The 72,089-nt window shown below is 47.5% G+C and overlaps 6 non-coding genes across 6 annotated transcripts; all 6 read right to left on the minus strand.

Moving 5' to 3' along the window:
• Positions 1-21,140: 21,140 nt before the first annotated feature.
• Positions 21,141-21,212, minus strand: TRNAK-UUU (transfer RNA lysine (anticodon UUU)). Its single transcript has one exon. It is a non-coding gene; the product is annotated as a tRNA-Lys (tRNA).
• A 1,161-nt stretch (positions 21,213-22,373) lies between these two features.
• On the minus strand, positions 22,374-22,445 carry TRNAK-UUU (transfer RNA lysine (anticodon UUU)). The gene has a single exon. It is a non-coding gene; the product is annotated as a tRNA-Lys (tRNA).
• Positions 22,446-23,741: 1,296 nt separating this feature from the next.
• On the minus strand, positions 23,742-23,813 carry TRNAK-UUU (transfer RNA lysine (anticodon UUU)). Its single transcript has one exon. It is a non-coding gene; the product is annotated as a tRNA-Lys (tRNA).
• Positions 23,814-25,247: 1,434 nt separating this feature from the next.
• TRNAK-UUU (transfer RNA lysine (anticodon UUU)) lies at positions 25,248-25,319 on the minus strand. Its single transcript has one exon. It is a non-coding gene; the product is annotated as a tRNA-Lys (tRNA).
• Positions 25,320-27,436: 2,117 nt separating this feature from the next.
• Positions 27,437-27,508, minus strand: TRNAK-UUU (transfer RNA lysine (anticodon UUU)). The gene has a single exon. It is a non-coding gene; the product is annotated as a tRNA-Lys (tRNA).
• A 12,330-nt stretch (positions 27,509-39,838) lies between these two features.
• Positions 39,839-39,910, minus strand: TRNAK-UUU (transfer RNA lysine (anticodon UUU)). Its single transcript has one exon. It is a non-coding gene; the product is annotated as a tRNA-Lys (tRNA).
• Positions 39,911-72,089: the final 32,179 nt, after the last annotated feature.

A 72,089-nucleotide genomic window follows, 5' to 3' on the forward strand; every position in this document is an offset into this window, starting at 1 on the left:
CGTGGTTTGATCCATTGGCCTCTGGGTTATAGACCTAGCACGCTTCCATTGCGCCACTCTGCTGCATTCTAGTTACGTGGAAAAATGTGCAGAAAGGAAGTACGCACCAATGCAAAAAAAAAAATAAACTTAGCAGAGCGTGGTTTCGATCCACAGACCTCTGGGTTAAGGGTCCATCACGCTTTCGGTGGGCCTCTCTGCTGCACTCTACTTACGTGAAAAAATATGCAGTAAGAAAGTGCGCACTAATGCAAAAGAAAACAAAATGTACAGCGTGGTTTCGATCCACGGACCTCTGGGTTAAGGGCCAAGCACGCTTCCACTGCGTCACCCTGCCGCACTCAGGTTACGTGAGAAAATGTGCAGTAAAAATTTGCGCACTGATGCAAAATGATATAGAATTACCAGAGCGTGGTTTAGATTCACGGACCTCTGGGTTATGGGCTAAGCACGCTTCCACTGCACCACGCTGCTGCATTCAAGTTACGTGGGAAAATGTGCACTAAGAAAGTGCACACCTATGCGAAATAAATTAAATTTAGCAGAGCGTGGTTTCGCTCCACGGAACTCTGGGATATGGGTCCAGCACGCTTCCACTGCACCACTTCTCTGCACTATTATTATGTGAGAAAGGTGCAGTAAGAAACTGTGCGCTAATGCAAAAGAATATAAAATTAGCAGAGCGTGCTTTCGATCAACGGAACTCTGGATTATGGGCCCATCATGCTTCCACTGTGCCACTCTGCCGCACTGTAGTTACGTGGAAAAATATGCAGTAAGGAACTGCGCGCTAATGCATAAGGATATAAAATTATCAGAGTGTGGTTTTGATCCACGGACATCTGGGTTATGGGCCAAGCACACACCCACTGCGCCACTCTGCTGCACTCCAGATACTTGTGAAAAATACCAGTAAGAAAGTGCGCACTAATGCGAAAGAAAATAAATATAGCACAGCGTTTTTTTGATCCACAGACCTCTGGATTATGGGCCCAGCACGCTTCCACTGCGCAACCCTGCTGCAATATGGTTACGCGAGAAAATGTGCAGTAAGTAACTGTCCAGTAATGCAAAAGAATTTAAAACTAGCAGAGCGTGGTTTCGATCCACGGAACTCTGGATTATGGGCCCAGCATGCTTCCACTGTGCCACTCTGCCACACTCTAGTTACGTGGAAAAATATGGAGTAACCAACCGCGCACTAATGCATAAGACTATAAAATTATCAGAGTGTGGTTTTGATCTACGGACCTCTGGGTTATAGGCCCAGCACGCTTCCACTGCGCCACTCTGCAAAAAGACCAGTAAGAAAGTGCGCACTAATGCAAAAGAAAATAAATCTAGCACAGCGTTTTTTTGATACACAGACCTCTAGAATATGGGCCCAGCAAGCTCCCACTGCGCCACCCTGCTGCAATCCGGTTACGCGAGAAAATGTGCAGTAAGAAACTGTCCAGTAATCCAAAAGAATATCAAACTAGCAGAGCGTGGTTTCGATCTATGGACCTCTGGGTTATGGGCTCAGCACGCTTCCACTGTGCCACTCTGCCGCACTTTAGTGACGTGGAAAATTATGCAGTAAGAAAGTGCGCAATAATGCAAAAGAAAACAAAATTAGTATAGCGTGGTTTCGCTCCACAGACCTCTGGGCGATGGGCCCAGCACGCTTCCACTACGTCACCCTGCTGCACTCCCGTTACGTGAGAAAATGTGCAGTAAAAAACGGCGCACAAATGCAAAAGTATATAAAATTAGCAGAGCGTTGTTTCGATTCACGGACCTCTGGGATATAGTCCCAGCCAGCTTCCACTGCGCCACTCTGCAGCATTCTAGTTACGTGGGAAAATGTGCAGTAAAAAACGGCGCACAAATGCAAAAGTATATAAAATTAGCAGAGCGTGGTTTCGATCCACGGACATCTGGGATATGGTCCCAGTACGCTTACATTGCGCCACCCTGCTGCAATCTAGTTACGTGAGAAAATGTGCAGTAAAAAACTGCGCACTAACGCAAAAGAACATAAATTTAGTGGAGCGTGGATTGATCCATAGGCCTATGGGTTATAGATCTAGCACGCTTCCATTGTGCCACTCTGCTGCGTTCTAGTTACGTGAGAAAACGTGCAGTAAGGAACTGCGCAGTAATGCTAAAAAAATAATTTTAGCAGAGCGTGGTTTTGATCCACGGACCTCTGAGTTATGGGCCCAGCACACTTCCACTGCACCACTCTACTGCACTCAAGATACTTGGGAAAATGTGCAGTAAGAATGTGCGCACTAATGCAAAAGAAAATAAAATTAGCATAGCGTGGTTTCGATACAAAAGTAGCAGAGCTTGGTTTAGATCCACGGACCTCTGGGTTATTGGCCCAGCCCACTTCCACTGCACCACTCTACTGCACTCTAGTTACGTGAAACATTATGCAGTAAGAAACTGCACACTAATGCAAAAGAACATAAAATTAGTAGAGCGTGGTTTCCATCCACAGACCTGTGAATCCACAGTCCACAGGTCTGTGGATTCCATCCACAGACCTGTGGACTGCGCCACCCTGCTGCACTCTGGTAACGTGAGAAAACGTGTAATACGAAACTGTGCACTATAGCAAAAGAATATAAAGTTAGCAGAACGTGGTTTAGATTGACAGACCTCTGGGTTATGGGCCAAGCACGCTTTTACTGCACCACGCTGCTGCATTCTAGCTACGTGGGAAAATCTACACTAAGAAAGTGCACACTAATCCAAAATGAAATAAATTTTGCAGAGCGTGGTTTCGCTCCACGGAACTCTGGGTTAGGGGCCCAGCACGCTTACACTGTACCACTCTTCTGCACTCTTATTACGTGAGAAAACGTGCAGTAAGAAACTGCGCACTAATGCAAAAGAATATAAAATTAGCAGAGCGTGGTTTCGATCCACTGAACTCTGAAGTATGGGCCCAGTATACTTCCACTGTGCCACTCTGCCACACTCTAGTTACGTGGAAAAATATGCAGTAAGGAACTGTGCACTAATGCATAAGAATATAAAATTCTCAGAGCGTGGTTTTGATCAACGGACCTCTGGGTTCTGGGCCCAGCACACACCCACTGCTCCACTCTGCTGCACTCCAGATACTTGTGAAAATGAGCAGTAAGAAACTGCGCACTATTGCAAAAGAATACAAAATTTCCAAAGCATGGTTTTTATACACGGACCTATGTGTTATGGGCCCAGCACGCTTCCACTGCGCCACTGTGCTGCACTCTAGAGACGTGGAAAAGTGTGCAGTGAGAAAGTGCACAATAATGCAAAGAAAATAAAATTAGCAGAGTGTGGTTTCGATCTAAGTACCTCTGGGTTACGGGCCCAGCACGCTTCCACTGCGCCAGCCTGCTGCACTATAGTTACGTGAAAAAATGTGCAGTAAGTAACTGCGCACTAATGCAAAGGATATAAAATTAGCAAAGCGTGATTTTGATCTATAGACCGCTGGGTCATGGGCCTAGCACGCTTCAACTGCGCCACCTTACTGCACTCTGGTTACGTGAGTAAATGTGCAGTAAGAAACTGCGCCCTAATGCTAAAGAACATAAAATTAGCAGAGCGAGGTTTAGATCAACGGACCTCTAGGTTATGGGCCCAGCACGCTTTCACAGCGCCCCTCAGCTGCACTCTAATTACGTGGGAAAACGTGCAGTAAGAAAGTGCGCACTACTGCAGAAGGAAATATAGTTCTTGGAGCGTGCTTTCGATCCACGGACCTCTGGGTTATGGGACAAGCACGCTTCCACTGCGCCACTCTGCTGCATTTTTGTTACGTGGGAAAATGTGCAGTAAGAAAGTGCACACCAATGCAAAAGAATATAAAATTAGCAGAGCGTGGTTTCGATCCACCGACCTCTTGGCTATGGGCCTAGCACGCACCGACTGCGCCACTCTGCCGCACTATGGTTAAGTGAAACAATTGGCAGCAAGAAAGTGCGCACTAATGCAAAAGAATAATAAAGTAGCAGAGCGTGGTTTCGCTCCACGGAACTCGGTTATGGGCCCAGCGCGCGTCCACTGCGCCACTCTTCTCCACTCTAGTTACGTGAGAAAATGTGCCGTAAGGAAGTGTACACTAATGTACAAGAATATAAAATTATCAGAGCGCGATTCGGTCCACCGACATCTGGGTTATGGGCCCAGCACGCTTTCACTGCGCCACTCTGCTGCACTCTAGTTACGTGAGAAATTGTGCAGTAACAACCTGCGCAATAATCCAAAGGATATAAAACTAGCAGAGCGTGCTTTCGATCCATGAACCACTGGGTTATGGGCCCAGCACCATTACACTGCGCCACTCTGCTGCATTCTAGGTACGAGGGAAATATGCAGTAAGAAAGTGCACACTAATACAAAATAAAATATAATTAGCAGAGCGTGGTTTCAATTCACGGACCTCTGGGTTAAGGGCCCATCACGCTTTCGGTGGGCCACACTGCTGCACTCTAGTTGCATGAGAAAATGTGCAGTAAGGAAGTGTGCACTGATGCAGAAGATTATAAAATAAGCAGAGCATGGTTACGACCCAAAGAACTCTGGAATATGGGCTCAGCACGCTTCCACTGTTCCATTCTACTGCGTTCTAGTTACGTGAGAAAATGTGCAGTGAGAAACTGCGCCCTAATGCAAAAAAATAAATTTAGCAGAGCGTAGTTTCACTCCACAGACCTCTGGGTTATGGGCCCAGCACGCTTCCACTGCACCACTCTTGTGCACTCTTAATACGTGAGGAAATGTGCCGTAAGAATCTGCGCACTAATGCAAAGGAATATAAAATTAGCAGAGCAAGGTTTCGGTCCACGGACCTCTGGGTCTTAGGCCCAGCACGCTCCCACTGCGCCACTCTGCATCACTCTAGTTACGTGAGAAAATGTGCAGTAAGAAAGTATGCACTAATGCAAAAGAAAATAAAATGAGCAGAGCATGGTTTTGATCCACGGACCTCTGGGTTATGGGCCTAGTACGCTTCCACTGCGCCACCCTGCTCAATTTTAGTTACGTGGGAAATTGTGCAGTAAGAAAGTGCGCACCAATGCAAAAGGATATAAATTTAGCAAAGCGTGGTTTCGATCCACGGAACTCTGGGTTATGGGCCCAGCACGCTTCCACTGCGCCACTCTGCTGCACTCCACTTACGTGAGAAAATGTGCAGTAAGAAACTGCGCACTAATGCAGAAGAATAATAAATTAGCAGAGCGTGGTTTCGATCCACGGACCTCTGGGTTATGGGCCCAGCACGCTTCCACTACGCCACTCTGCTGCACTGTCGTTATGTGGAAAAATGTGCAGTAAACTATGTGGACTAATGCAAAAGAATATAAAATTAGCAGAGTGTGGTTTTGATCCACGGGTCTCTGGGTTATGGCCCAGCACGCTTCCACTGCACCACTCTGCTGCACTCTAGTTACGTGGGAAAATGTGCAGTAAGACAGTACGCACTTATTCAAAAGAATAAAAAATTAGAAGAGCGTGGTTTCGATCCACGGACCTCTGGGTTATGGGCCCAGCACGCTTGCACTGCGCCACTCTGCTGCATTATAGTCAGGTGGGAAATTTGCAGTAAGAAAGTGCGCACTAATGCAAAAAGAATATAAAATTAGCAGAGCGTGGTTTCGATCCACGGACCTCTGGTTGCTGGGCCAAGCACGCTTACACTGCGCCCCTCTGCTGCACTCTAGTTACGTGGGAAAATGTGCAGTAAGAAAGTTCGCACCAATGCAAAAGAATATAAAATTTACAGAGCGTGGTTTCGATCCATGGACCTCTTGGTTATGGGCCCAGCACGTTTCCACTGCGCAACTCTGCTGCACTCTAGTTACGTGAGAAATTGTGCAGTAAGAAACTGCGCTCTAATGCAAAAGTATATAAACTCAGCAGAGCGTGGTTTCGATCCAAGGAACTCTGGAATATGGGCACAGCACGCTTCCACTGCGCCACTATGCTGCACTCTAGTTACGTTAGAAATTGTGCAGTAAGGAACTGCGCACTAATGCAAAAGAACATAAAATCAGTAGAGAATGGTTTTGATGCACGGGCCTCTGGGTTATAGGCCCAGCACGCTTCCACTGCGCCACTCTTGTGCACTCTAGATACGTGAGAAAGTGTGCAGTAAGAGATTGCGCACTAATGCAAAAGAATATAAAAGTAGCAGAGCGTGGTTTCAATCCACGGACCTCTGGGTTATGGGCCCAGCACGCTTCCACTGCGCCACTAAGCTGCAAGTAAGTTACGTGAGAATACGTGCAGTAAGAAAGTTCGCGCTATTGCAAATGAAAATAAAGTTAGCAGGGCGTGGTTTCGATGCACGGACTTCTGGCATATGGTCCCAGCACGCTTCCACTGCGCCACTCTGCTTCATTCTAGTTACGTGGGAAAATGTGCAGTAAGATAATGCGCACCTATGCAAAAGAATATAAAATTAACAGAGCGTGGTTTCAATCCACGGACCTCTTGGTTATGGGCCCAGCACGCTTCTACTGCGCCACTCTGCTGCACTATAGTTGCGTGAGAAAACGTGCAGTAAGAAACTGTGCACTAATGCAAAAGTATATAAAACTAGCAGAGCGTGGTTTAGATTCCTGGAGCTCTGAGTTATGGGCCGAGCACGCTTCCACTGCACCACTCTGCTGCACTGTAGTTGCGTGAGAAAACGTGCAGTAAGGAACTGTGCACTTATGCAAAAGAATATAAAACTAGCAGAGCGTGGTTTAGATTCATGGAGCTCTGGGTTATGGGCCGAGCACGCTTTCACTGCACCCCTCTGCTGCACTCTTGTGACGTAAGAAAACGTGCAGTAAGAAAGTGCGCATTATTGCAAAAGAAAATAAAGTTAGCAGGGCTTGGTTTCGATCAACGGACCTCTGGGTTATGTGCCCAGCACGCTTCCACTGCACCACGCTGCTGCATTCTAGTTACGTGAAAAATGTGCAGTGTGTGTGGATCTGGCGCCGACATGGCTGCTGGTCACTTACGCCTCGTACTTCTTCAGGTTCTGCAGATGGTGTCGACTTTCCACGTATCCGGAGCGGAGCGGCTTTTCGACCACGCAGACGGTGCCGCCTGGGATGTATGCCCTGCCCTGCACTTTTTCACTGAAGCGCACCTTCCTTTGGATATGACGGCGCTACCGTCGCTGTTCAACTGTCGCTAAGCTGACTGGCAACCTGGCACATCGGAACTCAACGTCACACTACATAAGCTACCGCCCCTGCATACCACCTTGGGATCTGGCGCCGACATGGCTGCTGGTCACTTACGCCTCGTACTTCTTCAGGTTGGTTTTTTCTATCGCCCTGTTAACGGTAAACCATTTCGAAAATTGGCGCCGGATCCCAACTCCGCCTTGAACTTTTGTACGCGCAGCATTACTTTTGTGCGAACCAAGTGTTTGTTATGTGTACGTTGTCTGCGAAAACTACTGCAACTTGCAGGTGATGTAGAACAAAACCCAGGCCCTCTGACTTCTGAGCAAGAACAACAAATGTTCACCGCTGTTATGGCGATTCCCACGGTACAGCAAAAGCAGACGGAAATTCTTCGGGAACTTCGTTCGGTAGCGTCACGGCAAGAAGCATTCGAGCAAAGGTTTTCGCAGATGGAGGACAAATTGAACGTCTTTGAGGACAAATTGCTATCGGTGCTTCCATTAAAAGACAAGGTGATGCAGTTAACTGCGGAGACTGATAATCTTGCTTCCACGTTTTCGAAGCTGCAAGAATTGGAAGATGATATGGAAAATAGATCTCGAAGAAACAACCTTATCTTTTTTGGCTTTCAAGATGCAGCTGGTGAAAACTGGCAAGATTCGGAGACTAAGGTGATCGCCTTTTGCGAGGAAAAGTTAAAAGTCGCTATTTCGGCTGATGCGGTTGAGAGGGCCCACAGGCTAGGTCGCTACATGGCAACAAAAAACAGGCCTATATTAATTCGGTTTCTGTCGTTTAAGGAAAAGCAGCGTGTTTTATCAACTACTTCGAGGTTGAAAGGTACAAGCTTTGCTATTAGCGAGGACTATAGCAACAAAGTTCGACAAGAGAGGCGGAAATTAATTCAATTTGCGAAGAATAAGGGAGGGGACTTCAGACTATCGTATAAAAAACTAAAGATTGGCAAGGAAACTTTTGTTTATAATGCTGAAACAGACAGCGTGACTAAAACCAAGACATAGCAACTAAAAAAGGCCCTCGTAACTTTTAGACAACCATCCAGCCCGGATGACATCGTGTGTATTGTGGTAAATTGTCGTAGCGTAAAAAATAAAATTATAGAACTCGCCGCCCTCATTGAAACGACAAAGCCACATGTAGTACTTGGTTCTGAATGTTGGTTAGACGACACAATAAATGGCAATGAAATCTTTCCAACCTGCTACACAGTCTACAGGAAGGGCAGAAACGCGCATGGGGGAGGTGTTTTCATTTTGATTCACAATACTATATCTAGCTTCCTCGTTGACGTTGAAGCTGGCTCAACCGAAATTGTTTGCTGCAAAGTACTCTTGAACAACGGCTCGTCTGTGGCATTCGTTTCCTTCTACAGGTCACCCAGCACGAGAAACCCTCAGCCCCTTTTCAATTTAAGCAATGTGCTGCTGACACTACAAACTACTTATATTGTTTTGGCAGGTGACTTTAATTTACCAGATGTGATATGGCAGCAGCTTACACCAGTGTTAGTCAATTCATCCCTCCTGTACACGACCTTCCGCGAAATGATAAATGCCCATTCGTTACTACAGTTTGTGCAAAAACCAACGCGAATTATGGCTAGTAGTGCAAATGTACTTGATTTATTTTTTTGCAATGTGCTTGATCTCGTGTCTTCAATTACCTTGATTCCTGGTATTAGTGATCATGATGTTGTCGTCGCTATGATGTCCTGTGCCACCAAGAATTGTCGTTCTGCGCAGCCTCGCAAGGTCTTTTTTTATGAAAGAGGTGATTACGCAACAATATCATGTGAACTAGACATTTTTTTTCCAGAGTTTAGGGCTCAATGTTCGTGTCTAGACATAAATGCATTGTGGGATCTTTTTAAGACTAAAATACTGTCCTTGACACAAACCTTCATTCCCTCGCATGTCATTACTTCCCAGCGTCGAAACGATAAACCATGGATTACTAAAGAGATTCGTACGATGTTAAACAGGAAAAATAGAGCCTTTCGTAAGCACTACCACTCGCCGAATCCTACATTGTTCGCAAAGATGAAGGTAATGAGCAAAACGATAGCGAGATTGATGCGCAATGCACATAAAAAGTTTTTCACTCTAGGACACAAAGTGAAAACTAATCCAAAAGAAATGTGGAAATATGTCAAGAGCAAAAAGAACTCTGGTGACGCTATCCCTGACGTCATAGATGGAAAAGCCTACGGCGCAGATATTTTGGCAAAAGCAGAGGCCTTCAATGCTTATTTTCACTCCGTGTTTTCATGCTCAAAAGCCGCACTTTTGAAATCACATGACGTCAGAGAGCTTACTCAGATGAGGGAAATTGAGCTGTCTGAAGACGGTATCGCATTATTACTACGGAATATAAACATCCACTCGGCTACCGGTCCTGACTTTATTTCAAATTTTGTCCTAAAAAACTGTGCATTGTCTGTCACCCCTTTCTTAATACTGTTATTTAAGATATCTCTTCAAGTTGGTGCTCTACCTTCGGACTGTAAAACTGCAAATGTTATTCCAATTCACAAAAGTGGTTCAAAAACAAGAACGTGCAACTACAGGACAATTTCACTCACAAGCGTTGCTTGTAAAACATTAGAACATGTTGTTTATACAAATTTAATGGCACACCTTCAAGAAAATAGCTTCATTATTCCAACGCAACATGGCTTCAGGGCTGGCTTTTCTTGCGACACTCAGCTTGTAGTATTTTGCCATGACATCGCAGCATTTATTAACTCAGGTTTGCAAGTTGACTGCATCTTTTTAGACTTTCGGAAAGCTTTCGATACCATATCTCACACCCTGTTACTACTAAAGTTGTCTTACCTCAACTTGCCGAACACCCTCCTGAAGTGGTTGGAAGCGTACCTGTTAGATAGAAACCAACGCGTGATACTTCATGGTGTACGCTCTTCTGATGTCTCTGTATTATCTGGAGTGCCACAGGGGTCCGTCTTAGGGCCCCTGCTTTTTCTTATATTTATTAATGACCTTACTGAACACTTGTCTTGCTGTGTGAGGTTATATGCAGATGATTGCTGTATTTACCGTGAAGTTTCAAGTGAATCAGATAGTCAACTGCTACAGAATGATCTGAACAAAATCATGTCTTGGTGTTCGACTTGGAACATGACACTCAACCTGTCCAAATGCAACCTCTTAAGGTTCACAAACAAAAGACACCCGCTGATGGCAAGCTATGTCATGAATACAACACAGCTGTCCATTGTAACAGAATATAAGTACTTAGGAGTCATTTTTTCCAGCAATTTGACTTGGAATGCCCACACAAATTACATCGTAACAAAGGCCAGCAACACATTAAACTTCTTAAGACGTAACTTTAAACAAGCACCGGCCAGCCTGAAACAAATGTTGTATATGTCGAATGTACGCCCACTTTTGGAATACGCGTGCAGCACGTGGGACCCTTTTACTAAGGTGAACATCGACGCTCTAGAACGCGTGCAGCTGAGAGCGGCCCGTTTCGTCACGGGTGATTACAACTTTTCTAAAAGATCTTTCGAAATCAGGAGTACTTTAGGATGGCCTCTTCTTGAAGACAGGCACAAATTCCTACGTTTATCTCTGTTTCACAAAATATTCCATGGTTTAACGGGTATTCACAAAGAAAACTACATATCGGAGCCTACGTATATATCTGCTCGTACTGATCACCCCCTTAAAGTGCGCGAGTTCTCTACTAGAATTAACCTTTTTAAATATTCATTTTTCCGCGATCAATTAAGCAATGTAACAAACTACCTCATGAAATTGTAGCCGCGTCCAGGGAAACTTTCGCCACTGCGCTGGAACATCATATCTTATCGTAGCCTGAGCACACATTAAGGTTGCTTACACTTTCGTCTCATCTCTCTAGCGATCTACGCTTCAGATCTTTTTTTTCGCCTGCTTTTTATCTGTGTGTGTATATATATGTATGTATATATGTGTGTGTGTGTGCGTATGCATTTTATATATATGTATATATATTTTTCTTGCTGCTGTACCTTCTCACACGTCAATGTTTATTACGTGTCACCATTGGATGCTATATTATGTATCTGTATTTCTTTTATGTTCAACTCAGTGTTAATGGACTGTCGCCTTTCTGCATTTTGAAAACGTTATCTCCCCCCTACACTAATGCCCCTCGCGGGCGCTGTAGGTACTGTAAATAAATAAATAAATAAATAAATAAAAAGTGCGCACTAATGCAAAAGAAAATAAATTACCACAGCGTGGTTTTGATCCACAGACCTCTGGAATAAAGGCCCAGCACGCTTCCACTGCGCCACCCTGCTGCACTCTAGTAACGTGAGAAAATGTGCAGTAAGAAAGTGCGCACTAATGCAAAAGAGAAAAAAATTAGCACAGCGTGGTTTTGATCCACGGACCTTTGGATTATGGGCCCAGCACGCTTCTACTGCGCCACCCTGCTGCACTCTGGTTACGTGACAAAATATGCAGTAACAAACTGCGCACTAATGCAAAAGAACATAACATTAGTAGAGCTAGGCTTTGATCCATGGGCTATGGGTTATAGGCCTAGCACGCTTCCACTGCGCCACTCTGCTGCATTCAAGTTACGTGAAAAAATGGGCAGTAAGAAATTGCGCACCAATGCAAAGGAATATAAAATTAACAGAGCGTGGTTTCGATCCACGGACCTTTTGGTTATGGGCCCAGCACGCTTCCACTGCGCCACTCTGCTGCACTAAAGTTACGTGAGGAAATATGCAGGAAGAAACTGCGCAGTAATGCAAAAGAACATAAAATTATTAGAGCGTGGTTTAGATTCATGGACCTCTGGGTTAAGGGCCAAGCACGCTTCCACTGCACCACTCTGCTGCATTCTAGTTACGTGGGAAAATGTGCAGTAAGAAAGTGCACACTAACGCAAAAAAACATAAAATTAGTAGAGCGTGGTTTTGATCCACGGGCCTCTAGGTTATAGGCCCAGCACGCTTCCACTGCGCCACTCTGCTGTATTGCAGTTACGTGAAAAAATTTGCAGAAAAAAGTGCGCATTAGTGCAAAAGAAAATAAATTTAGCAGAGCGTAGTTTCAATCCACCGACCTCTGAGATTTGGGCCCAGCACGCTTCCACATCGCCACTCTGCTGCATTCTAGTTACGTGGGAAAAAGTGCAGTAAGAATTTGTGCACTAATGCAAAAGTATGTAAAGGTGGCAGAGCGTGGTTTCGCTCCAAGGAACTCTGGGTTATGAGCCCAGCACGTTTTCACTGCGCCAATCTGCTAAGCTCTAGTTACCTGAGAAAATGTGCAGTAAGAAACTGCGCTATAATGCAAAAGTGTGTAAACTCAGCAGAGCGTGGTTTTGATCCAAGGAACTCTGGAATATGCGCACAGCACGCTTCCACTGCGCCACTCTGCTGCACTCTAGTTACGTTAGAAAATGTGCAGTAAGGAACTGCGCACTAATGCAAAAGAACATAAAATTTGTAGAGCATGGTTTTGATTCACGGGCTATGGGTTATAGGCCCAGCACGCTTCCACTGCGCCACTCTGCTGCATTCAAGTTACGTGAAAAAATGGGCAGTAAGAAATTGCGCACCAATGCAAAGGAATATAAAATTAACAGAGCGTGGTTTCGATCCACGGAATTTTCGGTTATGGGCCCAGCACGCTTCCACTGCGCCACTCTGCTGCATTCAAGTTACGTGGAAAATTGTGCTGAAAGAAAGTGCGCACTAATGCAAAAGAAAATATATTTAGCAGAACGTGGTTTCGCTCCCCGGATTTCTGGGTTATGGGCCCAGCACGCTTCCACTGCGCCCCTCTGCTACACTCTAGTTACGTGAGAAAATGTGCTGTAATAAACTGTGCACTAATGCAAAAGAATATAAAATTAGCGGAGCGTGGTTTAGATTCACGGACCTCTGGGTTATGGGCCGAGCACGCGTCCACTGCACCACTCTGCTGCATTCTAGTTACGTGGGAAAATGGGCAGTAAGAAAGTGCACACTAACGCAAAAGAACATAAAATTAGTAGAGCGTGGTTTTGATCCGCGGGCCTCTGAGTTATAGGCCCAGCATGCTTCCACTGCGCCACTATGCTGCATTACAGTTACGTGAAAAAATTTGCAGAAAAAAAGTGCGCACTAGTGCAAAAGAAAATAAATTTAGCAGAGCGTAGTTTCAATCCACCGACCTCTGAGTGTTGGGCCCAGCACGCTTCCACATCGCCACTCTGCTGCATTCTAGTTATGTGGGAAAAATTGCAGTAAGAAATTGTGCCCTAATGCAAAAGTATATAAAGGTAGCAGAGCGTGGTTTTGCTCCAAGGAACTCTGGGTTATGAGCCCAGCACGCTTCCACTGCGCCACTCTGCTACACTCTAGTTACGTGAGAAAATGTGCAGTAAGAAACTGCGCTATAATGCAAAAGTATGTAAACTCAGCAGAGCATGGTTTTGATCCAAGGAACTCTGGAATATGCGCATAGCACGCTTCCACTGCGCCACTCTGCTGCACTCTAGTTACGTTGGAAAATGTGCAGTAAGGAACTGCGCAGTAATAAAAAAGAATATAAAATTAACAGAGCGTGGTTTCGATCCACGGACCTCTTGGTTACGGGCCCAGCGCGCTTCCACTGCGCCACTCTGCTGCACTATACTTACGTGAGAAAATGTGCAGTAAGAAACTGCGCACTAATGCAAAAGAAAATAAAATTAGCAGAGCGTAGTTTCGATCCACGGACCTCCGGGTTACGGGCCCATCACGCTTCCACTGCACCACTCTGCTGCACTCTGGTAAAGTGAGAAAATGTGCAGTAAGAAAGTTCGCACTAATGCAAAAGAAAATAAATTAGGACAGCGTGGTTTCGATCCACGGACCTCTGGATTAAAGGCCCAGCACGCTTCTACTGCACCACCCTGTTGCACCCTGGTTACGTGAAAAAATGTGCAGTAAGAAACTGTGCACTAATGCAAAAGAATATAAAATTAGCAGAGCGTGGTTTAGATTCACGGACCTCTGAGTTATGGGCCAAGCACGCTTCCACTGCACCACTCTGCTGCATTCTAGGTACGTGGGAAAATGTGCAGTAAGAAAGTGCACACTAACGCAAAATAAAATTAATTTCGCAGAGATTGCTTTCGCTCCACGGAACTCTGGGTTATGGGCCCAGCACGCTTCCACTGCGCCACTCTGCTGCACCCTAGTTACGTGACAAAATATGCAGTAAGGAACTGCGCACTAATGCTTAAGAACATAAAATTAGTAGAGCTAGGCTTTGATCCATGGGCTTTGGGTTATAGGCCCAGCCCGCTTCCACTGCGCCACTCTGCTGCATTCAAGTTACGTGGAAAATTGTGCGGAAAGAAAGTGCGCACTAATGCAAAAGAAAATAAATTTAGCAGAACGTGGTTTTGATCCATGGACCTGTGGGTTATGGGCCCAGCACGCTTCCACAGCGCCACTCTTCTGCACTACAGTGACGTGAGAAAACGTGCAGTAAGAAAGTGCGCACTACTGCAAAAAAAAAAAATAAAGTTAGCAGGGCGTGGTTTCGATCCACGGACCTCTGGGATATGGTCCCAGCACGCTTCAACTGCGCCACTCTGCCGCATTCTAGTTACGAAGGAATATGTGAACTAAGAAAGTACAAACAAATGCAAAATAAAATAAAATTAGCACAGCGTGGTTTCGATCCACGGAACTCGGTTAAGGGCCCAGCATGCTTCTACTGTGCCACTCTGCCGCACTCTAGTTACGTAGAAAAATATGCAGTAAGGAACTGCGCACTAATGCATAAGGATATAAACTTATCGGAGCGTGGTTTCGATCCACGGACCTTTGGGTTATGGGCCTAGCACACACAGACTGCGCCACTCTGCTGCACTCCAGATACTTGTAAAAATGAGCAGTAAGTAAGTGCGCGCTTTTGCAAAAGAATATAAAGTTAGCAGGGTGTGGTTTCAATGCACGGACCTCTGGGATATGGCGCAGGCACGCTTTCACTGCGCCACTCTGCTGCATTCAAGTTACGTGGGAAAATGTGCAGTAAGAAAATGCGCATCAATGCAAAAGAATATAAAATTAACAGAGCGTGGTTTCGATCCAGGGACCTATGGGTTATGTGCTCAGCACGCTTCCACTGCACCACGCTGCAGCCTTCTAGTTACGTGGAAATGTGCAGTAAGAAAGTGCGCACTAATGCAAAAGAAAATAATTTAGCACAGCGTGGTTTCCATCCACGGACCTCTGGTATAAAGGCCCAGCGCGCTTCCACTGTGCCACCCTTCTGCACTCTAGTAACGCGAGAAAATGTGCAGTAAGAAAGTGCGCACTAATGCAAAAGAGAATAAAATTAGCACAGCGTGGTTTCGATCCACGGACCTCTGGATTATGGGCCCAGCACGCTTCTACTGCGCCACCCTGCTGCACTCTGGTTACGTGATAAAATGTGCAGTAAGAAACTGTGCACTAATGCAAAAGAATATAAATTTAGCAGAGCCTGGTCTAGATTCACGAACCTCTGGGTTATGGGCCAAGCACGCTTCCGCTGCACCACTCTGCTGCATTTTAGTAACGTGGTAAAATGTGCAGTAAGAAAGTGCACCCTAACGCAAAATAAAATAAAATTAGCAGAGCGTGGTTTCGCTCCACGGAACTCTGGGTTATGGGCCCAGCACGCTTCCACTGTGCCACCATGCTGCACTCTAGTTACGCGACAAAATATGCAGTAAGGAACTGCGCACTAATGCAAAAGAACATAAAATTAGTAGAGCTAGGCTTTGATCCATGGGCTATGGGTTATAGGCCCAGCACGCTTCCACTGCGCCACTCGGCTGCATTCAAGCTACGTGGAAAAATGTGCAGAAAGAAAGTGCGCACTAATGCAAAAGAATATAAAATTAACAGAGCGTGGTTTCGATCCATGGACCTCTTGGTTATGGGCCCAGCACGCTTCCACTGCGCCACTCTGCTGCACTCTAGTTACGTGAGAAAATGTGCAGTAAGAAACTGCACTCGAATGCAAAAGTATATAAACTCAGCAGAGCGTGGTTTCGATCTAAGGAACTCTGGAATGTGGGCACAGCACGCTTCCACTGCGCCACTCTGCTGCACTCTAGTTACGTTAGAAAATGTGCAGTAAGGAACTGCGCATTTACGCAAAAGAACATAAAATTAGTAGAGCATGGTTTTGATCCACGGGCCTCTGGGTTATAGGCCCAGCACGCTTCCACTGCGCCACTCTTGTGCACTCTAGATACGTGAGAAAGTGTGCAGTAAGAAATTGCGCACTAATGCAAAAGAATATAATAAGAGCAGAGCGTGGTTTCGATCCACGGACCTCTGGGTTATGGGCCCAGGACGCTTCCACTGCGCCACTCTGCTGCATTCCAGTTACGTGAGAAATTGTACAGTAAGAAAGTGTGCTCTAATGCAAAAGATTATAAAATTAGCAGAGCGTGGTTTTGATCCACGGACCTCTGGAGAAAAGGCCCAGCACGCATCCACTGCGCCACCCTGCTGCACTCTGGTAACGTGAGAAAATGTGCAGTAAGAAAGTGCGCACTATTGCAAAAGAAAATGAAGTTTGCAGGGCGTGGTTTCGATCCACGGACCTCTGGGATATGGTCCCATCACGGTTGCACTGCGCCACTCTGCTGCATTCTAGTTACGTGAGAAATTGTACAGTAAGAAAGTGTGCTCTAATGCAAAAGATTATAAAATTAGCAGAGCGTGGTTTCGATCCACGGACCTCTGGAGAAAAGGCCCAGCACGCATCCACTGCGCCACCCTGCTGCACTCTGGTAACGTGAGAAAATGTGCAGTAAGAAAGTGCGCACTAATGCAAAAGGAAATAAAATTTGCACAGCGTGGTTTCGATCCACGGACCTCTGGATTATGGGCCCAGCACGCTTCTACTGCGCCACCCTACTGCACTCTGGTTACGCGAAAAACTGTGTCGTAAGAAACTGTGCACTAATGCAAAAGAATATAAAATTAGCAGAGCGTGGTTTCGCTCCACGGAACTCTGGGTTATGGGCCCAGCACGCTTCCACTGCGCCACTCTGCTGCACTCTAGTTACGCGACAAAATATGCAGTAAGTAACCGCGCACTAATGCAAAAGAACATACAATTAGTAGAGCTAGGCTTTGATCCATGGGCTATGGGTTATAGGCCCAGCACGCTTCCACTGCGCCACACTGCTGCATTCAAGTTACTTGGAAAAATGTGCAGAAAGTGCGCACTAATGCAAAAGAAAATAAATTTAGCAGAACGTGGTTTCGATCCACGGCCCTGTGGGTTATGCGCCCAGCACGCTTCCACTGCGCCACTCTGCTGCACTCTTGCGACGTGAGAAAACGTGCAGTAAGAAAGTGCGGACTATTGCAAAAGAAAATAAAGTTAGCAGGGAGTGGTTTTGATCCACGGACCTCTGGGGTAGGGTCCCAGCACGCTTTCACTGCGCCACTCTGCCGCACTCTAGTTACGTGGAAAAATATGCAGTAAGGAACTGCGCATTAATGCATAAGAATATAAAATTATCAGAGCGTGGTTTTGATCCACAGACCTTTGGGTTATGGGCCCAGCACACACCCACTGCGCAACTCTGCTGCACTCCAGATACTTGTGAAAATGAGCAGTAAGTAAGTGCGCGCTATTGCAAATGAAAATAAAGTTAGCAGGGTGTGGTTTTGATCCACGGAATTTTTGGTTGTGGGCCCAGCACGCTTCCACTGCGCCACTCGGCTGCACTATAGTTACGTAAGAAAATATGCAGTAAGAAACTGCGCACTAATGCAAAAGAACATAAAATTGGTAGAGCGTGGTTTCGCTCCACGGAACTCTGGGTTATGGGCCCAGCACGCTTCCACTGCGCCACTCTGCTACACTCTATTTACGTGAGAAATTGTGCAGTAAAAAACTGCGCTATAATGCAAAAGTATATAAATTTAGCAGAGCGTAGTTTCAATCCACCGACCTCTGAGTGTTGGGCCCAGCCCGCTTCAACATCGCCACTCTGCTGCATTCTAGTTACGTGGGAAAAAGTGCAGTAAGAAATTCTGCACAAATGCAAAAGTATGTAAAGGTAACAGAGCGTGGTTTCGCCCCAAGGAACTCTGGGTTATGAGCCAAGCACGCTTCCACTGCGCCACTATGCTAAGCTCTAGTTACGTGAGAAAATGTGCAGTAAGAAACTGCGCTATATTGCAAAAGTATGTAAACTCAGTAGAGCGTGGTTTTGATCCGAGGAACTCTGGAATATGCGCACAGCACGCTTCCACTCGCCACTCTGGTGCACTCTAGTTACGTTAGAAAATGTGCAGTAAGGAACTGCGCACTAATGCAAAAGAACATAACATTTGTAGAGCATGGTTTTGATCCACGGGCCTCTGGGTTATAGGCCCAGCACACACCCACTGCGCCACTCTGCTGCACTCCAGATACTTGTGAAAATGAGCAGTAAGTGAGTGCGCGCTATTGCAAAAGAAAATAAAGTTAGCAGGGTGTGGTTTCAATGCACGGACCTCTGGGATATGGACCCAGCACGCTTCCACTGCGACACTCTGCTGCATTCCAGTTACGTGGGAAATTGTGCAGTAAGAAAATGCGCACCAATGCAAAAGAATGTAAAATTGGTAGAGCGTGGTTTCGCTCCACGTAACTCTGGGTTATGGGCCCAGCACGCTTCCACTGCGCCACTCTGCTACACTCTAGTTACGTGAGAAAAGGTGCAGTAAAAAACTGCGCTATAATGCAAAAGTATATAAACTCAGCAGAGCGTGGTTTCCATCCGAGGAACTCTGGAATATGGGCCCAGCACGCTTCCACTGCGCCACTCTGCTGCACTCGAGTTACGTTAGAAAATGTGCAGTAAGGAACTGCGCACTAATGCAAAAGAACATAAAATTAGTGGAGCGTGGATTTGATCCACGGGCCTCTGGGTGGTAAGCCCAGCACGCATCCACTTCGCTACTCTGCTGCATTGCAGTTACGTGGAAAAATTTGCAGAAAAACAGTGCGCACTAGTGCAAAAGAAAATAAATTTAGCAGAGCGTAGTTTCGCTCCACGAAACTCTGGGTTATGGGCCCAGCACGCTTCCACTGCACTACTCTTGAGCAATCTGGATACGTGAGAAAGTGTGCAGTAAGAAATTGCGCACTAATGCAAAAGAATATAAAATTAGCAGAGCGGGGTTTCGATTCACGGACCTCAGGGTTATGGGCCCAGCATGCTTCCACTACACCACTCTGCTGCACGTAAGTTACGCGAGAAAACGTGCAGTAAGAAAGTGTGCGCTATTGCAAAAGAAAATAAAGTTAGCAGGGCGCGGTTTTGATGCACGGACCTCTGGGATATGGCGCCCGCACGCTTTCACTGCGCCACTCTGCTGCATTAAAGTTACGTGGGAAAATATGCAGTAAAAAATTGCGCACCAATGCAAAAGAATATAAAATTAACAGAGCGTGGTTTCGATCCACGGACCTATGGGTTATGTGCTCAGCACGCTTCCACTGCACCACGCTGCTGCATTCTAGTTACGTGGAAAATGTGCAGTAAGAAAGTGTGGACTGTTGCAAAAGAAAATAAAGTTAGCAGGACGTGGTTTTGATCCACGGACCTCTGGGGTATGGTCCCAGCGCGCTTTCACTGCGCCACTCTGCTGCATTTTAGTTACGTGGGAAAATGTGCACCAGGAAAGTGCACACTAATGCAGAATAAAATAAAATTAGCAGAGCGTGGTTTCGCTCCACGGAACTCGGTTATGGGCCCAGCACGCGTCCACTGCGCCACTCTTCTCCACTCTAATTACGTGAGAAAATGTGCAGTTAAAAGTGTGCACTAATGCAAATAATTATAAAATTAGCAGAGCGTGGTCTAGATTCACGGACCTCTGGGTTATGGACCAAGCACGCTTCCACTGCACCACTATGCTGCATTCTAGTTACGTGGTAAAATGTGCAGTAAGAAAGTGCACACTGACGCAAAATAACTAAATTTAGCAGCGCGTGGTTTCGATCCACGGACCTGTGGGTTATGGATCCAGGACTCTTCCACTGCGCCACTCTGCTGCATTCTAGTTACGTGGGAAAATGTGCAGTAAGAAATTGTGCACTAATGCAAAAGTATATAAAGGTAGCAGAGCGTGGTTTCGATCCACGGACCTATAGGTTATGTGCCCAGCACGCTTCCACTGCACCACGCTGCTGCATTCTAGTGACTTCGAAAATGTGCAGTAAGAAAGTGCGCACTAATGCAAAAGAAAATAAATTTAGAAGAGCCTGCTTTTGCTCCACGGAACTCTGGGTTATGGACCCAGCACGCTTCCACTGCACTACTCTTGGGCAATCTATATACGTGATAAAGTGTGCAGTAAAAAATTGCGCACTAATGCAAAAGAATATAAAATTAGCAGAGCGGGGTTTCGATTCAAGGACCTCAGGGTTATGGGCACAGCACGCTTCCACTGCGCCACTCTGCTGCACGTAAGTTACGTGACAAAACTTGCAGTAAGAAAGTGTGCGCTATTGCAAAAGAAAATAAAGTTAGCAGGGCGCGGTTTCAATCCACGGACCTCTGGATTAAAGGCCCACCGCGCTTCCACTGCGCCACCCTGCTGCACTCTGGTAACGTGAGAAAATGTGCAGTAAGAAAGTGTGCACTAATGCAAAAGAGAATAAAAGTAGCACAGCGTGGTTTCGATCCACGGACCTCTGGATTATGGGCCCAGCACGCTTCTACTGCGCCACCCTGCTGCACTCTGGTTACGTGAAAAAATGTGCAGTAAGAAAGTGCGCACTAATGCAAAAGAAAATAAATTTAGCAGAGCGGGGTTTCGATTCACGGACCTCAGGGCTATGGGCCCAGCACACTTTCACTGCGCCACTCTGCTGCATACCAGTTACGTGGGAAAATGTGCAGTAAGAAAGTGCGCACTGTTGCAAAAGAAAATAAAGTTAGCAGGGCGCGGTTTCGATCCACGGACCTCTGGATTAAAGGCCCAGCGCGCTTCCACTGCGCCACCCTGCCGCACACTGGTAACGTGAGAAAATGTGCAGTAAGAAAGTGCGCACTAATGCAAAAGAGAATAAAATTAGCACAGCGTGGTTTCGATCCACGCACCTCTGGATTATGGGCCCAGCACGCTTCTACTGCGCCACCCTGCTGCACTCTGGTTACGTGAAAAAATGTGCAGTAAGAAACTGTGCACTAATGCAAAAGAATATAAAATTAGAAGAGCGTGGTCTAGATTCACGGACCTCTGGGTTATGGGCCAAGCACGCTTCCACTGCACCACTCTGCTGCATTCTAGTTACGTGGTAAAATGTGCAGTAAGAAAGTGCACACTAACGCAAAGTAAAATAAATTTAGCAGAGCGTGGTTTCGCTCCACGGACATGTGGGTCATGGGATCAGCACGATTCCACTGTGCCACTCTGCTGCATTCAAGTTACGTGGGAAAATGTGCAGTAAGAAAGTGCGCACCAATGCAAAAGAATATAAAATTAACAGAACGTGGTTTGGATCCATGGACCTCTTGGTTATGGGCCCAGCACGCTTCCACTGCGCCACTCTGCTGCACTCTAGTTACGTGAGAAAATGCGCAGTAAGAAACTGCGCTCTAATGCAACAGTATATAAACTCAGCAGAGCATGGTTTCGATCCAAGGAACTCTGGAATATGGGCACAGCACGCTTCCACTGCGCCACTCTGCTGCACTCTAGTTACGATAGAAAATGTGCAGTAAGGAACTGAGCACTAATGCAAAAGAACATAAAATTAGTAGAGCATGGTTTTGATCCCCGGGCCTCTGGGTTAGAGGCCCAGCACGCTTCCACTGCGCCACTCTGCTGCACTCTAGTTACGATAGAAAATCTGCAGTAAGGAACTGAGCACTAATGCAAAAGAACATAAAATTAGTAGAGCATGGTTTTGATCCACGGGCCTCTGGGTTATAGGCCCAGCACGCTTCCACTGCGCCACTCTTGTGCACTCTAGATACGTGAGAAAGTGTGCAGTAAGAAATTGCGCACTAATGCAAAAGAATATAATATTAGCAGAGCATGGTTTCGATCCACGGACCTATGGGTTATGGGCCCAGCACGCTTCCACTGCGCCACTCTGCTGCATACCAGTTACGTGGGAAAATGTGCAGTAAGAAAGTGCGCACTGTTGCAAAAGAAAATAAAGTTAGCAGGGCGCGGTTTCGATCCACGGACCTCTGGATTAAAGGCCCAGCGCGCTTCCACTGCGCCACCCTGCTGCACACTGGTATCGTGAGAAAATGTGCAGTAAGAAAGTGCGCACTAATGCAAAAGAGAATAAAATTAGCACAGCGCTGTTTCGATCCAAAAACCTCTGGATTAAAGGCCCAGCGCGCTTCCACTGCGCCACCCTGCTGCACACTAGTAACGTGAGAAAATGTGCAGTAAGAAAGTGCGCACTAATGCAAAAGAGAATAAAATTAGCACAGCGTGGTTTCGATCCACGGACCTCTGGATTATGGGCCCAGCACGCTTCTACTGCGCCACCCTGCTGCACTCTGGTTACGTGAAAAATTGTGCAGTAAGAAACTGTGCACTAATGCAAAAGAATATAAAATTAGCAGAGCGTAGTCTAGATTCACGGACCTCTGGGTTATGGGCCAAGCACGCTTCCACTGCACCACTCTGCTGCATGCTAGTTACGTGGTAAAATGTGCAGTAACAAAGTGCACACTATCGCAAAGTAAAATAAATTTAGCAGAGCGTGGTTTCGCTCCACGGACATGTGGGTCATGGGCCCAGCACGCTTCCACTGTGCCACTCTGCTGCATTCAAGTTACGTGGGAAAATGTGCAGTAAGAAAGTGCGCACCAATTCAAAAGAATATAAAATTAACAGAGCGTGGTTTCGATCCATGGACCTCTTGGTTATGGGCCCAGCACGCTTCCACGGCGCCACTCTGCTGCACTCTAGTTATGTGAGAAATTGTGCAGTAAGAAACTGCGCTCTAATGCAAAAGTATATAAACTCAGCAGAGCATGGTTTTCACCCACGGACCTCTGGGTTATGGGCCCAGCACGCTTCCACTGCGCCACTCTGCTGCTCGTAAGTTACGTGAGAAAACGTGCAGTAAGAAACTGCGCTATAATGCAAAAGTATAATAACTTAGCAGAGCGTGGTTTCGATGCAAGGAACTCTGGAATATGTGCACAGCACGCTTCCACTTCGCCACTCTGCGGCACTCTAGTTACGTTAGAAAATGTGCAGTAAGGAACTGCGCACTAATGCAAAAGAACATAAATTTAGTAGAGCATGGTTTTGATCCACGGGTCTGGGTTATAGGCCCAGCACGCTTCCACTGCGCCACTCTTGTGCACTCTAGATACGTGAGAAAGTGTGCAGTAAGAAATTGCGCACTAATGCAAAAGAATATAAAATTAGCAGAGCGGGGTTTCGATTCACGGACCTCAGGGCTATGGGCCCAGCACACTTTCACTGCGCCACTCTGCTGCATACCAGTTACGTGGGAAAATATGCAGTAAGAAAGTGCGCACTGTTGCAAAAGAAAATAAAGTTAGCAGGGCGCGGTTTCGATCCACGGACCTCTGGATTAAAGGCCCAGCGCGCTTCCACTGCGCCACCCTGCCGCACACTGGTAACGTGAGAAAATGTGCAGTAAGAAAGTGCGCACTAATGCAAAAGAGAATAAAATTAGCACAGCGTGGTTTCGATCCACGCACCTCTGGATTATGGGCCCAGCACGCTTCTACTGCGCCACCCTGCTGCACTCTGGTTACGTGAAAAAATGTGCAGTAAGAAACTGTGCACTAATGCAAAAGAATATAAAATTAGAAGAGCGTGGTCTAGATTCACGGACCTCTGGGTTATGGGCCAAGCACGCTTTCACTGCACCACTCTGCTGCATTCTAGTTACGTGGTAAAATGTGCAGTAAGAAAGTGCACACTAACGCAAAGTAAAATAAATTTAGCAGAGCGTGGTTTCGCTCCACGGACATGTGGGTCATGGGATCAGCACGATTCCACTGTGCCACTCTGCTGCATTCAAGTTACGTGGGAAAATGTGCAGTAAGAAAGTGCGCACCAATGCAAAAGAATATAAAATTAACAGAACGTGGTTTCGATCCATGGACCTCTTGGTTATGGGCCCAGCACGTTTCCACTGCGCCACTCTGCTGCACTCTAGTTACGTGAGAAAATGCACAGTAAGAAACTGCACTCTATTGCAAAAGTATATAAACTCAGCAGAGCATGGTTTCGATCCAAGGAACTCTGGAATATGGGCACAGCACGCTTCCACTGCGCCACTCTGCTGCACTCTAGTTACGATAGAAAATGTGCAGTAAGGAACTGCGCACTAATGCAAAAGAACATAAAATTAGTAGAGCATGGTTTTGATCCACGGGCCTCTGGGTTATAGGCCCAGCACGCTTCCACTGCGCCACTCTTGTGCACTCTAGATACGTGAGAAAGTGTGCAGTAAGAAATTGCGCACTAATGCAAAAGAATATAAATTTAGCAGAGCCTGGTCTAGATTCACAAACCTCTGGGTTATGGGCCAAGCACGCTTCCACTGCACCACTCTGCTGCATTCTAGTTACGTGGTAAAATGTGCAGTAAGAAAGTGCACCCTAACGCAAAATAAAATAAAATTAGCAGAGCGTGGTTTCGCTCCACGGAACTCTGGGTTATGGGCCCTGCACGCTTCCACTGCGCCACTCTGCGGCACTCTAGTTACGCGACAAAATATGCAGTAAGGAACTGCGCACTAATGCAAAACAACATAAAATTAGTAGAGCTAGGCTTTGATCCATGGGCTATGGGTTATAGGCCCAGCACGCTTCCACTGCACTACTCTTGGGCAATCTATACACGTGATAAAGTTTGCAGTAAAAAGTTGCGCACTAATGCAAAAGAATATAAAATTAGCAGAGCGGGGTTTCGATTCAAGGACCTCAGGTTTATGGGCCCAGCACGCTTCCACTGCGCTACTCTGCTGCACGTAAGTTACGTGAGAAAACGTGCAGTAAGAAAGTGTGCGCTATTGCAAAAGAAAATAAAGTTAGCAGGGCGCGGTTTCGATCCACGGACCTCTGGATTAAAGGCCCAGCGCGCTTCCACTGCGCCACCCTGCTGCACTCTGGTAACGTGAGAAAGTGTGCAGTAAGAAAGTGCGCACTAATGCAAAAGAGAATAAAACTAGCACAGCGTGGTTTCGATCCACGGACCTCTGGATTATGGGCCCAGCACGCTTCTACTGCGCCACCCTGCTGCACTCTGGTTACGTGAAAAAATGTGCAGTAAGAAAGTGCGCACTAATGCAAAAGAAAATAAATTTAGCAGAGCGTGGTTTCGCTCCACGGAACTCTGGGTTATGGGCCCAGCACGCTTCCACTGCACTACTCTTGTGCACTCTGGTTACGTGATAAAATGTGCAGTAAGAAACTGTGCACTAATGCAAAAGAATATAAATTTAGCAGAGCCTGGTCTAGATTCACAAACCTCTGGGTTATGGGCCAAGCACGCTTCCACTGCACCACTCTGCTGCATTCTAGTTACGTGGTAAAATGTGCAGTAAGAAAGTGCACCCTAACGCAAAATAAAATAAAATTAGCAGAGCGTGGTTTCGCTCCACGGAACTCTGGGTTATGGGCCCTGCACGCTTCCACTGCGCCACTCTGCGGCACTCTAGTTACGCGACAAAATATGCAGTAAGGAACTGCGCACTAATGCAAAACAACATAAAATTAGTAGAGCTAGGCTTTGATCCATGGGCTATGGGTTATAGGCCCAGCACGCTTCCACTGCGCCACTCTGCTGCATTCAAGCTACGTGGAAAAATGTGCAGAAAGAAAGTGCGCACTAATGCAAAAGAAAATAAATTTAGCAGAACGTGGTTTCGATCCACGGACCTGTGGGTCATGGGCCCAGCGCGCTTCCACTGTGCCACTCTGCTGCATTCACGTTATGTGAGAAAATGTGCAGTAAGAAAGTGCGCACCAATGCAAAAGAATATAAAATTAACAGAGCGCGGTTTCGATCCATGGACCTCTTGGTTATGGGCAAAGCACGCTTCCAAATGGCCACTCTGCTGCACTCTAGTTACGTGAGAAAATGTGCAGTAAGAAACTGCGCTATAATGCAAAAGTATATAAACTCAGCAGAGCGTGGTTTCGATCCAAGGAACTCCGGAATATGGGCACAGCACGCTTCCACTTCGCCACTCTGCTGCACTCTAGTTACGTTAGAAAATGTGCAGTAAGGAACTGCGCACTAATGCAAAAGAACATAAAATTAGTAGAGCATGGTTTTGATCCACGCACCTCTGGATTATGGGCCCAGCACGCTTCTACTGCGCCACCCTGCTGCACTCTGGTTACGTGAAAAAATGTGCAGTAAGAAACTGTGCACTAATGCAAAAGAATATAAAATTAGCAGAGCGTGGTCTAGAATCACGGACCTCTGGGTTATGGGCCAAGCACGCTTCCACTGCACCACTCTGCTGCATTCTAGTTACGTGGTAAAATGTGCAGTAAGAAAGTGCACACTAACGCAAAGTAAAATAAATTTAGCAGAGCGTGGTTTCGCTCCACGGACATGTGGGTCATGGGCCCAGCACGCTTCCACTGTGCCACTCTGCTGCATTCAAGTTACGTGGGAAAATGTGCAGTAAGAAAGTGCGCACCAATGCAAAAGAATATAAAATTAACAGAGCGTGGTTTCGATCCATGGACCTCTTGGTTATGGGCCCAGCACGCTTCCACTGCGCCACTCTGCTGCACTCTGGTTACGTGAGAAATTGTGCAGTAAGAAACTGCGCTCTAATGCAAAAGTATATAAACTCAGCAGAGCGTGGTTTCGATCCAAGGAACTCTGGAATATGGGCACAGCACGCTTCCACTGCGCCACTATGCTGCACTCTAGTTACGTTAGAAAATGTGCAGTAAGGAACTGCGCACTAATGCAAAAGAACATAAATTTAGTAGAGCATGATTTTGATCCACGGGTCTGGGTTATAGGCCCAGCACGCTTCCACTGCGCCACTCTTGTGCACTCTAGATACGTGAGAAAGTGTGCAGAAAGAAATTGCGAACTAATGCAAAAGAATATAAAATTAGCAGAGCGGGATTTCGATTCACGGACCTCAGGGTTATGGGCCCAGCACACTTTCACTGCGCCACTCTGCTGCACGTAAGTTACGTGAGAAAACGTGCAGTAAGAAAGTGTGCGCTATTGCAAAAGAAAATAAAGTTAGCAGGGCGCGGTTTCGATCCACGGACCTCTGGATTAAAGGCCCAGCGCGCTTCCACTGCGCCACCCTGCTGCACACTGGTAACGTGAGAAAATGTGCAGTAAGAAAGTGCGCACTAATGCAAAAGAGAATAAAATTAGCACAGCGTGGTTTCGATCCACGCACCTCTGGATTATGGGCCCAGCACGCTTCTACTGCGCCACCCTGCTGCACTCTGGTTACGTGAAAAAATGTGCAGTAAGAAACTGTGCAGTAATGCAAAAGAATATAAAATTAGCAGAGCGTGGTCTAGATTCACGGACCTCTGGGTTATGGGCCAAGCACGCTTCCACTGCACCACTCTGCTGCATTCTAGTTACGTGGTAAAATGTGCAGTAAGAAAGTGCACACTAACGCAAAGTAAAATAAATTTAGCAGAGCGTGGTTTCGCTCCACGGACATGTGGGTCATGGGCCCAGCACGCTTCCACTGTGCCACTCTGCTGCATTTACGTTACGTGGGAAAATGTGCAGTAAGAAAGTTCGCACCAATGCAAAAGAATATAAAATTTACAGAGCGTGGTTTCGATCCATGGACCTCTTGGTTATGGGCCCAGCACGTTTCCACTGCGCAACTCTGCTGCACTCTAGTTACGTGAGAAATTGTGCAGTAAGAAACTGCGCTCTAATGCAAAAGTATATAAACTCAGCAGAGCGTGGTTTCGATCCAAGGAACTCTGGAATATGGGCACAGCACGCTTCCACTGCGCCACTATGCTGCACTCTAGTTACGTTAGAAATTGTGCAGTAAGGAACTGCGCACTAATGCAAAAGAACATAAATTTAGTAGAGCATGGTTTTGATCCACGGGTCTGGGTTATAGGCCCAGCACGCTTCCACTGCGCCACTCTTGTGCACTCTAGATACGTGAGAAAGTGTGCAGAAAGAAATTGCGCACTAATGCAAAAGAATAAAAAATTAGCAGAGCGGGGTTTCGATTCACGGACCTCAGGGTTATGGGCCCAGCGCGCTTCCACTGCGCCACCCTGCTGCACACTGGTAACGTGAGAAAATGTGCAGTAAGAAAGTGCGCACTAATGCAAAAGAGAATAAAATTAGCACAGCGCTGTTTCGATCCACGGACCTCTGGAAGAAAGGCCCAGCGCACTTCCACTGCGCCACCCTGCTGCACACTAGTAACGTGAGAAAATGTGCAGTAAGAAAGTGCGCACTAATGCAAAAGAGAATAAAATTAGCACAGCGTGGTTTCGATGCACGGACCTCTGGATTATGGGCCCAGCACGCTTCTACTGCGCCACCCTGCTGCACTCTGGTTACGTGAAAAAATGTGCAGTAAGAAACTGTGCAGTAATGCAAAAGAATATAAAATTAGCAGAGCGTGGTCTAGATTCACGGACCTCTGGGTTATGGGCCAAGCACGCTTCCACTGCACCACTCTGCTGCATTCTAGTTACGTGGTAAAATGTGCAGTAAGAAAGTGCACACTAACGCAAAGTAAAATAAATTTAGCAGAGCGTGGTTTCGCTCCACGGACATGTGGGTCATGGGCCCAGCACGCTTCCACTGTGCCACTCTGCTGCATTCACGTTACGTGGGAAAATGTGCAGTAAGAAAGTTCGCACCAATGCAAAAGAATATAAAATTTACAGAGCGTGGTTTCAATCCATGGACCTCTTGGTTATGGGCCCAGCACGTTTCCACTGCGCAACTCTGCTGCACTCTAGTTACGTGAGAAATTGTGCAGTAAGAAACTGCGCTCTAATGCAAAAGTATATAAACTCAGCAGAGCGTGGTTTCGATCCACCGACCTCTGGGTTATGGGCCCAGCACGCTTCACTGCGCCACTCTGCTGCTCGTAAGTTACGTGAGAAAACGTGCAGTAAGAAAGTGCGCGCTATTGCAAAAGAAAATAAAGTTAGCAGGGCGTGGTTTCGATCCACGGACCTCTGGGATATGGTCCCATCACGGTTCCACTGCGCCACTCTGCTGCATTCTAGTTACGTAGGAAAATGTGCACTAAGAAAGTGCACGCTAATGCAAAATGAAATGAATTTAGCAGAGCGTGGTTTCGCTCCGCGGAACTCTGGGTTATGGGCCCAGCACGCGTCCACTGCGCCACTCTTCTCCACTCTAGTTACGTGAGAAAATGTACAGTAAGAAACTGCGCTCTAATGCAAAAGTATATAAACTCAGCAGAGCGTGGTTTCGATCCAAGGAACTCTGGAATATGGGCACAGCACGCTTCCACTGCGCCACTATGCTGCACTCTAGTTACGTTAGAAATTGTGCAGTAAGGAACTGCGCACTAATGCAAAAGAACATAAATTTAGTAGAGCATGGTTTTGATCCACGGGTCTGGGTTATGGGCCCAGCACGCGTCCACTGCGCCACTCTTCTCCACTCTAGTTACGTGAGAAAATGTACAGTAAGAAAGGGTGCACTAATGCAAAAGATTATAAAATTAGCAGGGCGTGGTTTCGATCCACGGACCACTGGATTAAAGGCCCAGCACGCATCCACTGCGCCACCCTGCTGCACTCTGGTAACGTGAGAAAATGTGCAGTAAGAAAGTGCGCACTAATGCAAAAGAGAATAAAATTTGCACAGCGTGGTTTCGATCCACGGACCTCTGGATAATGGGCCCAGCACGCTTCCACTGCGCAACACTGCTGCATTCAAGTTACTTGGAAAATAGTGCAGAAAGTGCGCACTAATGCAAAAGAAAATAAATTTAGCAGAACGTGGTTTCGATCCACAGCCCTGTGGGTTATGGGCCCAGCACGCTTCCACTGCGCCACTCTGCTGCACTCTTGTGACATGAGAAAACGTGCAGTAAGAAAGTGTGGACTGTTGCAAAAGAAAATAAAGTTAGCAGGACGTGGTTTTGATCCACGGACCTCTGGGGTATGGTCCCAGCACGCTTTCACTGCGCCACTCTGCTGCATTTTAGTTACGTGGAAAAATGTGCACTAGGAAAGTGCACACTAATGCAGAATAAAATAAAATTAGCAGAGCGTGGTTTCGCTCCACGGAACTCGGTTATGGGCCCAGCACGCGTCCACTGCGCCACTCTTCTCCACTCTAATTACGTGAGAAAATGTGCAGTTAAAAGTGTAGACTAATGCAAATTATTATAAAATTAGCAGAGCGTGGTCTAGATTCACGGACCTCTGGGTTATGGACCAAGCACGCTTCCACTGCACCACTATGCTGCATTCTAGTTACGTGGTAAATTGTGCAGTAAGAAAGTGCACACTAACGCAAAATAAATAAATTTAGCAGCGCGTGGTTTCGATCCACGGACCTGTGGGTTATGGACCCAGGACTCTTCCACTGCGCCACTCTGCTGCATTCTAGTTACGTGGGAAAATGTGCAGTAAGAAATTGTGCACTAATGCAAAATTATATAAAGGTAGCAGAGCGTGGTTTTGATCCACGGACCTATAGGTTATGTGCCCAGCACGCTTCCACTGCACCACGCTGCTGCATTCTAGTGACTTGGAAAATGTGCAGTAAGAAAGTGCGCACTAATGCAAAAGAAAATAAATTTAGAAGAGCCTGCTTTTGCTCCACGGAACTCGGTTATGGGCCCAGCACGCGTCCACTGCGCCACTCTTCTCCACTCTAATTACGTGAGAAAATGTGCAGTTAAAAGTGTGCACTAATGCAAATAATTATAAAATTAGCAGAGCGTGGTTTCGATCCACGGACCTCTGGATTAAAGGCCCAGCGCGCTTCCACTGCGCCACCATTCTGCACACTGGTAACGTGAGAAAATGTGCAGTAAGAAAGTGCGCACTAATGCAAAAGAACATAAAATTAGTAGAGCATGGTTTTGATCCACGGGCCTCTGGGTTATAGGCCCAGCACGCTTCCACTGCGCCACTCTTGTGCACTCTAGATACGCGAGGAAGTGTGCAGTAAGAAATTGCGCACTAATGCAAAAGAATATAATATTAGCAGGGCGCGGTTTCGATCCACGGACCTCTGGATTAAAGGCCCAGCGCGCTTCCACTGCGCCACCATGCTGCACACTGGTAACGTGAGAAAATGTGCAGTGAGAAAGTGCGCACTAATGCAAAAGAGAATAAAATTAGCACAGCGCTGTTTCGATCCAAGGACCTCTGGATTAAAGGCCCAGCGCGCTTCCACTGCGCCACCCTGCTGCACACTGGTAACGTGAGAAAATGTGCAGTAAGAAAGTGCGCACTAATGCAAAAGAGAATAAAATTAGCACAGCGTGGTTTCGATCCACGGACCTCTGGATTATGGGCCCAGCACGCTTCTACTGCGCCACCCTGCTGCACTCTGGTTACATGAAAAAATGTGCAGTAAGAAAGTGCGCACTAATGCAAAAGAGAATAAAATTAGCAGAGCGTGGTTTGGCTCCACGGAACTCTGGGTTATGGGCCCAGCACGCTTCCACTGCGCCACGCTGCTGCATTCCAGTTACGTGGGAAAATTTGCAGTAAAAATGTGCGCACTATTGCAAAAGAAAATAAAGTTTGCAGGGCGTGGTTTCGATCCACGGACCTCTGGGATATGGTCCCATCACGGTTCCACTGCGCCACTCTGCTGCATTCTAGTTACGTGAGAAATTGTACAGTAAGAAAGTGTGCTCTAATGCAAAAGGTTATAAAATTAGCAGAGCGTGGTTTCGATCCACGGACCTCTAGATTAAAGGCCCAGCACGCATCCACTGCGCCACCCTGCTGCACTCTGGTAAGGTGAGAAAATGTGCAGTAAGAAACTGCACACTAATGCAAAAGGAAATGAAATTAGCAGAGCGTAGTTTCGATCCACGGACCTCCGGGTTACGGGCCCATAACGCTTCCACTGCACCACCCTGCTGCACTCTGGTAACCTGAGAAAATGTGCAGTAAGAAAGTGCGCACTAATGCAAAAGAATATAAAATTAGCAGAGCGTGGTCTAGATTCACGGACCTCTGGGTTATGGGCCAAGCACGCTTCCACTGCACCACTCTGCTGCACTCTAGTTACGCGACAAAATATGCAGTAAGTAACAGCGCACTAATGCAAAAGAACATACATTTAGTAGAGCTAGGCTTTGATCCATGGGGTATGGGTTATAGGCCCAGCACGCTTACACTGCGCCACACTGCTGCATTCAAATTACTTGGAAAAATGTGCAGAAAATGCGCACTAATGCAAAAGAAAATAAATTTAGCAGAACGTGGTTTCGATCAACGGCCCTGTGGGTTAAGCGCCCAGCACGCTTCCACTGCGCCACTCTGCTGCACTGTTGTGACGTGAGAAAATGTGCAGTAAGAAAGTGTGCACTAATGCCAAAAATTATAAAGTTAGCAGAGCATGGTTTTGATCCAAGGAACTCTGGAATGCGGGCCCAGCATGCTTCCACTGTGCCACTCTGCTGCACTCTAGTTACGTGAGAAAATGTGCAGTAAAAAACTGCGCTGTAATGCAAAAGTATATAAACTCAGCAGAGCGTAGTTTCGATCCAAGGAACTCTGGAATATGGGCACAGCACGCTTCCACTGCGCCACTCTGCTGCACTCTAGTTACGTTAGAAAATGTGCAGTAAGGAACTGCGCACTAATGCAAAAGAACATAAAATTAGTAGAGCATGGTTTTGATCCACGGGCCTCTGGGTTATAGGCCCAGCACGCTTCCACTGCGCCACTCTTGTGCACTCTAGATACGTGAGAAAGTCTGCAGTAAGAAATTGCGCACTAATGCAAAAGAATATAATATTAGCAGAGCGTGGTTTCGATCCACGGACCTCTGGGTTATGGGCCCAGCACGCTTCCACTGCGCCACTCTGCTGCATACCAGTTACGAGGGAAAATGTGCAGTAAGAAAGTGCGCACTATTGCAAAAGAAAATAAGGTTAGCAGGGCACGGTTTCGATCCACGGACCTCTGGATTAAAGGCCCAGCGCGCTTCCACTGCACCACCCTGCTGCACACTGGTAACGTGAGAAAATGCGCAGTAAGAAAGTGCGCACTAATGCAAAAGAGAATAAAATTAGCACAGCGCTGTTTCGATCCACGGACCTCTGGATTAAAGGCCCAGCGCGCTTCCACTGCACCACCCTGCTGCACACTGGTAACGTGAGAAAATGTGCAGTAAGAAAGTGCGCACTAATGCAAAAGAGAATAAAATTACCACAGCGTGGTTTCGATCCACGGACCTCTGGATTATGGGCCCAGCACGCCTCTACTGCGCCACCCTGCTGCACTCTGGTTACGTGAAAAAATGTGCAGTAAGAAACTCTGCACTAATGCAAAAGAATATAAAATTAGCAGAGCGTGGTCTAGAATCACGGACCTCTGGGTTATGGGCCAAGCACGCTTCCACTGCACCACTGTGCTCCATTCTAGTTACGTGGTAAAATGTGCAGTAAGAAAGTGCACACTAACGCAAAGTAAAATAAATTTAGCAGAGCGTGGTTTTCCTCCACGGATATGTGGGTCATGGGCCCAGCACGCTTCCACTGTGCCACTCTGCTGCATTCAAGTTACGTGGGAAAATGTGCAGTAAGAAAGTGCGCACCAATGCAAAAGAATATAAAATTAACAGAGCGTGGTTTCGATACATAGACCTCTTGGTTATGGGCCCAGCACGCTTCCACTGCGCCACTCTGCTGCACTCTAGTTACGTGCGAAATTGTGCAGTAAGAAACTGCGCTCTAATGCAAAAGTATATAAACTCAGCAGAGCGTGGTTTCGATCCAAGGAACTCTGGAATATGGGCACAGCACGCTTCCACTGCGCCACTCTGCTGCACTCTAGTTACGTTAGAAAATGTGCAGTAAGGAACTGCGCACTAATGCAAAAGAACATAAAATTAGTAGAGCATGGTTTTGATCCACGGACCTTTGGCTTATGGGCCCAGCACACACCCACTGCGCCACTCTGCTGCACTCCAGATACTTGTGAAAATGAGCAGTAAGTAAGTGCGCACCAATGCAAAAGAATGTAAAATTGGTAGAGCGTGGTTTCGCTCCACGGATCTCTGGGTTATGGGCCCAGGACGCTTCCACTGCGCTCCTCAGCTGCACGTAAGTTACGTGAGAAAACGTGCAGTAAGGAAGTGCGCGCTATTGCAAAAGAAAATAAAGTTAGCAGGGCGTGATTTCGATGCGCGGACCTCTGGCATATGGTCCCAGCACGCTTTCACTGCGCCACTCTGCTGATTTCCAGTTACGTGGAAAAATGTGCAGTAAGATAATGCGCACCAATGCAAAATAATATAAATTTAACAGAGCGTGGTTTCGATCCACGGCCCTCTTGGTTATGGGCCCAGCGCGCTTCCACTGCGCCACTCTGCTGCACTATACTTACGTGAGAAAATGTGCAGGAAGAAACTGCGCACTAATGCAAAAGAAAATAAAATTAGCAGAGCGTAGTTTCGATCCACGGACCTCCGGGTTACGGGCCCATAACGCTTCCACTGCACCACCCTGCTGCACTCAGGTAACCTGAGAAAATGTGCAGTAAGAAAGTGCACACTAATGCAAAAGAGAATAAAATTAGCACAGCGTGGTTTCGATCCATGGACCTCTGGATTATGGGCCCAGCACGCTTCTACTGCACCAGCCTTTTGCACCCTGGTTACGTGATAAAATATGCAGTAAGGAACTGCACACTAATGCATAAGAAGATAAAGTTAGTAGAGCTAGACTTTGATCCATGGACTATGGGTTTGTGATGTGTGGTGCGCGTTCAAAGTGCGCGCCTTCGAAAAGTGCGCGTCACGGAAAAAAAAAACAAAAGGAGAAATACCAGAGTGCACGTGCGGTGATGCTTAAACAAGAATGACGACGTTAAAGAGCGTCAAGCACGAGGATGCGTGGCAGGACGTGAAGTAAACAAAAGGTAAAACATCCAATGGGCAGCGAACACGGAGATTTCAAGGCCCAATGGCTTGACACCACGAAACAGTAGTATCTCCAATGAGAACGAGACAAGTGGGCCAGAGCTGAAGCAGGAGCCTGGGGAGACCAGAGCAAGGGGAATTCGAGGCAGGCAGTGCAAGCGGAAGGTCGTCACCGGACCGGGCGCTGAAGATGGGCCGTTGGGTTCCGGACCCGAGCCTACAGGACTTCCACCGGCCGGGGCCTCCTGCTGTCGGGTTCCCGCTCCAAAGGACCGTGGCCATCCGGTCCTGAACTCCTTTCCAGAGCCTGCGGACTTCGGTTCCGGCAGGCGAGCTACAGCCGTCGGGCTCCGGGCCCGAGCTGTGCGCCCAGCTGCTTGACTAGGTCGACCCTAGTTCCCGGACGCGTCGCCACCAGCCTGCGTTCTCCCGTCTCCGACGTGTCCACGCTCCTCAAGCCGAAACCATCACGATTTGGTAGGGCTTTTCGACGTGTCGCCAGCAGCCAGCGTTCCCTCGTCCTCGTCCAGCCCACGCACTGACGCAGGAGTCACGGCGTTCCGGTTTCTCATCACCGCCGAAAACCAACTTGTGGGTGAGACTGCACCGATACTCTTGCGCTACTCCCATCACTCAGCCCCTTTCGAACGTTAGGTTTAGTTACTGACTTTGAACGTTTTTGTTGGGTGTTTACAGATGTGTTTCGTCATGTCCAGTCAACTGTTTATTAAGTGTTTTGTTTTGTGAGGAATCTTTGCCTTTTTACTTTTCAATTAAACTTTTTGTGTGTTTCTTGGAAACCGAACGGCTTTGTCCTTATTAACAAAACTCTCTGAGGCTCAGCCCGGGAGAAAAACAAATCAGCAACAAGAACCCCGCATCACAAATTGGCGTCCGCAGCGACAGGACAAAGTCGTTTGTTTTTCCAGTAGATTTTTTGACGCGGTTAACACGATGACGAACACGTGGGAGTTAATTGAGTTGGCGGATAAAATGGGACTGACGGGAGCGGAGTTTAGAGTATGGTACGAGGAGCGGATGGAGAGGGAGCGTGAGCAACGGGCTGCAGAACGAAAGGCGGCGAAGGAAAAGCTTGAATTGGTGCTTAGAGCTAAGAAGGAGGAGCTAGAGCGCGTAACGCGTGAAAATAAAGTGTTGCTAGAGCGTCAGACACGCATACTGAAGCAGCAGCTCCAATTAGAGAGGGTGGACTTCGAGCGGCGACTCGAGCTTGCGATGGCGAAAAGGGGGCAGCTGGCGATGCAGAAGGTCGAGCAAGCGGTGAATGTTTGCTCCGATAGCAGCGTTTGCTGGAGGGAAGTCGATTCCTGCAAGGTTGGCCTCGAGCCTCGCGACAGCCTTACTTCGGAGCGAGAAGCTCAGATAGAGGAAGGCAGAGAGGTGGACAGCCAAGAAGGCAGGAGTCATGAGGAGTTTGTTGAAGCGACGGAAAGCTTCTCTGGCTGGGAACATATTACTTCCGTTAGCTGCTTGGGGACCTCTGAGAGGCCAAGCACCTATGAAGAAGAGCGCCTGGATATGGGCGACCTAGAAGCTGTGGAAAATGTGGTGGAGCAAAGCTTCGATAGCAGGGAACAAAGAAGTTCCATTCAGAATGAGGTGTGTATCAGAACGTCTCAAAGGCCGAGCACATTTCGGGAAGGGGTAGGGCTACCTCTCAATAGCTCCATGGAAGGAGCGCTAGAACGTCATTGGGAAGATGGCAGCGAATGCCATGAAGGCTCTGATATAGTGGCCACTGATTGTTTTGTACCGACAGAGGTAGCAGCAGGCACCACGTCAATGGTCCTAGACCATACGTATATCTCACTCAGAGAGAGAGGGGATTCTAGTTCACAGGATAGCGTAACTGCTATTTGTCCGAGAAAACACGATGGGAGTGCTGAAGCACTCTTCAAAATAAACAGTATCGAATCGGAGGTGGGCTCGATAGTAGGTATGGAGAATGCCAGACAGGGTCTTGAACCTGAGAACGTGATTGGTTTTGAACCTATAATTAAGTCCACTCAAGATGAGCTGTATAATGACCGAGCACAACGGCATCCCTTCTCAAGAATCCAGGAACCTCACACGCTTGTCGGAGCGTTTGGGCTTGCTGAGGGCACCCCGAGCTTGTGTTCATTAGATGGTGAATTAAAAGAAAGCATTTGTGTGAGAGATTGTGGCATTTGGACATTCGTGTCTCAGTGCGTTTCGTGTCGACGCCGACGGCTCGAGACCGCGCCCTGTTCCTCTGTGACCGGTAAGCGTTCATGTGGCCGGCGGGGGCGCAGACACGCGTTTCAGCGAAAGTGCATAAAAGCATGTTTGCCACAGTTACTTTCGAAACGTGCGAGAAGGGCAGTGCGTCTGGTTTGGGACGCGATAACCTGAGTGTAGGGTTAGAAAACCGGTAGCTCTTTCTGGACTTCGACTTTTAGATGCGGACACAAGTAGCTTTGTCCATAGTCGATTTTGTAGTAAAAAGGTTTATTCCGGGTTTCAGAACTTTTAGATGCAATTGGGTGAATCTAAAGTTTAAGTGTGGACATTTGGACGATGTAGCGAACTGTAGCCCGGTGATGTGTTGAACTGCGTGGTGCAAATATGTGGTTTAATTGTGACGTAGTGCAGAACGCGCACTCATCGGCAGTTTTTTTCTTTTTAAAAAAAAACTTGAATAAAAGGGGGGCGTATGTGATGTGTGGTGCGCGTTCAAAGTGCGCGCCTTCGAAAAGTGCGCGTCACGGAAAAAAAAAAAAAACAAAAGGAGAAATACCAGAGTGCACGTGCGGTGATGCTTAAACAAGAATGACGACGTTAAAGAGCGTCAAGCACGAGGATGCGTGGCAGGACGTGAAGTAAACAAAAGGTAAAACATCCAATGGGCAGCGAACACGGAGATTTCAAGGCCCAATGGCTTGACACCACGAAACAGTAGTATCTCCAATGAGAACGAGACAAGTGGGCCAGAGCTGAAGCAGGAGCCTGGGGAGACCAGAGCAAGGGGAATTCGAGGCAGGCAGTGCAAGCGGAAGGTCGTCACCGGACCGGGCGCTGAAGATGGGCCGTTGGGTTCCGGACCCGAGCCTACAGGACTTCCACCGGCCGGGGCCTCCTGCTGTCGGGTTCCCGCTCCAAAGGACCGTGGCCATCCGGTCCTGAACTCCTTTCCAGAGCCTGCGGACTTCGGTTCCGGCAGGCGAGCTACAGCCGTCGGGCTCCGGGCCCGAGCTGTGCGCCCAGCTGCTTGACTAGGTCGACCCTAGTTCCCGGACGCGTCGCCACCAGCCTGCGTTCTCCCGTCTCCGACGTGTCCACGCTCCTCAAGCCGAAACCATCACGATTTGGTAGGGCTTTTCGACGTGTCGCCAGCAGCCAGCGTTCCCTCGTCCTCGTCCAGCCCACGCACTGACGCAGGAGTCACGGCGTTCCGGTTTCTCATCACCGCCGAAAACCAACTTGTGGGTGAGACTGCACCGATACTCTTGCGCTACTCCCATCACTCAGCCCCTTTCGAACGTTAGGTTTAGTTACTGACTTTGAACGTTTTTGTTGGGTGTTTACAGATGTGTTTCGTCATGTCCAGTCAACTGTTTATTAAGTGTTTTGTTTTGTGAGGAATCTTTGCCTTTTTACTTTTCAATTAAACTTTTTGTGTGTTTCTTGGAAACCGAACGGCTTTGTCCTTATTAACAAAACTCTCTGAGGCTCAGCCCGGGAGAAAAACAAATCAGCAACAAGAACCCGCATCACAGGGTTATAGGCCCAGCACGCTTCCACTGTGCCACTCTGCTGCATTCAAGTTACGTGGAAAATTGTGCAGAAAGAAAGTTCGCACTATTGCAAAAGAAAATAAATTTAGCAGAACGTGGTTTTGATCCACGGACCTGCGGGTTATGGGCCCAGCACGCTTCCACTGTGCCACTCTGCCGCATTCTAGTTACGAGGGAAAATGTGAACTAAGAAAGTACACACAAATGCAAAATAAAATAAGATTAGCACAGCGTGGTTTCGCTCCACGGAACTCGGTTATGGGCCCAGCACGCGTCCACTGCGCCACTCTTCTCCACTCTAGTTACGTGAGAAAATGTGCAGTAAGAAAGTGTGCACTAATGCAAAAGAATATAAAGTTAGCAGAACATGGTTTTGATCCACGGACCTTTGGCTTATGGGCCCAGCACACACCCACTGCGCCACTCTGCTGCACTCCAGATACTTGTGAAAATGAGCAGTAAGTAAGTGCGCCCAATGCAAAAGAATGTAAAATTGGTAGAGCGTGGTTTCGCTCCACGGACCTCTGGGATATGGCGCCAGCATGCTTTCACTGCGCCACTCTGCTGCATTCAATTTACGTGGGAAAATGTGCAGTAAAAAATTGCGCACCAATGCAAAAGAATATAAAATTAACAGAGCGTGGTTTCGATCCACGGACCTATGGGTTATGTGCTCAGCACGCTTCCACTGCACCACGCTGCTGCATTCAATTTACGTGGGAAAATGTGCAGTAAAAAATTGCGCACTAATGCAAAAGAAAATAAATTAGCACAGCGTGGTTTCGATCCACGGACCTCTGGATTAAAGGCCCAGCGCGCTTCCACTGCGCCACCCTGCTGTACTCTGGTAACGTGAGAAAATGTGCAGTAAGAAAGTGCGCACTAATGCAAAAGAGAATAAAATTTGCACAGCGTGGTTTCGATCCACGGACCTCTGGATAATGGGCCCAGCACGCTTCCACTGCGCCACACTGCTGCATTCAAGTTACTTGGAAAGTAGTGCAGAAAGTGCGCACTAATGCAAAAGAAAATAAATTTAGCAGAACGTGGTTTCGATCGATGGCCCTGTGGGTTATGGGCCCAGCACGCTTCCACTGCGCCACTCTGCTGCACTCTTGTGACGTGAGAAAACGTGCAGTAAGAAAGTGCGGACTGTTGCAAAAGAAAATAAAGTTAGCAAGACGTGGTTTTGTTCCACGGACCTCTGGGGTATGGTCCCAGCACGCTTTCACTGCACCACTCTGCTGCATTTTAGTTACGTGGGAAAATGTGCACTAGGAAAGTGCACACTAATGCAGAATAAAATAAAATTAGCAGAGCGTGGTTTCGCTCCACGGAACTCGGTAATGGGCCCAGCACGCGTCCACTGCGCCACTCTTCTCCACTCTAGTTACGTGAGAAAATGTGCAGTAAAAAGTGTGCACTAATGCAAATTATTATAAAATTAGAAAAGCGTGGTTTTGCTCCACGGAACTCTGGGTTATGGGCCCAGCACGCTTCCACTGCACTACTCTTGGGCAATCTATATACGTGATAAAGTGTGCAGTAAGAAATTGCGCACTAATGCAAAAGAATATAAAATTAGCAGAGCGGGGTTTTGATTCACGGACCTCAGGGTTATGGGCCCAGCACGCTTCCACTGCGCCACTCTGCTGCAGGTAAGTTACGTGAGAAAACGTGCAGTAAGAAAGTGTGCGCTATTGCAAAAGAAAATAAAGTTAGCAGGACGCGGTTTTGATGCACGGACCTCTGGATTATGGGCCCAGCACGCTTCTACTGCGCCACCCTGCTGCACTCTGGTTACGTGATAAAATGTGCAGTAAGAAACTGTGCACTAATGCAAAAGAATATAAATTAAGCATAGCCTGGTCTAGATTCACGAACCTCTGGGTTATGGGCCAAGCACGCTTCCACTGCACCACTCTGCTGCATTCTAGTTACGTGGTAAAATGTGCAGTAAGTAACTGCGCACTAATGCAAAAGAACATAAAAGTAGTAGAGCTAGGCTTTGATCCATGGGCTATGGGTTATAGGCCCAGCACGCTTCCACTGCGCCACTCTGCTGCATTCAAGTTACGTGGAAAAATGTGCAGAAAGTGCGCACTAATGCAAAAGAAAATAAATTTAGCAGAACGTGGTTTCGAGCCACGGACCTGTGGGTTACGGGCCCATCACGCTTCCACTGCGCCACTCTGCTACACTCTAAGTACGTGAGAAAATGTGCAGTAAGAAAGTGCACACTAATGCAAAATAAAATAAATTAAGTATATAGGCTCAGCAGAGCGTGGTTTCGATCCAAGGAACTCTGGAATATGGGCACAGCACGCTTCCACTGCGCCACTCTGCTGCACTCTTGTTACATTAGAAAATGTGCAGTAAGGAACTGTGCACTAATGCAAAAGAACATAAAATTAGTAGAGCTTGGTTTCGCTGGACGGAACTGTGGGTTATGGGCCCAGCACGCTTCCGATGCGCCACTCTGCTACACTCTAGTTACCTGAGAAAATGTGCAGTAAGAAACTGCGCTATAATGCAAAAGTGTATAAACTCAGCAGAGCGTGGTTTCGATCCAAGGGACTCTGGAATATGGACCCAGCACGCGTCCACTGCGCCACTCTGCTGCACTCTAGTTACGTTTGAAAATGTGCAGTAAGAAATTGCGCAACAATGCAAAAGAATATAAAATTAGCAGAGCGTGGTTTCGATCCACGGACCTCTGGGTTATGGGCCCAGCACACACCCACTGCGCGACTCTGCTGCACTCCAGATACTTGTGAAAATGAGCAGTAAGGAAGTCCGCGCTATTGCAAAAGAAAATAAAGTTAGCAGGGCGCGGTTTCGATGCACGGACCTCCGGGATATGGCCCCAGCACGCTTCCACAGCGCCACTCTGCTGCATTCAAGTTACATGGCAAATTGTGCAGTAAGAAATTTATTTATTCATTTATTTCAATACCCTAAAGGCCCAATTGGGCATTACATAGGGGGGGGGGATTTAAGTGAATACATACATTTCAAGCAACATGAACAGAAAACAGAATACCAAAAAGTAACAATAAAAAGGAAACAGCGAGTAAATCAAATCACAGCATCAAGTCAAGTACGTTCACCAACATTAATCGAGTACATATTCATAAGTACAATAATAATGAAAACACTTAAGAAAATTACATCGAAGAACACTGAATAAGTATCGGGAGCAAAAACAGCAGACAAAACGAGGGCAATCAGACACAGGTCAGCCATGTTTTTCACTATGCAAATAGCCCTGAAGCATGGAGTTAAATATGGAAGGATCTGTTATTTCGACGATGTTAGGTGGAAGAGAATTCCACTCGATTATGCATAATGATAATGGCGAATTTTGAAACTTCTTGGTCCTAGCAAAAATGGGGGCCACCTTGTGCGCATGATCGAGGCGGGATGAAGTATGAGGGGCTGGAAAGATATGAGACTGGGCGAAGGATGAGTTGCTGTGATAAAGTGAGTGAAAGAACGATAGTCGTGTATGTCGCCTGCGCATGGCAAGGGTGGTAAGGCTAAGGTCCGATTTTAGTAAAGAAACACTTATGTAACGCGAGTAGGATGATGAGATGAACCGAGCAGCTTTATTCTGTACCATTTCGAGCATGTTAGTAAGACCAATTTGGTGAGGATGCCATATGATTGAAGCATATTCTAGGGATGGCCGAATCAATGAACTGAAAGCGCGCAGTCTAGTTTCCTTATTAGTGAAATGCAAGCGACGTTTAAGGAGGCCGAGTTTCTTGAGAGCCTTATTAGTAGTATACTCTAGGTGAGCAGTCCAGCTTAGATCTGAAGTGAGTATTACGCCCAGATACTTAAATGACGTGACTTTTTCTATTATCGAATCGTTTATTTTATAAGAGCTATAGCATGCAGAAGTGATATTAGTAAACATTAGGTGCTTGGTTTTTTCGACATTAATTTCCATTTGCTGCACCATTCCCCTAACCTGGTAAGATCCTGTTGTAGTTCTGCAACGTCATCTGTGCAAGTTATTTTCCTATAAACAACGCAATCGTCCGCGAAAAGACGAATTGATGAACTTATGTTTGATGCAATGTCATTAATGTATACTAAAAAGAGAAGAGGACCCAGCACACTGCCTTGTGGCACACCAGATGTTACTCGGGTAGGATGAGATATGTAGTTGTTAAGTTTAACTGACTGAGACATGTTGTTTAGAAATTCTTGTATCCATGCAGTCGTTTTCTGGTCGAGGCAGATGTGACGTATTTTTAACATTAGCCGGTTATGGGGGACACGATCAAAAGCCTTGGAAAAGTCTATGAAAAGCGCGTCGATGCAGATGGACATATGAAGAGCTGTGTGCAGGTCTGTCACGAGTTCGAAAAGTTGAGTCTGACATGATAATTTTTCTCGAAAACCATGTTGTATTTGAAGAAGTAAATTGTTACGGTTGAGGTGACGCATGACCTGGGAGTGTATGATGTGCTCTAGTAACTTACACGAAATGGACGTGAGAGAAATCGGCCTATAGTTGATGGGGTGATTGCTGTTACCGGACTTGAAGATGGGTACCACATTAGCCAATTTCCAGTCATCTGGTATACAACCAGAGTCAAGGGATTGCTGGAAAATGAATGCAAGCAACTTAGCTGAATGTTGACAGGTTAATTTAAGTAGTTTGGCGCTGATGCCATCGGGGCCGCACCAATGCGAAAGAATATGCGCACCAATGCAAAAGAATATAAAATTAACAGAGCGTGGTTTCGATCCACGGACCTCTTGGTTATGGGCCCAGCACGCTAACACTGCGCCACTCTGCTGCACTATAGTTACGTGAGAAAATATGCAGTGAGAAACTGCGCACTAATGCAAAAGAACATAAAATTAGTAGAGCGTGGTTTCGCTCCAAGGAACTCTGGGTTATGAGCACAGCACGCTTCCACTGCGCCACTTTGCTACACTCTTGTTACGTGAGAAAATGTGCAGTAAAAAACTGCGCTATAATGGAAAAATATATAAACTCAGCAGAGCGTGGTCTCGATTCAAGGAACTCTTGAATATGGGCACAGCACGCTTCCACTGCGCCACTCTGCTGCAGTCTAGTTACGTTAGAAAATGTGCAGTAAAGAACTGCGCACTAATGCAAAAGAACAAAAAATTAGTAGAGCATGGTTTTGATCCACGGGCCTCTGGGTTATAGGCCCAGCACGCTTCAACTGCGCCACTCTGCTGCACTATCGTTACGTGAGAAAATATGCAGTAAGAAACTGCGCAGTAATGCAAAAGTACATAAAATTAGTAGAGCGTGGTTTCGCTCCACGGAACTCTGGGTTATGGGCCCAGCACGCTTCCACTGCGCCACTCTGCTACACTCTAGTTACCTGAGAAAATGTGCAGTAAGAAACTGCGCTATAATGCAAAAGTACATAAACTCAGCAGAGCGTGGTTTCGATCCAAGGAACTTTGGAATATGGGCCCAGCACGCTTCCACTGCGCCACTCTGCTGCACTATAGTTACGTGAGAAAATATGCAGTAAGAAACTGCGCACTAATGCAAAAGAACATAAAATTAGTAGAGCGTGGTTTCGCTCCAAGGAGCTATGGGTTATGAGCCCAGCATGCTTCCACTGCGCCACTCTGCTACACTCTAGTTACGTGAGAAAATGTGCAGTAAGAAATTGCGCACAAATGCAAAAGAATATAAAATTAACAAAGCGTGGTTTCGATCCACGGACCTCTTGGTTTTGGGCCCAGCACGCTTCCACTACGCCAATCTGCTGCACTATAGTTACGAGAGAAAATATGCAGTAAGAAACTGCGCACTAATGCAAAAGAACATAAAATTAGTAGAGCGTTGTTTTTATCCACGGGCCTCTGGGTTATAGGCCCAGCACGCTTCCACTGCGCCACTCTGCCACAATCTAGTTACGTGAGAAAATGTGCAGTAAGAAACTGCGCTATAATGCAAAAGTATATAAACTCAGCGGAGCGTGGTTTCGATTCAAGGAACTCTTGAATATGGGCACAGCACGCTTCCACTGCGCCACTCTGCTGCACTCTAGTTACGTTAGAAAATGTGCAGTAAAGAACTGCGCACTAATGCAAAAGAACATAAAATCAGTAGGGCATGGTTTCGATGCACGGACCTCTTAGTTATGGGCCCAGCACGCTTCCACTGCGCCACTCTCCTGCACTATAGTTACGTGAGAAAATATGCAGTAAGAAACTGTGCACTAATGCAAAAGAACATAAAATTAGTAGAGCGTGGTTTCGCTCCAAAAAACTCTGGGTTATGAGCCCAGCACGCTTCCACTGCGCCACTCTGCTACACTTTAAGTACGTTAGAAGATGTGCAGTAAGAAAATGCGCACAAATGCAAAAGAATATAAAATTAACAAAGCGTGGTTTCGATCCACGGACCTCTTGGTTTTGGGCCCAGTACGCTTCCACTGCGCCACTCTGCTGCACTATAGTTACGTGAGAAATTACGCAGTAAGAAACTGCGCACCAATGCAAAAGAACATAAAATTGGTAGAGCGTGGTTTCGATCCATGGACCTCTGAATTATTGGCCCAGCACGGTTCCACTGCGCCACACTGCTGCATTACAGTTACGTGGAAAAATTTGCAGAAAAAAGTGTGCACTAGTGCAAAAGAAAATAAATTTAGCAGAGCGTAGTTTCAATCCACGGACCTCTGAGTTATGGGCCCAGCACACTTCCACATCGCCACTCTGCTGCATTCTAATTACGTGGGAAAAAGTTTAGTAAGAAATTGTGCACTAATGCAAAAGTATATAAAGGTAGCAGAGCGTGGTTTCAATCCACGGACCTATGGGTTATGTGCCCAGCACGCTTCCACTGCACACGCTGCTGCATTCTAGTTACGTGGAAAATGTGCAGTAAGAAAGTGCGCACTAAAGCAAAAGAAAATTCAAATAGCACAGCGTGGTTTTGATCCACAGACCTCTGGAATATAGGCCCAGCACGGTTCCACTGCGCCACTCTGCTGCATGCCAGTTACGTGGGATATTGTGCACTAAGAAAGTGCACACAAATGCAAAATAAAACAAATTTAGCAGAGCGTGGTTTCGCTCCACGGAACTCGGTGATGGTCCCAGCACGCGTCCACTGCGCCACTCTTCTCCACTCTAGTTACGTGAGAAAATGTGCAGTAAGAAAGTGTGCTATAATGCAAACTTTTATAAAATTAGCAGAGCGTAGTTTCGATCCACGGACCTCTGGGTTATGGGCCAAGCATGCCGTCACTGCGCCACTCTGCTGCACTCTAGTTACGTGAGAAATTGAGCAGTAAGTAAGTGCGCGCTATTTCAAAAGAAAATAAAGTTAGCAGGGCATGGTTTCAATGTACGGACCTCTGGGATAAGGCCCCAGCACACTTCCACTGCGCCACTCTGCTGCCTTCTAGTTACGTGGAAAATTGTGCAGTAAGAAATTGCGCACTAATGTAAAAGAGTATAAAGTTAGCAGAGCGTGATTTTGATCCACGGACCTGTGGGTTATGGGCCCAGCACGCTTCCACTGCGCCCCTCTGCTGAACTCTTGTGACGTGAGAAAACGTGCAGTAAGAAAGTGCACACTATTGCAAAAGAAGATGAAGTTAGCAGGGCGTGATTTTGATCCACGGACCTCTGGGATATGGTCCCAGCACGCTTCCACTGCACCATGCAGATGCATTTTAGTTACGTGGGAAAATGTGCAGTAAGAAAGTGCACACTAATGCAAAATAGAATAAATTTAGCTGAGCGTGGTTTTCTCCACGGATCTCTTGGTTATGGGCCCCGCACGCTTCCACTGCGCCACTCTGCTGCACTATAGTTACGTGAGAAATTGGGCAGTAAGAAACTGCGCACTAATGCAAAAGAAAATAAAATTAGCAGAGCGTGGTTTCGATCCACGGACCTCTGAGTTACGGGCCCATCACGCTTCCACTGCACCACTCTGCTGCACTCTAGTTGCGTGAAAAAACGTGCAGTAAGAAATTGTGCACTAATGCAAAAGAATATAGAATTAGCAGAGCGTGGTTTAGATTCATGGAACTCTGGGTTTTGGGCGGAGCACGCTTTCACTGCACCACTCTGCTGCACTCTTGTGACGTGAGAAAACGTGCAGTAAGGAAGTGCGCACTATTGCAAAAGAAACCAAAGTTAGCAGGGCGTGATTTCGATCCACGGACATCTGGGATATAATGCAAGCACGCTTCCACTGCGCCACTCTGCTGCATTCTAGCCACGTGGGAAAATGTGCAGTAAGAAAGTGGGAACCAATGCAAAAGAATATAAAATTATCAGAGCGTGGTTTTGATCCACGGACCTCTGGGTTATGGGCCCAGCACACACCCACTGCGCCACTCTGCTGTACTCCAGATACTTGTGAAAATGAGCAGTAAGAAGTGCGCGCTATGGCAAAAGAAAATAAAGTTAGCAGGGCGTTGTTTCGGTGCACGGACCTCTTGGATATGGCCCCAACACGCTTCCACTGTGTCACTCTGTTGCACTCTAGTTACGTTAGAAAATGTGCAGTAAGGAACTGCGCACTAATGCAAAAGAACATAAAATTAGTAGAGCATGGGTTTGATCCACGGGCCTATGGGTTATAGGCCCAGCACGCTTTCACTGCACCACTCTGCTGCATTAGAGTTATGTGGAAAAATGTGCAGAAAAAAAGTGCGCACTTGTGCAAAAGAAAATAAATTTAGCAGAGCGTAGTGTCAATTCACGCACCTCTGTGTTATGGGCCCAGCACACTTCCACATCACCACTCTGCTGCATTCTAGTTACGTGGGAAAAAGTGCATTAAGAAATTGTGCACTAATGCAAAAGTATATAAAGTTAGCAGAGCGTAGTTTAGATCCACGGACCTACGGAATATGTGCCCAGAACGCTTCCACTGCACCATGCTCTGCATTCTAGTTACGTGGAAAATGTGCAGTGAGAAAGTGCGCACTAATGCAAAAGAAAATTAAATTAGCACAGCGTGGTTTCTATCCACGGACCTCTGGATTATAGGCCCAGCACGGTTCTACTGCGCCACTCTGCTGCATTCTAGTTACGTGGGAAAATGTGCACTAAGAAAGTGCTTACTATTACGAAATAAAACAAAATTAGCAGAACGTGGTTTCGCTCCACGGAACTCTGGGTTATGGGCCCAGCACGCGTCCACTGCGCCACTCGTCTGCACTCTAGTTACGTGAGAAAATGTGCAGTAAGAAAATGCTCACCAATGCAAATGAATATAAAATTAACAGAGCGTGGTTTCGATCCACGGACCTTTTGGTTATGGGCCCAGCACGCTTCCACTGCGTAACTCTGCTGCACTATAGTTACGTGAGAAAATGTGCAGTAAGAAACTGCGCACTAATGCAAAAGAACATAAAATAGGTAGAGCGTGGTTTCACTCCACAGAACTCAGGGTTATGGGCCCAGCAAGCTTCCACTGCGCCACTCTGCTACACTCTAGTTACGTGAGAAAATGTGCAGTAAGATACTGCGCTATAATGCAAAAGTATATAAACTCAGCAGAGCGTGGTTTCGATCCAAGGAACTCTGGAATATGGGCCCAGCACGCTTCCATTTCGCCACTCTGCTGCATTCTGGTTACGTGGGAAAAAGTGCAGTAAGAAATTGTGCACTAATACAAAAGTATATAAAGGTAGCAGAGCGTGGTTTCAATTCACGGACCTATGGGTTATGTGCCCAGCACGCTTCCACTGCACCACGCTGCCGCATTCTAGTTACGTGGAAAATGTGCAGTAAGAAAGTGCGCACTAATGCAAAAGAAAATACAGTTAGCAGAGCGTGGTCTCGCTCTACGGAACACTGGGTTATAGACCTAGCAGGCTTCCATTGGGCCACTCTGCAGCATTCTAGTTATGTGAAAAAATGTGCAGAAAGAAAGTACGAATTAATGCAAAAGAAAATAAAAATAACAGAGCGTGGCTTCGATCCATGGACCTCTGGGTTATGGGCCCAACACGCTTGTACTGCGCCACCCTGCTGCACTTTGGTTACGTGAGAAAGTGTGCAGTAAGAAATTGCGCACTAGTGCAAATGAATATAAAATTAGGAGAGCGTGGTTTCGATCCACGGACCTCTGGGTTATGGGCCCAGCACGCTTCCACTGCGCCACTCTACTGCACGTAAGTTGCGTGAAAAAACGTGCAGTAAGAAAGTGCGCGCTATTGCAAAAGAAAGTAAAGTTAGCAGGGCGTGAATTCGATGCACGGACCTCTGGCATATGGTCCCAGCACGCTTCCACTGCGCCACTCTGCTGCATTGCAGTTACGTGGGAAAATGTGCAGTAAGATAATGCGCACCAATGCAAAAGATAATAAAATAAAAGAGCGTGGTTTCTATCCACAGACCTCTTGGTTATGGGCCCAGCACGCTTCCACTGCGCCACTCTGCTGCACCATAGTTATGTGAGAAAATGTGCGGTAAGAACTGCGCACTAATGCAAAAGAAAATAAAATCAGCAGAGCGTGGTTTCGATCCACGGACCTCTGGGTTACGGGCCAATCACGCTTCTACTGCACCATTCTGCCGCTTTCTAGTTGCGTGAGAAAACGTGCAGTAAGAAACTGTGCACTAATGGAAAAGAATATAAAGTTAGCAGAGCGAGATTTAGATCCACGGACCTGTGGAATATTGGCCCAGCACGCTTCCACTGCACCATTCTGCTGCACTCTTGTGACGTGAGAAAACGTACAGTAAGGAAGTGCGCACTATTGAAAAAGAAACTAAAGTTAGCAGGGCGTGGTTTCTATCCACGGACCTCTGGGATATGGTGCAAGCATGCTTCCACTGCGCCACTCTGCTGCATTCTAGTTACTTGGGAAAATGTGCAGTTAGAATTTGCGCACTAATGCAAAAGAAAATAAAATTATCAGAGCGTGGTTTCGATCAATGGACCTCTGGGTTTTGGGCCCAGCACACTCCCACTGCGCCACTCTGCTGCACTCCAGATACTTGGGAAATTGTGCAGTAAGAAAGTGTGCACTAATGCAAAAGAAAATAAAATTAGCACAGCGTTGTTTCCATCCACGGACCTCTGAAATATAGGCCCAGCTAGCTTCCACTGCCCCACCCTGCTTTACTCTGGTGACGTGAGAAAACGTGCCGTAAGAAACTGTGCTATAATGCAGAAGAATATAAAATTAGCAGAGCGTGGTTTAGATTCAAGGACCTCTGGGTTATGGGCCCAGCACGCTTCTACTGCGCCACTCTTTTCCACTCTAGTTATGTGAGAAAATGTGCAGTAAGAAAGTGTGCACTAATGCAAAAGATTATAAAATTAGCAGAGCGTGGTTTCGATCCAAGGACCTCTGGGTTATGGGCCAAGCATGCCTTCACTGCGCCACTCTGCTGCACTCTAGTTACGTGAGAAAATGTGCAGTAAGAAACTGCGCACTAATGCAAAAGAATATAAAATTAGCAGAGCGTGGTTTTGATCCATGGAACTCTGGAATGTGGGCCCAGCATGCTTCTACTGTGCCACTGTGCCGCACTCTAGTTACGTGCAAACATATGCAGTAAGGAACTGAACTGCGCACTAATGCATAAGAATATAAAATTATCAGAGCGTGGTTTTGATCCACGGACGTCTGGGTTATGGGCCCAGCACACACCCACTGCGCCACTCTGCTGCACTCCAGATACTTGTGAAAATAAGCAGTAAGAAGTGCGCGCTATTGCAAAAGAAATAAAGTTAGCAGGGCGTGGTTTCGGTGCATGGACCTCTGGGTTATGGCCCCAACACGCTTCCACTGCGCCACTCTGGTACACTCTAGTTACGTGAGAAAATGTGCAGTAAGAAGCAGCGCTATAATGCAAAAGTATATAAACTCAGCAGAGCGTGGTTTTTATCCAAGGAATTCTGGAGTATGGGCCTAGCACGCTTCCACTGCGCCACTCTGCTGCACTCTAGTTACGTTGAAAATGTGCAGTAAGGAACTGCGCACTAATGTAAAAGAACATAAAATTAGTAGAGTGTGGTTTTGATCCACGGGCCTCTGGCTTATAGGCCCAGCACGCTTCCACTGCGCCACTCTGCTGCAATAGAGTTATGTGGAAAATTGTGCAGAAAAAAAGTGCGCACTTGTGCAAAAGGAAATAAATTTAGCAGAGTGTAGTTTCAGTCCACTGACCTCTGAGTTATGGGCCCAGCACCCTTCCACATCACAACTCTGCTGCATTCTAGTTACGTGGGAAAAAGTGCATTAAAATTGTGCACTAATGCAAAAGTATATAATGTTAGCAGAGCGTGGTTTAGATTCACGGACCTATGGGTTATGTGCCCAGCACGCTTCCACTGCATCATGCTCTGCATTCTAGTTACGTGGAAAATGTGCATTGAGAAAGTGCGCACTAATGCAAAAGAAAATTAAATTAGCACAGCGTGGTTTCGATCCACGGACCTCTGGATTATAGGCCCAGCACGGTTCCACTGCGCCACTCTGCTGCATTCTAGTTACGTGGGAAAATGTGCACTAAGAAAGTGCACACTAATGCAAAAATAAAATAAATTTAGCAGAGCGTGGTTTCGATGCACGGACTTCTGGCATCTGGTCCCAGCATGCTTCCACTGCGCCACTCTGCCGCATTCCAGTTACGTGGGAAAATGTGCAGTAAGATAATGCGCAACAATGCAAAAGAATATAAAATCAACAGAGCGTGGTTTCGATCCACAGATCTCTTGGTTATGGGCCCAGCACGCTTTCACCGCGCCACTCTGCTGCACTATAGTTAAGTGAGAAAATGTGCAATAAGGAACTGCGCACTAAGGCAAAAGAAAATAAAATTAGCAGAGCGTGGTTTTGATCCACGGACCTCTGGGTTATGGGCCCAGCACACTCCCACTGCGCCACTTTGCTGCACTCGGGTAACGTGAAAAAACGTGGACTAAGAAACTGTGCACTAATGCAAAAGAGTATAAAATTAGAAGAGCGTGGTTTAGATTCACGGACCTCTGGGTTATGGGCCCAGCACGCTTCCACTGCACCACTCTGCTGCATTCTAGTTTCGTGAGAAAAGTTAGTTAGAACGCAAAAACTTGACACAATCACTCACACACGCACACACCCATGCATGAAACACACAGCGCTCACTTCCAAGTGATTTATTCATAGCTCGAAGGCTTGAATATACACCGGACACATTGTGCGCACACACGCCAAAGAAGGCCAACAGCATACATTATCAAAACGTACAGTTAATCAACGTCATCGCCTTAGAGCGATAATGTGATGTTCGCTTGGTAACAAAGAAATTGAAGGGGCACTTATACAGTTATCTTTATTTTTTTTTTCAATGAAAAAGGCTTTTAACACTTCACGTGCAGTTTTACTTGCGCTTCTACCCAGAATCTTTGTTTCAGAAAATCGTGCGTCACAACCACACGAGATGACACGCGCAACCTGGTGCGCATACTTGTCATCTCTTTTCGTTAATTTTCGGGCGTGTTCCTTTAGTCGGTCACTAATACACCGTTCGGTTTGGCCAATGTTCACTTTTTCCCAGGATAAGGGTATGGAGTACACAACCCCCATGGAACACTTAACAAAGGCCCTCTCATGTTTCTTCTGACAGCCGCGCTTCTTTATATCGCACACACTTTGGTACAGTCTTCCAACCAAGACCGGGACAGATGCCTACAAGATGGTATGAACTGTTTATCGAAATGCGCACTGCATAATCAAAATAGATCGAAAGTTACAGGCTTGAATAACATCGTGTCGTTCTTTAAAAACCAGAAATTAACATTATTGCTAGCCGACAAAGAAAGTTGCTTTGTGGTCATGCCTGAGGGAGCTTACAAAGAAAAGGCTTTAGCGGCTATCAAGAAGAACTTCCGCCCAGTTAAGTTGGGAGCGACTCGCGTTAAGTCTAAGTTCGCTGATTTTTGCAAGAATGCTGGGCTTACAACGTTAGCTAAGAACATAAAGAACAGCAAAGGGAGCAACCTGAACGTTTTTTTCTCGGCCAAGAGACGCAAACCGGATGTACCTTTTCGCACTATTGTTAGTGAAGGAGGGTCTTGGCAGATTAACGTTAGCAGATTTCTTCAGAGCAAGCTAAAGAATCTCGTGGTGAATGACCCTTTCCGTGCGAAGGGCTCAAGTGATGTGTGCGACTCTTTGCGGTCTCGCGATACCACAGGCAACGCCTTTTCAGTGGATGTTGTAGATCTGTATTATTCCGTGCCGCATAACAAGCTTCTAGCCTCTGTAAAATCCTGCATAGGAGAGAATGGTGACGTCGATTTTATCAATGACGCGGGCGTTAATGTAGACAATTTTTTATCGCTTTTAGAATTTTATCTGAATACAACTTTTATTATGTTTGACGAAAAGCCCTTTCTTCAGCGGCAAGGAATCTGCATTGGTTCCTGTGTTGCCCCGGTCATTTGCGGTATTTTTCTAGCGGATGTAGACAGGGATTCGGACAATGCTTTTAAAGGGGGGAAGGTTTTAAATGTTTTTAGGTACGTTGACGATTTTTTAATTCTTTTAGATAAACAAGGTGACCTTACATCCCCTGATTTTATTTTAAACATTTTCATAAAACTAGGACGAGGGCTTTCCTTTAATGTCGAATTGCCTCAAGAAGCTTGTCTGCAGTTTTTAGACTTAATCCTCACGTAGAACGATAAGCATATGTGGTGGTCTTATCATCCTCGTGTTGAGAAGCAGCTGTTGCCGTACGATTGTGCCCACTGAAAGATTGTGAAGAGGGGCGTTGCGTCTCTTTGCTTAGAATCAGCGCTAAAAAGGTCGTGCCCACACAGCATGAAACTTAGTTTCCTTAATCAGGTGAGCCGACTAGAGGCTGCTGGGTTCCCTCGATCGGTCATTACGGCCGTTGCTGAATCACTTCTGCAGAAGTTTAAACGTGGAACACGGGAAGCGATGACTGCTACCCAGCCCTTAAGGAGTAGGCCACAAGTTGTGCCATATATTCATAAGGTCTCGCACAACCTTAAGAAAGTCGCGGCCAGGCACGGCGTACCGATGGTGTTTTCCGCACCAAAAAAATTGGAAGACTGTGCCAAAATGTGAGTAGAAAGTACAAGCTTTGTGGACACCTGTGCTTGCGTAAAAAGTTCAAGACTGCACGATGCCAAACACTATCGAATGCTCCTACAAAATCAAGAGATATGAGTATGGTAGGAAGTTTGGCTGCCTTGTATGCAGCCAATTTGCTTCGCAGTGTGTATAGTGCTAAAGTAGCACTTTTATTATGCGTAAAACCGTATTGATTATTGTGAAGAAGATTATTATTGTGCAGGAAATAATACAGACGAGCATTTAGGAGTCTTTCTAACACTTTACTGAATACAGAGTTCATAACTGCTGGTCTATATGCATTAGGCGAATGGAGCGGACGTCCTGGCTTTGGTATGAATATTGCTTTCCCTCTACTCCAAGCCTGTGGGAAGTGTCCGATTCTTAAGGCGGTATTGAAGATAAAATAGAAAAATTGAGGATGGTATTGAAATAATCCTTTAATGAACAAGTAGGTTAATCCGTCGTGTCCAGGATCTCAGATATTGTAAAAGGAGGGTCAGAAGTATGCTACGGGTAAGGACTAGCCGCAATGTTACGCATGATAGTGTGGTGCATGTTGTCTTCAGAACAGCTGTCCACTACTACCAATGTATTGAGTAGTAGCCGGGCGGACTCAATTACAGAAGCTGTGCGAGTGCCGTTAGGTAAATCTAGAGGAGGAAGGAAAGTTACTTGGTGGTGTTTTTGAAATGCGGTTTTGAAAACATCACCATATAAACATTTCTTACAGATAAAGTCAAAAATGTCTTTATCAAACGATGATTTTGCTTTCCTGATTTTGTCCTTGTAGGTTGAGAATGCATCAACGTACAATTTGCGATAGATGTCTCGAAGGAGAGGGTCAGCTGTTCGCTGGTATCGTCGTCGCATAGTCCGAACACGCTTACGTTCAATAGTCAATTCTGGTGTCCACCACCATTACCTAATTTACTACGCGATGTTATGCGTCGTGAGTAACGTTGGCTTAAAGCGGAGTATATGGAATAAAACTTGTCTACAACCATGTTAGGGCTTCAGGTGAGCCAATGTTGCAGCCAAGTATCTTTGTGAACCAAGTGTCGTCCTTTTTGTTGTTAAGAATTTTCGCTCTTTCTAGATTAGTTAATCGTTTAGCACTGCTGGTATGGGCTTGCGAGAACGAGAATTCAATGTAGTTGTGGTCCGAGAGGGTAGGAATTTAGAGAACCTTTCAACGGTAAGCATCGAGAGTGAGGTTATGCGAAACCATGGTTAAATCTATCCATAAATCTGCATACGGAGTTGTGAAAGTTGGAGGGGAGTTGGGGTTGTTCAATAAGACTAAGTCATTCGCCGTTACGAATTGGACTACTTGAGAGCCTCGAACATCCCCTATAGCTGGCACCCACATTCTACGCTTAGAATTGAAATCTCCGGCTATGATAACAGTACAACCTGTAATCAATGAAACTACACATTGCAACTCATCCAGAACGGGGTCAATAGGTCTTTGCGGCGGTGCATACACAGCTATCAGTATTAATGTTTGGTCATGGCTTTCACACTTTACTGCAACAACCACATCTGTTACGTGTAATGAGAAGAAGTCAAAATTAGTGTTGTGTACTAGGAGCATGACGCGAGAATCGTTTGGTGCGTGGAACTTTGTTATGGTGTGTGGTATGCCTTGAACAGTGCCTGCGCAGATGTGCGGGTCACACACGAAGGCGAAATTGAAGTGTTGTTGCGTCATGTGTTCTATCAATAATTTTGTGGCATCACGTGTATGGTCTAGATTAGTCTGTAAAATTTTTATGTTATTACTGTGAGTCATGATAGTTCTGATCAATATTAAATAATAAGCGCAACGCCTTTCCTAAAACAACAATGCGAAAAGCTGTAAGGAGCCTTTTTTCATGTATTGCAGTGGGACCCACGCAACCAGCAAATATCTTGAGGAAAGAAATATTGTGTAATTTTGTGGGATGTGTAGTTACTTGTAAGTGTGTGTCATATGGTGTAATTTCGTGTATGGATATGCCGTAATTAGAAGAATAGCGGCAAAAGCAGCGACCTCCATGTGGTCCATATAAATGAGTCGAAATGGATGCGGGCACTAAGGCAGGGAACCGTAAATAACACTGCACGTTATACAGGCCGCTGCGTCCTTCTTTGATGTACACGCCTCCTAGATTATCCATAGTCTGTTCTGGCCCTCATGCGGGCGACACGTTCTCGTATTATCGGACACATTTCGTGTCCAGTTGGATCTAAGTCTTGCGACCTTTTCGCTTTCGTTGCAAACAGTTCCTGGATCGTTCATTCTAAGAGTGCATGCTTCGCCGAGATGTGTACCCGTGCACTTCGTACACACCACTTTGTCAGGTTCGTTGGCAACAGGACAGGACTTTCTTGTATGGCCGTACGTTGCACAATATCGTCACGCACCAAAGGACGACGCAGTTGTCTATGAGGAAAACAAGTTTATTGGAGCGAACCTGTGCTCCCCTAACAACTGAAAAAATACACAGGCGGCGAAGCAGCGGCCAGCAAAACGACGGGCACGCTAGTGAGCGTCGGCGATCGAATGACGCGGCATTGGCTGTGCGGGAATTTATATCCCTTGGCGCGAGGCTTTCTCGAATAGTCGAATTGTATCGAGAACGCCGTGATAGCGTTTGTTAGAAACGCTGTTCGTTCGAACAGCATTTCTAATAAACAACGCTTGAAGCGTTGTTTCTATCGAACAACGCCTGAAGCGTTGTTCGATAGCGTTTGTTCGAAATGCTGTGGTAGCGTTTGTTCGAAACGCTGTGAAAACGGCGATAGCACAGGCCGGCGCAGCCAGGCCGAAAAAACAAAACACAAATAAACAAACCCAATGCATGGTTCGCGGCATTACCCCCCCCCCCCCCCCCCTCTAAGAGTGCATCGACCCGATGCTAACCTAAGGGACAGTCCACACAAATTAAAAGTTTGTCATCGTCCATAGAAAGGTTTTAAGCGAACCACATGGACGACTTCGGGCCGCGTGCGTCGTCGTGATGTACGGGAGTCCCCGTCGGGGATCACTTCGTACGTTAGTTCGCCAATACGTCGTAGAATCTGGTAGGGTCCGAAATAGCGTCGTAGAAGTTTCTCACTGAGTCCACGTCGTCGAATGGGAGTTCAAACCCACACACGATTTCCAGGATGGTACTCGGCGTCTTGGCGTCGGAGATTGTAGCGTCTGGCATCCACCAGTTGCTGGTCCGTTATACGAGCTCGAGTGAGCTGGCTGCCCTCCTCCGCACGTTGGAGGTATCCTTGGACGCCGGCGTTGAGGTCGTCGCCTTCTACGTGCGGAAGCATAGCGTCGAACATCGTAGTTGGCCGTCTTCCGTAGACGAGCTCGAACGGTGTCATCTGCGTGGTTTCTTGAATAGCCGTGTTGTACGCAAACGTGACGTACGGGAGGACTTCGTCCCACGTCTTATGTTCAACGTCGACGTACATAGACAGCATATCCGCGATTGTCTTATTGAGCCGTTCCGTTAGTCCGTTCGTTTGGGGCTGGTACGCCGTCATTCTTCGGTGATCTGTGTTGCTGTAGCTTAAGATTCCTTGCATGAGCTCCGCAGTGAAGGTCGTTCCGCGGTCCGTGATTAGGACCTCAGGGGCTCAATGACGCAGCACAATTTGGTTAATAATGAACTTTGCAACTTCTTGTGCAGTTCCCCTAGGAAGAGTGGTGGTCTCTGCGTAGCGTGTCATGTAGTCTGTCGCTACGACAATCCATTTGTTCGCGGATCGGGATGTAGGGAACGGGCACAGAAGGTCTATTCCGATCTGTTGGAAGGGCCTCGTTGGGACGGCGATCGGCTGCAGAAGTCCGGCTGGTCTCGTTGGTGGTGTTTTTCGTCACTGGCAGTCACGGCAGCTCCGGACGTAGTGGGTGACATCGGATGTAAGGCGGGGCCAGAAGTATTTAACCTTGATTTTTGTAATCGTGCGAGCTGTTCCGAGATGTCCGGAAGACGGGTCGTCGTGGCACGCTTCCAAAATTTCGTCACGAAGGTCTGCGGGGATGACAAGTAGATAATTCGTTCTTGTTCCGGGGTTGAAATTCTTCTTCACTAGGATGGAGTTTTTGAGGATGAATGCTGGTAAGTTGCGCTTGAACGCCCTAGGCACGGCGACGTTGCGTCCTTCGATGTAGTTGATCATGGCGCGCAGGTCATGGTCGGCACGCTGCTGGGCGGCTAGGTTGCTCTCTGTCATGACTCCGAAGAGCGTGCTGTCTTCATCGGAGTCCTGTGGTGATGGGTCAACGGGGGCACGGGACAGGCAGTCGGCGTCGGAGTGTTTCCTGCCGGATTTGTAGAATATTGTAACGTCAAACTCTTGCAGGCGCAAGCTCCACCGCCCAAGACGGCCAGAGGGGTCCTTCAAATTGGCGAGCCAACACAGCGCATGATGGTCTGTCACAACCTTGAACGGTCTACCATAGATGTATGGGCGAAATTTTGAAATGGCCCATATGATAGCCGGGCACTCTTTCTCGGAAGCAGAGTAGTTTCTCTCCTCCTTCGACAGACCACGGCTTGCATAGGCGATTACCTTTTCGTAACCGCTTTGCTTTTGGACGAGGACGGTACCCAAATCGATATCACTGGCGTCCGTGTGCATTTCCGTTTCGGCGTTTTCGTCGAAATGAGCGAGCACGGGCGGGTTTTGCTGGCGTTGTTGCAGCTCGCAGAATGCCTTTTCTTGGTCGTTTTTCCAGCTGAAAGGGGTGCTTTCTTTCGTCAGGCGCGTGAGTGGCTCTGCAATGCGTGCGAAGTTTGCGACGAAGCGCCGGTAGTATGCGCACAGTCTGAGAAACCTTCGCACACCCTTCTTATCTTTCGGCCTCTGGAAGTTCGCAATGGCTGATGTTTTTGCCGGGTCAGGTAGGACTCCCGCGGCGTTCACGACGTGACCCAAGAACTTGAGTTCCTCGTACGCAAAACGGCACTTCTCAGGCTTCAGCGTTAACCCCGACGTACGAATGGCCTCGAGTACAGATTCCAACCTTGTGAGGTGTTCGTCGAAAGTCTGGGCGAATACGACAACGTCGTCGAGGTATACGAGGCAAGTGTGCCACTTCAGGCCTGCTAGCACAGTGTCCATGACTCTCTGAAACGTTGCGGGCGCCGTGCACAGCCCAAACGGCATCACCTTGAACTCGTATAGACCGTCCGGGGTTATAAATGCAGTCTTCTCTCGGTCTCTCTCGTCCACTTCAATTTGCCAGTAGCCGGTCTTCAGATGCATGGATGAGAAGTACTTGGCGTGGCAGAGGTGGTCGAGGGCGTCATCGATTCGTGGCAGGGGGTACACTTCCTTTTTGGTGATTTTGTTTAGTCTCCGGTAGTCAACGCAATATCTTAAAGTGCCATCTTTTTTCTTCCCAAGTACAACCGGCGCAGCCCATGGACTTTTTGATGGCTGTATTATGTCGTCGCTGAGCATGTCATCAATTTGAGTCCGGATGGTTTCACGCTCGTGTGAAGAAATGCGGTATGGTGACTGTCTGGTAGGTCGGGCTCCATCTTCGGTTATTATCCGGTGCTTCGCCAAAGGTGTCTGACGTAACTTCGAGTTCGAAAAAAACACTCGCTTTAGTGACAGAGCAACTTCAGTAATCTGTCCCGATTTTCTTGCGACAGCGCAGGGTTCACGTCGAAAGAATGTGGCAGCCTGGAAGCATCTGCGCGTGCGCGTTCAGAGGTGGCGACCGCGATCACTTGACTCGCTTCTTGCGTTTCTTCGAGGAACCCAATTGCAGCGCCCTTGTTTAGATGCTGGTACTCCTCGGTGAAATTGGTGACCAAAACGTGGGATCTGCGTTGCATAAACCGCGCAATGCCTCTTGCGACAGACACCACGGTCTAGAAGCAACCTTTGGTCAGTCTCCACGATAGCGTCGACGTCAGGAGCAGCACCTTCACAATAGACGGCGATCATCAAGCTTGCGCGGAGTGGCAGGGTGACGTGATCGTCGGCGATCCTTACAGCAGCATGGTGTCCGAGGTTCGGCTGCGGCGTCGTGGAGTGATCGGAAGAAAACGTTATCGACCTGGTCTGAAGATCAATTATTGCGCCATTGTCCGTCGAAAATTCCATTCCGAGAATTACGTCGCGGGAGCAGTTAGGCAAAATGACGAACTCCGAAGGGTACGGGGGGGGGGCGCTGCGAGCGCTCGATGGTGACGGACGCACTCCACATCGCCTCCGTAGATTTTATGCTATTTCTGTGGACATCCACCTTGGTACCCCTGAAACTTGGATTTATCGTCACCGCCAAGTTCTCCGCTTCGCCTAGACAACACCTTCGTCCAGGTGGGTCCAGTTTTGACAACTTGAGGGACGTCCTTCACTTCCGGCTACAACGCCGCTTCGCTAAGGGCTCTCAGCCCGGCGATGGCGGCCGCTAACGTGGTTACGGGCTATGATCCTACCTCAAGCCAAATGCAGTCCATGGAGATTTCATCCTCCGTAAACAGTATGCCATCAGAAGACGAATACCTCGAAGACATGGTGAGACTGTGGCAACGCAAGCAAGCGAAATCGAAGTCTGCGTCTCAACAACAACGAGACGCCACGGCAGGCCACCATTCCCCAGCCTTGCAAGGAACGCCGGCGCGCCATCCCTCCGGTGGTGTGCCTACCTCTGCTCCGTCCTCGCAGCCAGCGAAGCAACGCAAGTGGCGTCCGCGTCAAACTCCTCGCCTCTCTCGCGACGACTACATCGTAATAGTGAAACCTCGCGTTCCCTGCGAGCTACGCACATTCGTCCCTGCCGATCGCGTGGGCGACGCCATCCGCAGCTACCTCGGCGACCGGACTACCACGCAAATTCAAGTGTGGCCAATCTGGGAACAAAACATCTTGATCTGTAGCACCATCATTTTGCCTATGGCACCGCGACTCCTCGGGGACTTCCAGCTGCAAGTGGGGGATCAGCAGCTGCCCGTTCGAGGCCACGCCAAGGCACCAGGGGATGCATGCAAGGGCGTCATCAACGTAAGCCCTGCTGAAAGCCCGGAGAAGATAAAGTCTGAACTGTATTGGCTTCGAGGTACTATCCTTGCGGTTCACAAACTCGGAGATTCCACGGCGGCGGTGGTGACTTTCGAGGGAACGAAGTTACCCCGCTTTCTCTTCTACCACTGCGTGGCGACGCATATCCGCGCCTACAAGAAAACGGTCCCTGTTTGCACCAAGTGCAGTACCATCGGTCATCGACCACCTCAGTGTCCTCACACCGCTCTAACCCAGTGTGCCAAATGTGGAACCCCCGCACCTGCAGGTCTCAATGCCCACGACTGCCACCCCAAGTGCATCCTCTGCCACGGCGCCCATGAGACTGGGACCAGTGGCTGCACGGCAAAATATCAAAAATATCGGAAACGCAAGCAGCCCTCAACACCTCCTCGAAGGACCACCTCATGTTCGTCACAGCCAGACAGCAGCACCAACTTGCATCATTCGGCTCCACCACTCCACGCCGACACTCAAGCATTCTCACTGCTCGAAGCACCAGCGGCGGTACCTCAGGTGAGCAGTTGGGCAGGGAAAGCTGCTTCTAAGCCTCTCTCACCCCCTTCTGTCGATCCTCCTTCTCCCGAACTTGCGGCCCTTCGCCAGCAAGTTGCGGCACTTCAAAAGCAAAATTCTCTTTTAACTAAACAACTCGAACTCTTAAATAAGCGACTTCAACCCCAAAAACAGTGTACTGCAAGGCCATCCGGTATTGCCTCCTCTGTCCAGGTGGCTACGCCAGCTACGTCCAAGCTTAGTCCTCGCGCTAAGTCCACTCCCATTAAACCGCCGGTTCAAGCAGCCATGTGCGTATGTGCGGACTGTCCCATCTGGTCGTAATTTTCTTTAGCTTGGACGCGAATGACCCGCTCATGACCGAGTAGTCGGCTCCCGTGTCGATGAGGGCGACTAGGTCAAGGCCGTCGATGGACAACTGGACGTCAGATGCCGCTTTCCTCGAATTTTGGGTGCGTCGGGGCGTCGTATCGCGGCTTGCACGTGTTGATGGTCGGGCACTATGCGTCGTCATCGTCGTCTTCTCAGCGCAGGCTTCGTCATTTCGGGTACGCGTCGCGCAGCGTAGCTGTCGTCGTTTTCGGGGGTCTCGTCAGGGTGTCGTCGAGTCGTCGGGATGAGGGCATGTCGTGAGTCACGGTCTTGCGTCGTTGGAGGGTTTTCATTTTCTCGCCGTTGTGCAACTTCACCTCCAGAAGCTGCTGCTTTTAGTTTCCCCCTCGTGGGCTGGGGGACCTTCCACGGGCGAAGTCAGCATGGCTGCGACGGTTGGGGGATTGGTACGGGTAGGGCGACGGCGAACAGTTGAAACGGGTTGGTCCACGGCTGGTGTTCGACAGGTATTCTTCGATCTCAAATGGGCGCTGGCCGGCTCGCGGGCTGGGTGCGTCGACGGAGAACCCACGCAAACCCAGCCTCTCGTACGGGCAGTGGCGGTAGACGTGGTCGGCCTCTCCGCAGTGGTAGCACAGCGGACGATTATCTGGCGTTCGCCACACCTCGGTCTTCCTGGGCGCCTGGTTTCGGGTTACAGGGGGTCGGGCGGGCGACATTGGGCGGCGGTACGGCGGGGCCTCTTGATAACGGGTTGGGACGGGTCGGGGTCGACGAGCAGCAGTGGAGTAGGTCATCGCTTGTGGTTCGCAAGATGCTTCCGACGGCGTGGAATTCCCCAGTGATTGCTGAACCTCCTCGCGGACGACGTCAGTGAGGGAGGCGACTTGGGGCTGCGGCATTGCTGGGAACAATTTCCTCAGTTGCTCGCAAACGACGGCGCGGATGGTCTCCCGCAAGTCTTCCGTCGCCAATCCAGGGGCGTTTACCGGGTTCACCGAAAGGGTGTTGAGTGGTCTATCGTATTGCCGCGAAAGCATATCCAATGTCCTCTCGATCATCGAAGCCTCGGTGACGAACTCAGCGACGGTCTTAGGGGGGTTGCGGATGAGTCCAGCGAAGAGCTCTTGTTTAACTCCCCGCCTCAGAAAGCGCACCTTCTTCTCTTCTGCCATTTCAGGGTCAGCTTTCCGGAACAGCATCTTCAATCCTCAGTGAACAGTACACCTTCGATAGGGTGTTGCATTCGCGTCTCCAACAAAAGGGTGGCTCGTTCTTTCCGCACAACCGTAGCGAACGTTTTGAGGAATTCACTCTTAAAGACAGTCCAGTCGGTTAGGGAGCCTTCATGGTTCTCAAACCACGTTCGAGCTGCATCCTCCAAGTAGAAGAAGACATGACGAAACGTTTCTTCATCATTTCACCTGTTAAAGATGCGGATGCGCTCCAGCTTCTCCAGCCACTCTTCCGGGTCTTCACCAGGAGATCCTCGGAATGATGGGGGCTCACGAGGCTGTTGCAGAACGACGGGAGGGTTGGTAGCGCTGGTCATGGTGCCTGCGTGATCATCATGGTTTTTACGTCTTCTTTCCTTTTTTTATCCGGGAGCAGTCCAAACTCTGGCTGAAGGCCTTGCTGTCGGCGGCTGACACGAGTTGGGCGTGCTTGTCGGCTTGGCAATGGCTTAAGGTTCATGTACCCCGCACCTCCACCAGATATCACGCAGCAAAGGACGACGCAGTTGTCTATGAGGAAAACAAGTTTATTGGAGCGAACCTGTGCTCCCCTAACAACTGAAAAAATACACAGGCGGCGAACCAGCGGCCAGCAAAACGACGGGCACGCTAGTGAGCGTCGGTGATCGAATGACGCGGCATCGGCTGTGCGGGATTTATCCCTCGGCGCGAGGGTTTCTCGAATAGTCGAATTGTATCGAGAACGCCGTGATAGCGTTTGTTAGAAACGCTGTTCGTTCGAACAGCGTTTCTAACAAACAACGCTTGAAGCGTTGTTTCTATCGAACAACGCCTGAAGCGTTGTTCGATAGCGTTTGTTCGAAACGCTGTAAAAACGGCAATAGCACAGGCCGGCGGAGTCAGGCCGAAAAAATAAAACACAAATAAACAAACCCAATGCATGGTTCACGGCAATATGTGCACAATGGCACATGAAAGTCCTCACTCACGCTACATGCTGTCCAACGGAGACGAACTTGTTCCTGAGCAAGCAGTGAGCGACAGGTGGAAGGATCCACTTCGAGCACATGTGTAAAGTTGCCTGATCGCTCCTTGTACGATACCGCCACTCGGCATGTGGTCGGGTATAAATGTAGGTTCGGATTGTGCATGTTTAGCTGTGAGATGATGTTGGCGGCTGGAATATCGGAGTCTACACCAGTGACTTTGACGCGGGGTATTCGCTTTTGGGGCAATCGGACTGATAATGACATGCTTGTGATTGCGTTCTTTTCAAGTGCATTCTTTAACCCAGTAATGGCGTTATGGTCGTTTGTTAATATTGTTAATCTATGACGTGTCTTTCTGATAGTCAGTTCGCCAATGGTTTCCCTAATGGGGTCAATGTTTGACTTAATAATCTTCGTGACCTCGTTGGCAGGACTGGTAGACGGAATGAGTGGGGTTAGAAACATAATATGTTCATGCTCTCGCCTGGTGGTGTGCGTTGTGTGTTGGTCAGATATTTCAGACCAGTGCGATGGCAGTACAGGGTGAGAACAAGTCTCAGGCCAAACGGGCGGGACCGCGGTAGAACACGCCGTGCTCCGCGCGGCTGCCGCCGCATAAGTCACAGGACGAGGAACCGAGAGTGCCGCACCGAGAGAAGCCGAATGTCTTGACAGGGCCAACTGGTGACGAAGTTCGTCCATTCGCCCACCCTGGTTTTCTGCAATTGCTCGGATATCAGCCACTCCTGTACAATTTGTCGGAGCAAACCAATGATCTGGGACCTATGGGTATTAGGTACCTTACATGAGGCATCGAATAAAATATCGTGGATCTGTTTCTGATGTGCAATCACGCAGTGAAAAGAAGCTTGCGTCATTTGACCACTTTCGGCAGGCAGCCTTGCATTTTGCGCCACACCAGCTGCAGCAGGCAACTGGATGTCAGGAACGTCGATGATTGCGGGAACGGAAGTAACTGGCGCATTCTCCAAATCTACATCGAGCAGCGCCCTGTCCCCGTCCGGCGAAAATGTCGAAACATTCGATCGAGGCGAATCCCCCGGAGCAGGGTGACTGCCTGCCATTGGAGGCTGTACAGAAACGGCCTGTGGCTCAGACATACCTGAGCGGGTATGAGCCAGCCATGTTGAAACCGGCAGCCGGCGGCCAATAGTACGACTGGTAATTGCGGCTGAATGGCCACTGAGAGAGCCTCGAGTCCATGTCGAACGGAATCCCAAGGTGTTCGAAAGCAACCCCTGAATAAATTCGGAGAGCCGGAAGACAGAATAGCTGACGTTTTGCAGCGAAACAGCGGAGCCCGTGTGCATCAAGCCTCTTCTCTATCTTCGTCGTCGTCGTGTCATGTGTGTGCGTAAGAAAGTGTGCACTAATGCAGAAAAATATAAAATTAGCAGAGCGTGGTTTCGATCCACCGCCTCTGCGTTATGAGCCCAGCACGCTTTCACTGCGCCACACTGCTACGCACTAGTTACGTGAGAAAATGTGCAGTGAGAAACTGCGCTATAACGCAAAAGAATATAAAATTAGCAGATCGTGGTTTTGATCTACAGAACTCTGGAATATGGGCCTAGCACGCTTCCACTGCGCCATTCTGCTGCACTCTAGTTACGTGAGAAAATGTGCAGTAAGAAACTGCGCACTAATGCAAAAGAACATTTGATTAGTAGAGGGGGGTTTTGATCCACGGGCCTTTGGGTTATAGGCCCAGCACGCTTCCACTGCGCCAATCTGCTGCATTCAAGTTACGTGGAAAAATGTGCAGAAAGAAAGTGCGCACTAATGCAAAAAAATTAATTTAGCAGAGCGTGGTTTCAATCCACGCACCTATGAGTTTTGGGCACAGCACGCTTCCACTGCACCACTCTGCTGCATTCTAGTTACGTGGGAAAGTGTGCAGTAAGAAATTGCGCACCAATGCAAATGATTATAAAATTAGCAGAGCGTAGTTTTGATCCACGGACCTCTGAAATATAGGCCCAGCACGCTTCCACTGCGCCACTCTGCAGCACTCTAGTTACGTGAGAAAAAGTGCAGAGAGAAACTGCGCACTAATGCAAAAGGATATAAAATTACCAGAGCGTGGTTTCAATCCATGGACCTCTGGGTTATGGGCTCAGCACGCTTTCACTGCGTCACCCTGCTGCACTCCAGTTACGTGAGAAAATGTGCAGTAAAAAACTGCGCACAAATGCAAAAGTATATAAAATTAGCAGAGCGTGGTTTAGATCCACGGACCTCTGGGTTATGGGTCCAGCACGCTTCTACTGCATCACTCTGCTGCATTCTAGATACGTGGAAAAGTGTGCAGAATAAAGTGCGCACAACGCAAAATAAAATTAAATTAGCAGGGCGTGGTTTAGATCAGCGGACCTCTGAATTATGGGCACAGAACGCTTCTAATGTGTCACCCTGCTGCATTCTAGTTACGTGATAAATTTTGCAGTAAGAAACTGCGCACCCATGCACAAGAACATGCAACTAGCAGAGCGTGGTTTCGATCCACGGACATCTGGGTTATGGGCCCAGCACGCTCCCACTGCAGCACCCTGTTGCACTCTGGTTACGTGAGAAAATGTGCAGTAAGAAACTGTGCACTAATGCAAAAGAATATAAAATTAGCAGAGCGTGGTTTAGATTCACGGACCTCTGGGTTAAGGACCCTGCACGCTTCCACTGCACCATTCTGCTGCATTCTAGTTGCGTGGGAAATTGTGCAGTAAAAAACAGCGCACTAATGCAAACGGATATAAAATTACCAGAGCGTGGTTTCAATCCATGGACCTCTGGGTTATGGGCTCAGCACGCTTCCACTGCGCCACTCTGATGAACTCTAGTTACGTGGAAAAATGTGCAGCTAGAAAGTGCGCACTAATGAAAAAGAAAATAAAATTATCGGAGCGAGGTTTCGATCCAAGGACCTCTGGGTTATGGGCCCAGCACACTCCCACTGCGCCATTCTGCTGCACTCCAGATACTTGGGAAAATGTGCAGTAAGAAAGTTCGCACTAATGCAAAAGAAAATAAAATTAGCACAGCGTTCCATCGATCCACGGACCTCAGGATTATAGGCTCAGCACGCTTCCACTGCGCCACCATGTTGCACTCTGGTAACGTGAGAAAACGGGCAGTAAGAAACTGTGCACTAATGCAAAAAATATAAAATTAGCAGAGCGTGGTTTCGCTCCACGGAACACTGCGTTATGGGCCATGAACGCTTCCACGGCGCCACTCTGCTGCATTCTAGTTACGTGAGGAAATATGCAGTAAGAAACTGCGCACTAATGCAAAAGAACATAAAATTAGTAGAGCGTGGTTTTTATCCACGGGCCTCTGAGTTATAGACCTAGCACGCTTCCATTGCGCCACTATGCGGCATTCTAGTTACGTGGAAAGATGTGCAGAAAGAAAGTACGCACTAATGCAAAAGAAAATAAAATTAGCAGAGCGTGGTTTCGATCCACGGATCTCTGGATTATGGGCCCAGCACGCTTCCATTGCCCACTCTGCTGCACTCTAGTTACGTGAGAAAATGTGCAGTAAGAAAGTGTGCACTAATGCAAAAGAATATAAAATTAGCACAGCGTGGTTTCGATTCACGGACCTCTCGGTTATGGGCCCAGCACGCTCGCACTGCGCCAGTTGCTGCCCTCTGGTAACGTGAGAAAACGTGCAGTAAAAAACTGTGCACTAATGCAAAATAATATAAAATTAGCAAAGCGTCGTTTAGATTCACGGACCGCGGGGTTATGGCCAGCACGCTTCTACTGCACCACTCTGCTACATTCTAGTTACGTGAGAAAATGTGAAGTAAGAAAGTGTGCACTAATGCAAAAAAATATAATATTAGCACAGCGTGGTTTCAATCCACGGACCTCTCGTTTATGGGCCCAGCACGCTTCCACTGGACCAATCTGTTGCAATCTAGTTACGTGGGAAAATGTGCAGTAAGAAAGTGCACACTAATGCAAAATAAAATAAAATTAGCAGAGCGTGGTTTCGCTCCACGGAACACTGGGTTATGGGCCCAGCACGCTTCCGCTGCGCCACTCTGCTGCATTCTAGTTACGTGAGAAAATATGCAGTAAGGAACTGCGAACTAATGCAAAAGAACATAAAATTTGTAGAGCATGGTTTGATCCACGGGCCTCTGGGTTATAGACCTAGCACTCTTCCATTGCGCCACTCTGCTGCATTCTAGTTATGTGGAAAAATGTGCAGAAAGAAAGTTCGCACCAATGCAAAAGAAAATAATATTAGCAGAGCATGGTTTTAATCCACGGATCTCTGGATTATGGGCCCAGTACGCTTCCACTGCGGCACTCTGGTGCATTCTAGTTACGTGGAAAAATGTGCAGTAAGAAATTGTGCACTAATGCAAAAGAACATAAAGTTAGCACAGCGTGGTTGCGATCCACGGACCTTTGAGTTATGGGCCCAGCACGCTTCCACTTCGCTACTCTGATGCACTCTAGTTACGTGAGAAATTATGCAGTGAAAAAGTGCGCGCTATTGCAAAAGAAAATGAAATTAGCAGGGCGTAATTTCAATGCACAGACCTCTGGGTTACGGGCCCATCACGCTCCCACTGCGCCACTCTGCTGCACTCTAGTTGCGTGAGAAATTGTGCAGTAAGAAAGTGTGGACGAACGCGAAAGAATATAAAGTTAGCAGAGTGTGGTTTCGATACACAGACCTCTGGGTTATGGGCCCAGCACGCTTTCACTTCGCCTCTCTGCTTCACTCTAGTAAAGTGAGAAAATGTGCAGTAAGAAACAGTGCTATAATGCAAAAGATAATAAAATTAGAAGAGCGTGGTTTCAATGCACGAAACTCTGGAATATGAGCCCAGCACGCTTTCACTGCGTCACCCTGCTGCACTCAGGTTACGTGAGAAAATGTGCAGTAAAAAACTGCGCACAAATGCAAAAGTATATAAAATTAGCAGAGCGTGGTTCAGATCCACGGACCTATGGGTTATGGGCCCAGCACGCTTGTACTGCACCACTCTGCTGCATTCTAGTTACGTGGAAAAATGTGCAGAAAGAAAGTGCGCAGTAACGCAAAAGAAAATAAAATTAGCAGTGCGTGATTTCAATCCGCAGACCTCTGGGTTATGGGCACAGCACACTTCTAATGGGCCACTCTGCTGCATTCTTGTTACGTGGGAAAATGTTCAGTAAAAAAATGCGCACTAATGCAAAAGAATATAAAATTAGCTGAGCGTGGTTTAAATTCACGGACCTCCGGGTTATGGGCCAAGCACGCTTCCAATGCACCACTCTGCTGCACTCTAGTTACGTGGAAAAATATGCTTTAAGAAAGTGCGCACTAATGCAAAAGAAAACAAAATTATTACAGCGTGCTTTCGATCCACGGACCTCTGCGTAATGGGCCCAGTACGCTTCCACTGCGTCACCCTGCTGCACTGAGGTTACGTGAGAAAATTTGCAGTAAAAAACTGCGCACACATGCAAAAGTATATAGAATTAAGAGAGCGTGGTTTCAATCCACGGACCTCTGGGTTATGGGCCCTGCACGCTTCCAGTGCGCCACTCTGCTGCACTCTAGTTACGTTAGGAAATGTGCCTTAAGAAACTGCGCCCTAATGCAAAAGGATACAAAATTACCAGAGCGTGGTTTCCATCCACGGACATTTGGGATATGGGCCCAGCACGCTACTACATCGCCACTCTGCTGCACTCTAGTTACGTTGGAAAATGTGCAGTTAGAATGTGCGCTATAATGCAAAATAAAATAAAATTATCAGAGCGCGGGTTCGATACATGGACCTTTGGGTTATGGGCCCAGCACACTCCCACTGCGCCACTCTGCTGCACTCCAGACACTTGGGAAAATTGCAGTAAGGAAGTGCGCACTAATATAAAAGAAAATAAAATTAGCGCAGCGTGATTTCCATACACAGACCTCTGGAATATAGGCCCGGCACGCTTCCACTGCGCCACCCTGCTGCACTCTGGTAAAGTGAGAAAACGTGCAGTAAGAAACTGTGCACTAATGCAAAAGAATATAAAATTATCAGAGCGTGGTTTAGATTCACAGACCTCTGGGTTATGGGCCAAGCACGCTTCCACTGCACCACGCTACTGTATTCTAGTTACGTGGGAAAATGGGCACTAAGAAAGTGCACACTAATGCAAAATTAAATAAATTTAGCAGAGCGTGGCTTCGCTCCACGGAACTCTGGATTATGGGCCCAGCACGCTTCCACTGCACCACTCTGGCCCTCTCTAGTTACGTGGAAAAATATGCAGAAAGGGACTGCGCACTAATGCATAAGAATATAAAACTATCAGAGCGTGGTTTTGATCCACGGACCTCTGGGTTATGGGCCAAGCACACACCCACTGCGCCACACTGCTGCACTCCAGATACTTGTGAAAATGAGCAGTAAGAAAGTGCGGACTAATGCAAAAGAAAACAAAATTAGCAGAGCGTGCTTTCAATCCACGGAGCTCTGGATTATGGGCCCAGCACGCTTTCACTGCGTCACGCTGCTGCACTTAGGTGTCGTGAGAAAAATTGCAGTAAAATCGTGCACAAATGCAAAAGTATATAAAATTAGCAGAGCGTGGTTTTGATCCACGGACCTCTGGGTTACGGGCCCAGCGCGCTTCTAATGTGCCACTCTGCTGCATTCTAATTGCGTGGGAATGTGTGCAGTAAGAAATTGTGCACTAATGCAAAAGAATATAAAATCAGGAGAGTGTGGTTTAGATCCGCGGACCTTTGGGTTATGAGCCCAGCTCCTTTCCAGTGCACTACTCTGCTGCACTCTAGTTACGTGAAAAAATATGCAGTGAGAAACTGCGCACTAAAGCAAAAGAACATAAAATTAGTGGAACGAGGTTTTGATCCACGGGCCTCTGGGTTATAGACCTAGCACGCTTCCATTTCGCCACTCTGCCGCATTCTAGTTACGTGGAAAAATGGTCAGAAAGAAAGTACGCACTAATGCAAAAGAAAATATAATTGGCGGAACGTGGTTTATATCCACAGACCTCTGGGTTATGGGCGCAGCACGCTTTCACTGCGCCACTCTGCTGCATTCTAGGTACGTGAGAAAATCTGCCGTAAGAAACTGCGCACTACTGCAAAAGAATATAAAATTTGCAGAGCGTGGTTTCGGTCCACGGAACTCTGGATTATGGGCCCAGCATGCTTCCACTGTGCCACTCTGCCCACTCTAGTTACGTGGAAAAATGTGCAGAAAGGAAGTACGCACTAATGCAAAAGAAAATAAAATTAGCAGAGCGTGGTTTCGATCCACAGACCTCTGGGTTAAGGGTTCATCACGCTTTTGGTGGGCCACTCTGCTGCACTCTAGTTGCGTGAGAAAATGTGCAGTAAGGAAGTGTGCACTAATGCAGAAGACGATAAAATTAGCAGAGCGTGGTTTCGATCCACAGAACTCTGGAATATAGGCTCAGCACGCTTCCACTGTGCCATTCTGCTGCACTCTAGTTACGTGAGAAAATGTGCAGGGAGGAACTGCGCACTAATGCAAAAACAAATAAATTTAGCAGAGCGTGGTTTCGATCCACGGACCTCTGAGTTTTGGGCCCAGCACACTTCCACGGCGCCTCTCTGCTGCACTCTAGTTACGTGAGAAAATATGCAGTAAGAACCTGCGCACTAATGCAAAAGGATATAAAATTACAAGAGCGTGCTTTCGATCCACGGACCTCTGGGTTATGGGCTCAGCACGCTTCCACTGCGCCACTCTGCTGAACTCTAGTTACGTTGAAAAATGTGCAGTTAGAAAGTGCGCACTAATGAAAAAGAAAATGAAATTATCGAAGGGAGGTTTCAATCCACGGACTTCTGGGTAATAGGCCAAGC

This window comes from Rhipicephalus microplus, chromosome 5, assembly GCF_043290135.1.
Source record: "Rhipicephalus microplus isolate Deutch F79 chromosome 5, USDA_Rmic, whole genome shotgun sequence".
In the NCBI taxonomy this organism is placed as follows: domain Eukaryota; kingdom Metazoa; phylum Arthropoda; class Arachnida; order Ixodida; family Ixodidae; genus Rhipicephalus; species Rhipicephalus microplus.